Below are 54802 nucleotides of genomic sequence, written 5' to 3' on the forward strand. Positions count from 1 at the left end.
GCTAACTCTTTTGTTTTCAGAGCCCCAAAACCCCTTTATTGAACTATTTACAGAATATATCCTTGTGAACAAAATTTAAAGCTTATTTCTTTCTCTTTATGTGATTTCTCCAGGATTTAAAAACTATTTGTAAGTATACTTAATTTATGGCAATACAATTGTTCACATAAATTTAATAAACATCTGTTTTCTTTGATACCAGGACACCATTAGAGACATTGGTTATTTTATCAAGGTTTTGATTGAAATAGCATAATTTCACATATAAATGAACTGCTTTAAGGAATCAAAGTTGACTTATAGAGGGAATAAAAGCCCCTTGAGTAAACTGGCCTCATACTTTGTCTATGCAGTCTCTTTACAGGGTTCCTGACCTGTGATAAATAAACAGAGTCACTTTCTGACAGGCCCAGGAAGCCCACATTATCTTGGAACCTCAAGGGGAAAGAAATTTGCCCAATTAATACAGATGTTTGCAGGCACAGATAAATCCATGTTAAAGCTCAAGGCTTTAAGAAGTCTAATCTGAGATTCTTTATTTAAAAAAAGTTAAAGCCAATTAAAAAAAAAGCTTATATGGCAAATAATCATTCTTGGTGCACTTTATGCAAATAATCAGACCAAATATAATCAGACTAAAACCTACTTTGCCAATAAATTTGTCCTACTATGATTTGTTTTTAATAAAAATGGTGACCAGAAAAAAATTATGCATCAGAAAAAAACTCATAATACACCTGTTGTTAGATTCTAGTCCTCTCCATTGTTTTTGAGGTTTTCATTATTTTATGCAATTTAAAGTATTCTGAATTCAACTGGGTGCAGTGGCTCACACCTGTAATCCTAACACTTTGGGAGGCTGAGGTGGGCGGATCACCTGAGGTCAGAAGTTCGAGACCAGCCTGACCAACATGGAGAAACCCTGTCTCTACTAAAATACAAAATAAATGAGCCGGGCATGGTAGCACATCCCTATAATCCCAGCTACTCGGGTGGCTGAGGCAGGAAAATCGCTTAAACCTGGGAGGCGGAGATTGTGGTGAACCAAGATCTTGCCATTGCACTCCAGCCTGGGCAACAAGCGTGAAACTCTGTCACAAAAAAAAAAAAAAAAATCCTGAATTCTTTCCAAGCTACAAGTTCCCAAACTAGTGCTTTAAAATTTTTTTATCTTCCATTTTTTCTTTTTTTAAATTCCTTTAAAATTTGTTTTCTTTTTCAGTCTTACTCCTTCTGTGTCTTCCATTTTGCAGACATAGACCCAGTAAAATTGCTACTACCTTTTTCCTGAAGCCCTACAAGCTAAAGCTCATTCCTTGTCATATAGGCAAGAAAAGCCTGCATTGCCACGTCCTTCCTTCTCTCTAACTAGAGATGCTTTGAGTCTAACATCTGAATAGATTGTGTCCAACATTAAATTTTAGTTTTTTTCTGTTGCCATAAAAACATCTCATTTAAAATTTGGGCTCGGCATACTGACTCATGCCTGTTATCCCAGCACTTTGGGAGGCCGAGGTGGGATGAACTCCTGAGACCAGGAGTTCAAGACCATCCTGGGAAGCATAGCAAGACTCTGTGTCTACAAAATTTAAAAAACAGTAATAAATAGCTGAGTGCGGTGACATGTTCCTGTAGTCCCAGCTACTCAGGAGGCTGAGATTGGAAGATCACTTGAGTCCAGCAGGTCAAGGCTGCAGTGAGCCATGATCATGCCACTGCACTCCAGTATGGGTGACAGGGTAAGCCTCTGTCTCAAAAAATATATAAACATGTGTTTGCCTTCATCACATATAGAGGCCCTACCCCATCTACAAGGCCACCTCCTGGAATAGAACATAGCTGTTTAACTAAACTGATCTATTCTCAGGCCAAACAATGACTACATAATATATGGACTGGAATAATTAAATTTGCTGTTTCCTATTTATCCCAATTCATCTTTCTAACAACCCCATATATAATTGGTTCTCAGGGCTATTCACTTGGGTCACTCAGGGCTTCAGATCAATTGTATGAGAATGTCTAAAGCTAGGACTTTCACTCCATATATTGGGACTGATTATCTTACAGTCTGCTGTTCACTTAAATGTTATGCTAAAACTATGGATGAGAATACTAACCTCTTTGTCATACAAGCCTTAAAACCCCAATAAGGCCCCCATGAATACATATAGACAGCTGTAAAGTGGCTTCATTCCTCCTACCTTGGGGCCAAGCCCTATTCCAACTTTGCCCTCTATCAGCATAAAAAAGGTAGAGCAGTCATCAGACTTTTTCCATCTCATAGATTACACCTTAAAAATAAGGCATGGTAAAACCCAAAGGGAGGATTGAAACTGTCTTTGTAAAAATTGTAACAGTAAGAAAATTATGACAGTGAAAATTATGAAAATTTGACTTAACCAACTCCATCTTACCTTTAACCTCCAAACTGACCCTTGGTCATTCCTGGGCATGGGCCAAGCTAACTTTGGGAGAAATTTAGATTGTAGTTTAATCTTAAATCAAGGATGATAATAGCCCTTCCCAAAACTAAACCACCTTTAGAAAACTAATAAAAGTTTGCAAGTTCAGGATCATGAGAAGAACTTGAATTCTGCTAAGATGTAAGCATAGTTAAACAACAACCATTCATTGTTCAGGAATCACAAGATTTATAACTTCCCCAATTACTCCTGTAAATAACATCACTATTATAAAACCTACGATTGGCCTTTTTATTGCTTGAGCCCAGAAGGTCAAGGCTGCAGTGAGCCAAGATTGCACCATTGCACTCCAGCATGAGCAACAGTGTGAGACTCTGTCTCAAGAGAAAAAAAAAAAGCCTTTTAAAGTGTCTTTTCAGACTTTTACATTGCTGGGGCCTGAACAACTCTGCCTTGACCTGAGATCTTGACTCACCTGGCCTTGTGACCCCCAAATAGAAGAGGACTCAGCACACAAGGGCTGTTTTCCACTCCCCTATGATTGCACACTCAACAACTCAGCAGTATCCATTGCTTAACCCTCTGCCTGCTAACCTATCATTAAAAAACCCTAGCCTCTGAATTTTCCGGGAGGCTGATTTGAGTAATAATATAACTGCTATTTAGCCAGCTCTACATATAGTAATCTCTTTCTCTATTGCAATCTCCCTGTCTTGATAAATCAGCTCTATCTGAGCAGCAGGCAAAATAAACCCCTGGGGTGGTTACATTCAATAGAACTCAAATTTTGTGAGACCAGGAATTTTTGTCTGTTTTGGTCCCTGCTCTATCCCATATGCATAGAATAGTGTCTGGCACATGGTAGGCTCTCCATATATACTTTTGAATGAATGAATGACTAGACAGGATCTGTGGCACGATGGTTAAGATACAGTCTCTTGTGTCACGCTATCTGGGATCAAAGCCAAACTCTGTTCCTAGTAGTGCTGGCCCGTGTGGGTACTTAACTTCTCTGTACTCATGTACTAGGTTTCTCATAGTTAAAGTGGCATTGGTAATAACAGATCTTATTTCATAAGGATGTCGTTAGAATGTGCTTAGAAACATGCCTATTATGTTGACTATTGTTTCATTTATCTATTGTTGTGTAACCAACTATTCCAAAACATCTTGACTTAAATCAATATCTTATTTACTTGCTCATGATTCTTCCATTTGGGCAGGGCTCAGCAGGGACAACTTGTCCCTGCTCTCTGTGATGACTGTGCATGCTGAAACATCCATGATAGCTTCTTGGCTCATGTCTGTCACCTCAGCAAAGATGGCTCAAATAGTTTGAGACAGGCCGAAGAGCTTGCCTGGAATGGTACATCTGGCACCTTGGTTCTTTCCGTCGGCTGTGTTCTCAGCACTCGTGCATGTACCCAGCCTTAAGACTGCTCCCTTTCCACGTGGCCTCTCATGTGGTGTCTCCATGCAACCCTGAGCTGCCATGTAAAAAGTCTGGCTATCCTCCTTTCAGGAGAGCAAAAGTGGAAACTTCTAGGCTTTTTAAAGCTTAGTCCTTTTAAGGGCATAAGGTCTTAAAGTTTAGGCTGCATTCTATTGACTTTTCAACCTTGACACTATTGACATTTTTGGCAAGATAATTTTGTTGTTGTTGTGGGGGACTGTCCTGTGCATTGTAGAATGTTTAGTAGCATCCCTGGCTGCTACCCACTAGTAGGGTAGGAATGCTAGTAGCATCCTTTCTCCACGTTCCCCATTTGGGGCAAATAAAAGTGTTTCTCAACATTGCCAAATGTCCCCGGAGAACAAAATCTCCCCTAGTTGAGAACCACTGGGTTAAAGTAAGTCACAGGTTCAGACCAGATTCCAGGGAGAGGCTTGGCAAGGGCATGAATACCAGAAAAAATGGTTCACTGAAGGCTGTCAGTGTAACAGAGTATTATTGTCTCTGAACTTTGCATCTCCAAAGAATTCATGTTCTTGAATTCTGCTCATATGTTGAGCCATCTTTCCTTCTTCCTAACGGGCTTCTCATCCTAATTGCTTATCTGAGTGTCCCTGCTTGTCACTTGCAGTGCTCTGCAGTTTCCAGCAGTTTCCATATCTGTGTGCTGCTGTTGGCTTCCTCTCTTGCACCACTCTAGAGGTAGTCTGACGTCAGACTTGCCTCTAGGGTGATTCTTTCCTTTCCCTCCCATCCCCTGCGGTTCAGTGAGTTATCTCTAGTGCTCATGTCATAGCACATGACCAGGTTCTGGGGACAGATAAGGCTAATCTTGCAGCCTCCTAATATGTCATACTCTGTCATATCCACACATATACTCCATTGCTCTCTCCCTAAGAGGTACTTGCCTTGCCACCCCTCCCTTCCCACTCCCAATTAACTCTTTTTTTTCCTTCAAGCTTCAGTTCCAGGCCTGCTTCTTCTAGGAAACCTTCCTGGAAAGCCAGTTCTCTAGTCCAATTTACCAGTTTATTGAGGGCAGAGGCCATTTCATGTTCATCTTCAAGTTTCCAATACAGTGTCTATTGCATGGAAGGTATTTCTTAGATCAACACAAGAAAGATTTAAAATGAAAAACGAAAAGTTTAAAATTTGAGGAGAGACTGAGAATGTGTAGAAGTGAGTCATATCATTCTCTGGGGGAGAAGCTTCTGCGCAGGAGGAACAGTCAGTGCTTGGTCCCTGAGTGTGGAGTTCGCTGAGCGGGGAGTGGCTGTGTGTTTAAGGAAGACCAAGGGGACCAGCTTGGCTGGGGGAGTGAAGGAGGAGGGAGGAAGCCAGAGATGGGATCAGACAGGTAACAGAACAAAGCATCTGGCTGTGTAGGTCAAGGTAGGGGCTCTGGATTTGACTCTGAATGGGATGAGAAGCCTAGTGGAAGTTTTGTGCAGAACAGTGACTTACTCTGACCTGTATTCTTAGAGGATTGTTGTGGTTTCTGTGTTGGGAATAGAACATGGCAGGGCCAGGGAGGAAGCAGCAAGACCAGTCAGAAAGCTATAGCAGTAATCTGGTGAGAGATGATAATTGCCTTTCCTGGTGGATTGGCTGTGGAATATGGGAACAAGAGAGGTATCAGGGATGACCCCATGGCTTCAGCTCCGAGCAGGAAGGAGGGTGAAACGTTTTCTGACAGAGAAGTCTACTCAGGAGAGGAAATGACAAGTTTAGTATTTACATGTTAAGTGTGAGATGCGTACTGCACATTCCATTGGTTGCTCAGTAGACAGTTGGCAGTACAAGTGTGAAGTGGAAGGAGGCATACACATTAAAGATACATAAATATGGTTGTTCTTAGTTCTACTACTTAAGCTAAGATTGACTTCTGTGATGCAAACAGTAACAACAAAATACAATGGTTTATTACAATAGAAGTTTATTTCTCATAATTCCATAGTCTAGGAAAATTCCAGATCATTGGCAAATTGTGACAAGACCTATTTCTGTGGGGAGTTGAGAATAAAAACCTGATTGAAGTAGTTCAACAAGTAATGAGAAAAGGGGAATTGGAAGTGTAGACCGTGTATAGACAATTCATTTAAGGAATTTTATTATAAAGGGGAGCCAAGAACTGGGGTGGTAGCTTGAAGGAGATGTAGGCTTGGGACATTTTGTTATTGTTTTTATTTTTTTATTATTATTATTTTTTACCTGTGTCTGGAAACAAGTTCAGATGTTTTTAATTTTTTTTTTTAAATTATACTTTAAGTTCTAGGGTACATGTGCACAACGTGCAGGTTTGTTACATATATATACTTGTGCCATGTTGGTGTGCTGCACCCATTAACTCTTCATTTACATTAGGTATATCTCCTAATGCTATCCCTCCCTCCTCCCCCCTCCCCACAGTAGGCCCTGATGTGTGATGTTCTACTTCCTGTGTCCAAGTGTTCTCATTGTTCAGTTCCCATCTATGAGTAAGAACCTGTGGTGTTTGGTTTTCTGTTCTTGCCATAGTTTGCTGAGAATGATGGTTTCCAGCTGCATGCATGTCCCGAACTCATCCTTTTTTATGGCTGCATAGTATTCCATGGTGTATATGTGCCACATTTTCTTAATCCAGTCTGTCACTGATGGACATTTGGGTTGATTCCAAGTCTTTGCTATTGTGAATAGTGCCACAATAAACATACATGTGCATGTGTCTTTATAGCAGCATGACTTATAATCCTTTGGGTATATACCCAGTAGTGGGATGGCTGGGTCATATGGTACATCTAGTTCTAGATCCTTGAGGAATTGCCATACTGTTTTCCATAATGGTTGAACTAGTTTACAATCCCACCAACAGTGTAAAAGTGTTCCTATTTCTCCACATCCTCTCCAACACCTGTTGTTTCCTGACTTTTTAATGATTGCCATTCTAACTGGTGTGAGATGGTATCTCATTGTGGTTTTGATTTGCATTTCTCTGATGGCGAGTGATGATGAGCATTTTTTCATGTGTCTGTTGGCTGTATGAATGTCTTCTTTTGAGAAATGTCTGTTCATATCCTTTGCCCACTTTTTGATGGGGTTGTTTGTTTTTTTCTTGTATATTTGTTTGAGTTCTTTGTAGATTCTGGATATTAGCCCTTTGTCAGATGAGTAGATTGCAAAAATTTTCTCCCATTCTGTAGGTTGCCTGTTCACTCTGATGGTAGTTTCTTTTGCTGTGCAGAAGCTCTTTAGTTTAATTAGATCCCATTTGTCAATTTTGGCTTTTGCTGCCGTTGCTTTTGGTGTTTTAGACATGAAGTCCTTGCCCATGCCTATGTCCTGAATGGTACTACCTAGATTTTCTTCTAGGGTTTTTATGGTATTAGGTCTAACATTTAAGTCTCTAATCCATCTTGAATTAATCTTCGTATAAGGAGTAAGGAAAGGATCCAGTTTCAGCTTTCTACTTATGGCTAGCCAATTTTCCCAGCACCATTTATTAAATAGGGAATCCTTTCCCCATTTCTTGTTTTTGTCAGGTTTGTCAGGAAACAACTTCAGATGTTTTAATTTTAAGGCTTTTATTATTTATTTATTTATTTTTTTTTTTTTGGTGAGGCTCTGTAGCTCAGTCTAGAGTACAGTGGCGTGATCTCAGCTCACTGCAAGTCCTGCCTCCCAGGCTCAAGCCATCCTCCCACCTTAGCCTTCTGAGTAGCTGGGACTGTAGGCATGAGCCACCATACTTGGCTATTTTTTTTTTTTTATTGAGACAGAGTCACACTTTATTGCCTAGGCTGGTCTTGAACTCGTGAGCTCAAGAAATCTGTCCAACTCAGTCTCCCAAAGTGCTGGGATTACAGGCGTGAGCCAACATACCAGGCCTCTTAAAGCGTTTTTTAATAGGAAAAAGTTATAGCATGTTTACATGCTAATGGAAATGGTTCAGTAGAAGGAAAAATATTGATGATGCAGGAAAGAGGGAGGAGAATTTCAAGAGCCCGGTACTTGAGTAAGTAGAGAAAATGCCAACCAGAACGAAGTCTTAGCTTTAGATAGGAGCAAGGATGATTCATCAATAAAAACAACAAGCGGCCAGGTGTGGTGGCTCACGCCTGTAATCCCAACACTTTGGGAGGCAGAGGTGTGTGGATCACTTGAGGTAAGGAGTTCAAGACCAGTCTGGCCAACATGATGAAACCCTGTCTCTACTAAAAATACAAAAATTAGCTAGGTGTGTTGGCAGGTGCCTGTATTCCCAGCTACTCAGGAGGCTGAGGCAGGAGAATCACTTGAACCTGGGAGGCGGAGGTTGCAGTGAGCCAAGATCGCTCCATTGCACTGCAGCCTGGGCAACAAGAGCAAAACTCCATCTCAAACAAACAAACAAACAAATGAACAAACAAACAAACAAGCTAGCCTGAGCGTATGGACACAGAGGCAGGTAGGGAGATGAACAGGTCTGGTTTGTCTAGGACTGAGAGGTTTCCAGAATCATGGGACTTTCAGTGCCAAAACTAGGACAGCCCTTCATGAACTAGAATGGTGGTCACCCTGGAGGTAAGAGAATTCACAGGGGGAGTTTATAAAAGTTATCTTTGGTTTGCTTTGAGCATTGCCAAATGAGAAAGGGCAAGCCTTCCTCAGTGGATTCAACTCATTAATGAAATGAGATTATAACCCATCTATGTAGCCTAAAACCCAGTGTTATGCTGTGTGAGGAATATTACAATGAATAAGTTGTAGCTCCTGTTCTGGAGGAGTTTAAGCTAGTGTATGAGAAAAAAAGAACATGACTACATGTGAGGCAAGCCAACGTGAGATGTCTGTAATGAGTTTATTCACTGTAAGTTCTCTGAGTCCTGTTCCATATTCTTCAGGAAGCTATTATATGCTAGAGTAGATAGTACTCAATAATAATAGGAAACATTTCCTGAGATTTTACTGATTTCCAGCAGCTGTACATCCATTATCTCTTTTCATCTCCATAACAGCTTATTACATAGGTCCAGCTATTATCACCTTCATTTTACAACTGAGGAAACAAATCCATAGTGATTAAGCAATTTGCTCCAGGTCACACAGCAAGTGATGGAAGAAGGTCTTGAACCCTGCTTGAACTCTGCAGCCCAAGCTTTTGAACACAACATTGCACTGCTTTCTAGAAATTATTATAATGCATGGAAATAAACTATGAGTAGCACAGACAAATGTCCTCAAAATTTAGAATAAGGCAAGGTAATTTTTGTTTGAGAAGAAGTCGTCACTCATGGAACTTGAAGGAGGTTAGTATTTCATTAGGCAGAGGTGAGGGGAGGACAGGCCAGGCAAAGGAACCTCAACAAGCACAAAAGTTCTTTTTTACCACCTCCTATTCTCATGGAGTCCCCAGCTCTGTGATCTGCTTGGTTTTCCTTCCTCTGCCTCCGAGAAGGAAGTCTGAATTTTCAGAAGGTGGAATCACAGCATAGAATGATGACTTTGACTTTCTTACATGCCTAGCTTACCTTTAGAGTTCTAGAATAGAGAACTCTGTTTGTCTTCAGGAGAATTAATACATGAGTGAATGAATGGATGAATGAGTTCATTGCTTAAATATATTTTTTTAAAGTGTGACTCATACAGAAAAGTATGCGGACAGTAAGTATTTTTATTAAGTGAACATCTGTATAACTGGCATTCAGATTACAAAACAGAGCATTACCAATACCTTGGGAGCGCTTGTTATGCCGCTTTCTAATCATTACCCCCCATTCTCTGCCAGGGATAATGACTCTCCTGACTCCTAAAATAAAACATTCACTTTCCCTGGTTTTAAACTGTGTACAAACAGAATTCTACATTTTGTTGTTTTTTGTATTTGACTCTTTTTACTCATTACAACGTTTGTGAGATTCATCCATATTACTGGATATAGCAGTAGGTATTTCATTCTCACCACTGAATGGTATTTCACAGCATGAATAGTCCAGAAAATCCCACTGTTTATTAAAGAATTCTACTCTCGATTTGTGTTGGAATAATGTCTAGTTTTTGGCTAACAATAGTTCTATCACGAACATTCTGAACTTGCCTTTTGGAAACATACTCATATCTTTTGAGCATAAACCTACATGTACGTTTAGACAGATGACAGATTTTTTCTAGTGCTTTCATATTCTAGCACCTTGCTGGGCTTCCAGTACTATCCATCGTGTACAGGAAAGGTTATAGGGTTAAAGTGGCCACTTATCAGTGCTCTTGGGTTTGCTGTAGAGCTTCTTAGCAGATTACAAAATGCACCAGGTAACTAGGCCTCCAGGATGTATTACTGAGATGAAAATCAAGTATTGCAAATTGGCTGTTTACCAAAGACCAAATAAAAGCCAATTTTGCCTTCTTCCTGAGTAGCTCTGAACCAAAGCTATGAACATGGCCAATTTTTTTTTTTTTTTTTTTTTTTCTTGAGCTGGAATCTCACTCTTGTCCCCCAGGCTGGGGTGCAATGGCATGATCTCGGCTCACTCCAACTTTCACCTCCCTGCTTCAAGCGATTTTCCTGCCTCAGCCTCCCGAGTAGCTACATGTGCCCACCACCATGCCTGGCTAATTTCTGTATTTTTTTTAGTACAGACGCGTTTTCACCATGTTGGTCAGGCCAGTCTCGAACTCCTGACCTCAGCTGATCCACCTGCCTCGGCCTCCCAAAGTGCTGAGATTACAGGCGTGAGCCACTGCACCTGGAGCATGGCCAATTCTTATTCTTTCCATGTAACTCCAATTGCAAAGTCCTTATAGCTAACTGGTCCTGGCCAAGGGTGTTGTAGCTGCCACTATATCTACTACATGCAACAGGTGAGAGACATTCAATATTTACCTATTGGTTGACTGGTTTGATTCTTGATGGTATACTGAATCACATCCTCGCACCTTTTCATAGGAAAAATTTTCTATACTCTTCAATATGATAGCCACCGGCCTTGTAAAACTATTGAGCATTTGAAATATGACTAGTGAGACTGAGGAACTAATTTTTTAATATTAAATTTTAATATTTTTAAATTTTAAAAATGATATTTGATGCAGTTATAGAAAGTTTTAAGTGTGCTTGGACTAACTTGGCTGTGTGAATCTACTTTTTCAGCTGTAAATCGTATGAAATCTAAATTCACATCAAGTTTTTTTTTTGAGATGGACTCTCGCTCGGTTGCCCAGGCTGGAGTGCAGTGGTATGATCTCTGCTCACTGCTACCACTGCCTCCATGGTGCAAGTAATTTTCCTGCCTCAGCCTCCCAAGTAGCTGGAATTACAGGAATGTGCCACCATGCTTGGCTAATTTTTGTATTTTTAATATAGATGAGGTTTCATGTTGGCCAGGCTGGTTTCCAACTCCTGATCTCAAGTAATCTGCCTACCTCCCAAAGTGCTGTGAGCCACCACACCTGGCAATATTTTTGATAAATATTTCACAACCAAATTGAGACATGCTACAAGTATAAAGGACACAAAAATAATTGTATAAAAAAATTTTACATTTTAAAACATTGATTGATTATATGTTGAAATAATAATATTTTGGATATGTTGGGTAAAATAAAATATATTATTGAATTTAATTTATCTTATTTATTTCCCTTTTAATTGATAGCACTAGTAAATTTTAAATTACACAAGTAGCTTGCATTACATTGATTTTAGGCAGTGCTTTTCTAGCGATCCCCAAATATTATGTTTCACTACAATTCCTAATAGAATCTTCTGCCTCAGGAATCTAGGTAATAATGTCTATTTATATAAATAAAGAATATGTTCCTGAATATATAACTGATGGTCAGGAAAGGGAGGTACATTTGGTAGAGAAGAGTGAGCATGAACTGTGGAGTCAACCTGTCTGGGTTTGTATCAAAGCTCTGTCCCTTAAATAGTTACCTTTAATGAAGTACTTGACCTCTCTGAATGTCAGATTTTCTCCTATGTAAATTGGGGATATGAATGCTGTAGAGCACGGGTAGCGCTCTGCCCTGATTCCCTGGGCCTCCTTTATCGTTTCTGTGCAGGAAGCTCCTCTGTCATTTGCTCGCCCAGCCCATATCTGTGGTCATCTTTGGGGAACTGCCCTTGGGCTGCTGGAGCTGCTTGGGGTCATAGCCAGTGAGTGACTGGTGCAGAAGTTTGAAAGCCTAATTCCCTAACCTCAAACAAGGACAAACTTCTACTTGTAATTTACACATTACCTTAGAATCCACCAGCCCAGGCAGAGACTTTACCTGGAAAAGGGACTTTTCCCCAACTTACACTTGTCTTTCCTGTGTCTAAGGTTCAGCTTCTGAAGAATCCAACTTGAGGCAGCCACCTACTGCCTATGTTTTTTGTTTTTTAGGGATTAAATGAGAAATGCCTGGCACAGAGACTTTTTTTTCCTTCCTTCCTTCCTTCCTTCCTTCCTTCCTTCCTTCCTTCCTTCCTTTCTTCCTTTCTTCCTTTCTTCCTTTCTTCTTTCTTTTTTTGAGTGGATATTGCTCCATCACCCAGGCTTGAGTGCAGTGGTGTGATCTTGGCTCACTGCAGCCTCAACCTCCTGGGCTCAAGCAATCCTCCCACCTCAGCCTCCTTAGTAGCTGGGACCACAGACGTGCACCACCAGGCTCTGCTAATTTTTTTGTAGAGATAGGGGTCTTTCTATGTTGCCCAAGATGGTCTCAGACTCCTGGGTTCAAGTGATTCTCCCACCTAAGCCTCCCAATGTGTTGAGATTACAGGCGTGAACCACTGTGCCCAGCCACAGAGGCCATTCTTAACCCTCTTCAGTTGCTTATACCATCCAATACACTCCAGTTATTTTACTACCACACCGGGAAGATGTGACTTGTCAGATATTTTTTACAATCCTGGAATGTTTTTGTGTTGAGACATCCATAGTCTCTTTCTCAGTTCCTTACCCCTGGCTATTTCTTCATTAGCTCAGATGTAACAAACATGTAAGAACTCAGAGGTTCGGCCGGGCGCGGTGGCTCAAGCCTGTAATCCCAGCACTTTGGGAGGCCGAGACGGGCGGATCACGAGGTCAGGAGATCAAGACCATCCTGGCTAACACCGTGAAACCCCGTCTCTACTAAAAAACACAAAAAACTAGCCGGGCGAGGTGGCGGGCGCCTGTAGTCCCAGCTACTCGGGAGGCTGAGGCAGGAGAATGGCGTAAACCCGGGAGGCGGAGCTTGCAGTGAGCTGAGATCTGGCCACTGCACTCCAGCCTGGGTGACAGAGCAAGACTCCGTCTCAAAAAAAAAAAAAAAAAAAAAAAAAAAAGAACTCAGAGGTTCTTGAGACCTTAGAGAACATTGAATCTACTTATGAACAACCAATGTTGCATACGTTTCTGCGATTTCTGAGTACAATGTTAAACAGATGCTGTGGGTAATTAAATCACTCTCAAGGTATAAATGAGACTACTTAAAAGGAACATTAACTATTTCAGAACCAAAATAGGAGATTCCTTCAGTTAAAAAATAACTTACTCAAATAAAATGTATTATACATGTAATATGCTTTCTCACTATACAAATACATATAAATGTTGCAACTATAGCATTTTATATGTGAAAGACAACCTGCTTGTATTTTTGGTTCATTTTTTGACAAGTTTTTATAAATAGAATACTTATCATTTATGACATTTATTGCATGCCAGACGTGATTGTAAGACATTCACAGACACTATCTCATTTAGTTTACTCAAAAACTCAGTTCAGATATGATCACTTCAGAGAGTCCCTTCCTGGCCTTTCTGAATTAATCACCTTCAGTTGCTCTGCCATGACCTTTATCACTACCTGTAATTTTTGTTTGTTTGGCTTATGTGTTTACTGTGACCCTCCCCACCAACTCTTTCCACACCCCAATTAGACTGTGTGCTTCAGATAGCAAGTACTATTCTGCCTTGCATACTTCTGTATCCACAGTTGCTAGACTAGTGGCACATGCTAAGCATTCCATACATATTTATTGAATGACAGAATGAATTAAAAACTTAATGTAGATGAGAACCCTGAAGCCCAGAGAGGCTAAAAAGTTAAGATCCCAGAACTGGTATGGTAAATGGCAAAACTCATATGTAAACTTTTGTCTTTTATCCAATAGGCGATATTGTCCTTTATTTTATGTGGGCTATAGAAGGTTGACATATCTTGCCTGTAAGGAAATCACTCCCTAGTAAGGGAAGGAAGTCATTCCCTTCCAGTCAACAAGTACTTATTAACCCTTGCTAGGTGTTTTACTAAGCACTAGGAACACAGACGTAAACAATACAAACACAGCCGAGGCTGGCGTGGAGCTTTTTGTCTAGACTCATGAGTAAAGAAGATGGACATTATAGGTAATAACAAGTGAGATAAGTATTTTGAAAAGGAATGTAGAAAGATAGAAAAGAATAGCAAGGTAATCTAACCAAGTGAAAGGGGTCAGGGAAGCCTTCGCTGTGGAAGGGAATGGAGCTTGTCCAAAAAAACTGAGAGAAATAAAATGTGAAGGTCATGTAGAGGTGAGAACAAAAATGGCAGGTGGTAAATAGAGAACAGCCTTGAAGATGATATCTGCAAATAATAATCACACATGATGAAGAGTTATGTGTCCTAACAGAGGTGGATTACAGTGCTACTGGAGTTAGGAGAATGGTAAGATTCTCATTAGAGGGGAAGCTTGATGAAGTTATTATAATGACATTTATAATGACTTTGAGGGCTGAAAGAATATAGATACATTGAAATGGGAAGGAATCTCCAAGTAGTTTCTTGCATCTTTGTTAATTTCACTTTTTGAGTAGGTAATACACTCCCATGTTTTTATATATGTATAATGCCTAAGACTGTACAATATCGCATTTCCACTACTGTCTCTCACCCATCCAATCCCCAAGCCCCACACTACCATAGGTAATCTCTTTTGTTAGTTTTTTTGTATCCTTTCAGAATTACTTTATGTAAATACAAACAATTATAAATATAAATGCAAATCCCTAAACATTTTACCATACTATATAGCATACTGTATACACCATTCTATACTTAACAACATGTCTTGGAAGTCTTCCCATATCAGCACATAAATTACTTTCTCATTTTTTTTTTACAGCTGCTCAGTGTTCATATGGATGTATCATAATTAATTTAATCTTTTATTGATGAGCTCTTGGAGTGTTTTCAACTTTTGTCTATCAAATAGTTTTATAGATATGGCAGCTTACAACTGTACAAATATATATATAATTTTAAAAGCTATAGCCAAATTGTCCTCAATGGAGGTTATATGAAAATACCTCCAAATGGTTAGATTTAACTGCATAACTAACGATGAAGCTAGAGAAGCAAATAAAGTAAATTTTTGAAAAAGACACCACTCATGTACTTGATCATTTCCAATAAAACACTAGGTACAACTAAAAGTTAGAAATAGAAAATTGTATTGTATGTTGACTCAGGTATGGATCCAAATTTTGTGAGGCTTGAAGCTTATGCAATTGGAGGAGCATTCTTTAAGGAAAAATAATAAGAAATTACAAAATGTAAAATCAGCAGACAGAACTTTGGAAGGGGCTCATGTGAGAGACGGACCCAAAGTGTAATCTTCATTTGTTTTGTGGCAAATCTGCTGTGTGTAAGACCTACATACACACACATGAAGGAGAACAAATTACTCATCCTTTTCACCTGGGAGAAACCATGTTCAAAACATGTGGACCACTGTCTTCAACTACGTGTCACTGAGAATAACTCCACAGGCCTTAGTGCTTTCAGCTCCATGATGTACGTAATATTCCCTGTAGTTGCCTTCTGTCTCTCTAAGTGAATTCATTCAACTATGTGACACCTTTCATCTTAGAAATCCCAAAGACCTTACAGGTACTTTTTTTTTCCTTTTTTTTTTTTTGAGACAGGGTCTCACTCTGTCACTAGGCTGGTGTGCCGTGGCAGTCTCAACCTCCCAAGCTCAAGCAATCCTCCCACCTTAGTTTCCCAAGTAGTGAGAACTACAGACATGTGCCACCATGCCCAGCTAATCTTTTTATTTATTTATTTAATTTTTTTTGTAGCGATAAGGTTCCAGGACTATGCTTCCAGGACTGGTTTTGAGCACCTGGGCTCAAGTGATCCTCCCACCTCGGCCTCCCAAAGTGCTGGTATTACAGCTGTGAGCCCCCAATACTAACCATATGACCTTATAACCAATATTAACAATATGATCATGCTATAGAGAAAACTGTAGCATTATAAAGATAATTCCCTGGGAAGAGTTCAAAGGGTCCCCATCAATCTAATCTAACTTCGTAATATGCATCAAAGTTGCAGCTGGCAAGTGGTGACCATTGGGAAATGACTTCTTATATAAAGTCTGAAAAAGATAAGCTGATGAATTGCATGTAATGGTCTGAACTTAATTATCTAGCTCTGTAATAGGCAGCAGCTTGTTTGTCTGTTCCCACGTTCTATGGGTTCCGTAGGCTGGCACCTTCATGGTCCCTCTGAAAAGAGAAGACAGTCAACTGATGAGGAGACAAGACATTTCTTGGAAAAGCAGTACAAGAGAAAACAGGAGCGGAGTAAGGAAAAGAAAAGAGGAAGAGGGTACAGAACCAGGGTTAAGAGACAACAGAATCAACTGGTGTAATGCTAATTAAAGACAAAGAGAGAGCTAACAGAGCGATGGGAGGAAGACTTGGAAGGACTGCTGTTGTCCCACCACCAGCAGCCCACAAACCCGTCCTTCTAACCAGGGCACTTTGTTTCACAACAAAGATAAACTTACAGGAAAAAAGAAAAACAAAAGTGAAAATCAAGTCTAAAAGAATATACAGCATGGAATAAAAATTAAGAAATATGGAGTGCCTGCCAAACAAGATTAGGGTTTTAGTGGAACTGACTTCATTTAACAGAGAAAGACTCACTTCTGATACTTAAAACATAGACATTATCCAATCAAATGAGACTTGGAAGGAGTCCCTATCCAGCCACCTGCTTTGCAAATTGTAAAGGTCCTATGATGAACTTTAAGTCACCTTGACCTTTAGCCAAATGTGCCTCATAAGCTGAGTTTCATGTTCATTGCCGGTGTCCAAATGTCCATAGCTGAATTCTCAGGTTTGTGGTGAACAGATTTGGTAACTTCTTGTTAGGAAGCATCTGTTGCTGCTCTTGCTTCTTTACTTTACTTAAAGATGACTCATTAGGTAAGGAGAAGAAAGTCACTGAGGCCTGTGTATAAGGTAATCAATTTACCATCACAAACTGATATGCTGGAAATATCACCTTTCATCTTTTCTGATTTTGTTGTTTCAAAATGCATTTTCTTTTCAATTTGTTTTCTTTAAATATTTATTCTACTCCCATGGTGTCTCACTGCGTGATGGAAATTGAATCTGTTTCCTTATTGAGGTTTGTTCTCCCTCTGATCACATAGGAATCAAGGATACTTAAGCAGTGCCCAGAAAACTGGGTGTAGAAGTCACTATTGTTTTGGCTAACCCAGCAGACGTTCTCAAATACCTTCTACTTTGCCACTTTCCTTGCAGCTACGAGTGGACAAGTGGTCAAGTGATGGTGCCAGCCAATGAGAGGTAAGCAGGTTTCGGGGCTGTCTGGAAAGGCTTTGCTTTTCCTGACAAAATGAATGCAGTATTCCAGTGCTCCCTCTTCCTCTCTTCCTCCTGACGTTAACATGGACACGAAGTCTGAAATTGCAGCAGTCATCTTACAATCGTGAAGAACAGGTCGGGAGAATTGCAGACTTGGTGGTCCCAACATCACCGAGCCACTGACCCGTTCCCAGAGTCACTTTCCTCCAGAATTCTGTTGTGAGAGAAAAAGAAACATCCTCTTTGTTTAAGCCACTGTATGTTGGTTTTACAATTTTTTTTTATTATTTGCAGTTAAAAACATTTCTAGCTGATTTAAAGAGTAAACAACTCTATTCTCCAGTCCATGGAGGTTGTTGCAGATATACTTATTGTTGAATGGTTCCTAGAGATCCAGTTGCAAACTGACCTTGGGCCTCTCACTGGAAATGAAAGTGACCAGGGTTGGGATCCTGGCACTTAGGGCTCCAAAGTCATGCAGCCATTCTCTCAGAGACCTTGCCTAGAGACCAGAAGTGGGTCCCTGCTTCTCTAAAACTCTATAGACTGCCCAGACTGGAGAAATTAACCCTTTTCCCATCTTGCCACTTTCAAAGGCACTCTCCTTCATTCAGATCATTTATTGCCATCTCTTCTATGAGGTAAGGTTTTTACAAATCAAATGGAGTGCCTTTCTTCAGGAAGCTCCTACTTTCTGCTCAGCTACAAATTACCTCTGAGACAAGGAGACAAAAACTGACTTATCTCCCCAAAATTGAGTAGGTTAAAACTATAGAGAGAACCAACACAAATTCATGTTTTAATGAATTACCTTGCCACGCCTACCAGTCTAGAAAAGTAACATCTGTGGCAGGAAGCACTGTGTGTTTCCTAATGATAATCAATTAACTAGGACAACTTTTGATCCCTATACGTGGATAAAATCATTTGGCATGATTCTACATCTACACAGAAGGCTTTCCAATGCATGGAGCATGGGTGATATACAGATGCTGCTGCTGCTTCTTTTTCTTAAGAAAAAAGGTCTTGCTCTATCACCCAGGCTGGAGTGCAGTGGCACAATCTTAGCTCACGGTAGCCTCAAACTCCTGGGCTCAAGCGATTCTTTCCCATTAGGTTCCCGAGTAACTAAGACTATAGGCACATGCTACCACATCCAGCTAATTGAAAAAAAAAAAAGAAAGGGTTTTGGAGACAAGGTCTTGCTATGTTGCTCAGGCTAGTCTCCAATTCCTGGCCTCAAGTGACTCTCCAACCTCAGATCCTTTCGTCTTGGGCCCCGAAAGTGCTGGGATTATAGACATGAGCTACTGCATCTGGTCTGAATGCTTCTTCATACTTAAGTAAGACAGCTGGAGCCCCAGAAGCATGCATTTGGATTATGGTGTGGGGATGGGAAAGAGAGTGAGAATGTCAACTATTCATCCTGGACTTGATCACATTTTTTTTTTTTTAAATTTTTGATACAGTCTTGCTCTGTTGCCCAGGTTGAAGTGAGATGGTGTGATCTCAGCTCACTACAACCTCTGCCTCCTAGGTTAAAGCAATTCTCCTGCCTCAGCCTCCCAAGTACCTGGGACTATAGGCGCAAACCACCACACCTGGCTAATTTTTGTGTTTTTAGTAGAGATTGGGTTTCGCCATATTGGCCAGGGTGGTCTTGAACTCCTTACGTCAAATGATCCGCCCACCTCGGCCTCCCAAAGTGCTGGGATTACAGGTTTGAGCCACCATGCCTGGCCTTGGACTTGGCCATGTCTAAGACTTCCACTGTTTATATTGTTTATATTTTAATTAATTAATTAACTTATATATATATATATATATATATATTTTAACAGATGGAGTCTCACTATGTTGCCCAGGCTGGTCTCAAACTCCTGGGTTCAAGTGATTCTCTGGCCTCGGCTTCCCAAAGTGTTGGGATTACAGGTGTGAGCCACAGCATCCAGGCAATATCATTCATATTTTCACCCCTACTGTCTATACTTAAGTGAGAGTTTTCATTTGAAAGTATTTGCTTTTTATCTCTGGATTTGTTGTTATTGTTGTTGTTGTTACTGAAAGTTTTACTTATGTTTAAAATTCAATTTTCTGAAGAGGTAACCTTTACATGATTAACTGCAGGATTGGTTATACTAGCAAATGACTGGAAACAACCTAAATATTATCAACAGAAGTCTGAATTAAACAAATTATAGCACAACCATATCATGGATTGCTGTAGCTGTAAAATCAAACAAGGAAGTGCTCTGGACAATCAGTGTGCAAATTCAATCTCCCATTTTGGTCTCTTATTTACTAATTCCCCACACCCCCCACAGGTAATTTCTTATATATTTTCCCAGAGTTTCTTTATACACGAGTAAATAAAAATGTAGATTCTTACTTTCTCCTTGTTTTTATATGAAAAGTAGGATACTTTACATAGTGTTCTGTCCCTTATTTCACTTAATAATGTATTGGATCTCTTTCCAAGATAGAACCTTTCATTTGTCCAAAATCTTCTTTCACATCTTGTAGTAACATTTTAAAGTTTTTTTCCTGTAGGTCTTGTACATTTCTTGTTATGTTTATTCCCAGATATTATGCTGTTTTTATGGCTTTGGTAGTCTTTCTATTCTATCTTTTAATTGTTGTCATTTCATATGTCTTAATAGCTGCTTATTAACTGTCTGTCCTTTTATTTTTCTCTTGATTTTTAAATATTTTTGCAAACTCTGATTAGGTTTAACAAATCATACTCCTTTTGGTCCAGGTTTATCTTCGCACTGCAAAGCTCTATGTTCTGAAGTTTTTGGTGCCCTAATTGCTGTAAGCCACAGTGTGCTCAGGACTTCTTACAATAAGATATTCTTCCTGACAGTCAAAGAATAATTCTAAGTCAGAGGCTTAGTGTAAGGGCACTGCTGGACGGGAGCTCAATCAAAACTATGACATAATTTCACAAAAACTATTCTATTAATTTGCTACAACACAGCTAGTGTGTATCTTTCACAGATGTTTGCTTTGTCAGTTGAAACTAGTCTTTGATTCCTTGGTGCTCACAGCCCACTGTACTTCACATTTTCAGGAACCCAAAGGAAAACCTTTTCATGTATTGAGTTTGGGGCCAGCTCAGCATCTATCTGTAACATCTTCCTGCACCATTATCTGAACTGCCTACTCTCATAATGACACACAATTTTAATGCAATATAATTACCAAAAATGTTTTCCATTCCTGTATTGCTTGTAGGCAGTCATAATTGGCCAGAAGGGACAAATATGATCAGATCTATTACATAATTTCTACTGCACTGAAGCTGTAAGTAGGTGGCTTTTAAATGGGTCAATCTTAGTTTCCAAAAATTTGGAGACAAAAGGCCATTCAATCAAAACCCAAATATTGGTGACCAACTATCATTCCCTTTCAATAAAAAGCCCTACATTTTCATAATAGGCTATAATAACTGCTCCCCAATTACAGCAACATTATTTTCAAAGTCAGGTTTCCATTATTTAGGGGAAAATTATAAGGTGTGTGACTCTTCCTAGGCCACACTTCTCTCTCAATGCCGATATCCCAGTTATTTCGGGTTTCATTGGCAGCTTCATCAGAGCCCATTAGGGAGAGATGAAAATCATGAGATTTGGAGAGTTGGTTGAAGAATCACAGAGTGTTAGAACTCATTTAATCCAATCTCATTTCACAGGTAAAGTAACCGAGGAAGAGAATGGTTAAATGACTTGCCCAACAACATGCAAGGACTTCCAAGAGACCAGGATTGCAGGCCGTCTCCTGCTTTCCAGTCCATCATTCCTTCTACCACATCATGATGCACCTTCCTAGGCATGAATGAGAAAACATGCCAATAATTATTTCGACAAAGTTGTGACAGCTACCAATGAAACTCTATACGTACATGCAATACTTCTTCAGCATTTCCTTTTCCTATTGGGCAATCTCATTCACTCTCATAGTTGTCATTACCACTGTGTAATCAATGACTGCAATTAGTATAGCCAGCCCTGGCCTCTTCTACGTACACCATTGCCTGTACTATAGCTCTACCCACCTAATTCACTGACAATTCAAATGACATCTTGTTGAAACTGAGCTTATATTTAATATTTCCACTAAATGCATTCTTTCTGTATCTCCTCTTTTGGTGTTTGGCTTGATGATCACCCAGTTGTCTACGTCCTCACATTACCCTTCACATCCAATTTATTTTAATTTCTGTGGTTCCATTACCTAGATATTTCTCACCTATTTTCTCATCTTTTCATTTCTATTTACATGTCTTTGTTAATTCTCACCTATACTCTGTATCTTTTCTCTTCCAAATTTTTCTCCACACTACCTTCAGAGTCATTTTTCCAACAGGGAAATATTCTCTTGCTATACGCTTTCATCTAAAATTCTTTGCTATCTTTTTCATGTCCATTAAATCATGCCCATATAGTATGATTATTTTCTTTCTTTCTTTCTTTCTTTTTTGAGATGGAGTCTCGCTCTGTCACCCAGCCTGGAGTGCAGTGGCGTGATCTCGGCTCACTGCAACCTCTACCTCCCGGGTTCAAGTGATTCTCCTACCTTACCCTACTGAGTGGCTGGGACTACAGGCGCCCACCACTATGCCTGGCTAGTTTTTGTATTTTTAGTAGAGACAGGGTTTCACCATATGGGCCAGGCTGGTCTTGAATTCCTGACCTTGTGATCCACCCGCCTCGGCCTCCCAACATGCTGGGATTACAAGCGTGAGCCACCATGCCTGGCCTCTTTCTTTCTTTTTTATTTTAGACTTGGGGGTACGTGTGCAGATTTCTTATATGGGTATATTGCGTGATGCTGAGATTTGGGCATCTAATGATCCTAGTGCCCAAGTAGTGAATGTAGTACTGGATAGATAGTTTTTCAACCCTTGTCTCTCCCTATTCCTCCCCACTTTTGGAATTGCCAGTGTTTATTTTCCCTTCTTTGTGTCCTTGTGTACCCAATGTTTAGCTCTCATTTGTAAGTGAGAATATACAGTATTTGGTTTTCTGTTCCTGAGTTAATTTGCTTAGAATTTTTGCACCCATGTTGCTGCAAAGAACACGACTGTGTTCTTTTCTATGGTATAATACTCCATGGTGTAGATATACCACATTTTCTGTATCCGATTCATTGTTCGTGGGCACTTGGGTTGGTTTTATGTATTTGCTACTGTGACTAGCACTGCAGTGCACATAACAAGTGCAGGTGTCTTTTTTTTTTTGGTAGAATGATTTATTTTCCTTTGGGTATATACCCAAAGGACTTATAGGATTATATACCAATGGGACTTATACGATTATTGAAGATCCTTCATTATTTGTCCCCTGTTTGCCTAGCCTCATCTCCCACCATAACTTTTCAACGTTAGGTCCTATAAACACAAAAATACTTGCAATTCTGTTAACTTAAGCTATTTCATGCCTCCATGTCTTTACACGTGCAGCTCCCTCTGTCTAAACTATTATCCTCTGCTCACCCTTCCTACATGTCCACTGTTATCCTTATGTTTATCCTTCAAGATGCAGTTTAAGAAAGAATCGACACCTCAGTGAAGACTATAGGCCGAGTTTATTTTTTGATCCTTCCTTGTGCCTTGTACATACTTCTATTGTTACATATCACAACATAATTCCTTATTTACACATCACTGTGGTATTTAGTATTATTATTATTAACTTTTTTAGAGACAAAGTCTCACTCTGTCACCTAGGCTGGAGTGCATGGCTCACTGTAGCCTCGACCTCCTGCGCTCAAGGGATCCTCCCTCCTCAGCGTCCCTCCTGAGTAGCTGAGACTACAGGCACACACCACCACACCTGATTAATTTTAAAACAATGTTTTGTATTGACAGGGGTCTCACTATATTGCCTAGGCTGTCCTCAAACTTCTGGCCTCAAGTAATCCTCTTACTTCAACCTCCCAAAGTGCTAGGATTACAGGTGTGAGCCACCATGCCCAGCCTGTGGTATTTATCTTTGCCTCGAGAGTCAGCATAGTTCCTGAATGAACAGTAGAACAAATAAATGGGCACATGTAATAGAGAAACATTTTATGGTCAGATGTAACCTGGTATACTTAGAACATCCTGAAAATAATACTATTTGGTCAATGCTGCTTGGAATGGACTCATTGCCCAAGCTTTATAAAACTAAAGTGTTTTAAATTTATAGAATTTTAATAACTATAATTTAAGTGATTATGATTCACATCTACCTTACCCTTTCATTGAATTATGAGTCTGTTTCCTCACTGTGAAATCATTGCATATAATTCTCTCCAGATGACAAAATAGTCATTTCAGCATAACATGCAGATATGGAAAAGACATCTTAGATTTAATCCCTTTTCCAGTAAGGTATTTAACAGAGTATTTTATATATTTGTAGTAGCATTAGTTAGTATTCATAGCCCTACCAATCTTTAGTCAAATTTTGTTGCACAATTGTTAAGATGGTCTGGACTTCCAGGCTTCAAGAACATAAATGGATGAGGCTATTACATACAAACTCATAAATCAGATATGTGGGGTTAAATATGGGGTTTACTAAATTAAATGGAGATATTTAGCTAATTGCAACACTAGCCTAAGGATTGGCTAATGTTTCATTTCAGGACTTCTCATATGTTTTTACCAAGGTACACATTACAAAGATTAATGATTTTGTATTCCTGGGGAATCTAGATGCTCACCTCCTACAAAGGTAAAATTTATTTAAATTACTAATTATACCTAGATCTTGCATTTTACTCCATTATATATTGTTTTAAATAACTTAATTTTAATAAGACTTCTACATAACTTTAGAGCCTGTGCCAAGTGTAAGCAATAGCTTCTAGCCCTTCCCTTCATTTTGCTATATATGCCAGGAATTAGGAGCTACCAAGTTTGGTAAGCAAGTAGGGAGTGTAAAGAGTACTGAGTCCATCACAAAGTTTTGGTTGGATCCAAACCTGTGTGTTCCACTTACTAGCTTTTGCTCTTAAGCAAGTAACCTAACCTTGTAGTTTCATTTCCCTCATCTTAAAGAAAATAATAACACCTGTCTTACTTCCTCAGAGGATTATTTTAAAGGTACGATGAAAATAAATTAGAGATCTGAAGACTCGGGCTCAGAAAATGGGCAAGAGCAAAGGAAGTTCAGGTAACCAGAATCAGAGTCAAATACAACATGTTGAACCACTGCATCAAAGACACTGCTGCTGCCACCAGCAGCCCCTGGATATACTTACCTTGGGCTGCCATCACTGCTGGCCCTGAGTCAGGCCTGTAGAGCATCATTGCTGCTGTTGCCTCTGCCAACACTGCCAGAATGAATTGTAATATCATCTTATTAAGTCTTAACTCAAGCTGCAAGCAAGCCTAGAAATGTTTGTACCAGGGCTTTTTGTCTTTTATAGTAGGAGATTGGCCTATGGTCCTAGTCATAGGCCAGGGGAAAGGAGACTCTCAGATTCAGGAGAGGATTAAGGCACTAGGCTCACAACATCTGTTTCTTGAACTACTGACATGGTCTCCTAACTGGTATCACTGTTTCCAACCTTGCTCCCCTCCAACCACTCTCCCTACCAGCATCAGAGTTTCCTTTTCAAAGGAAAATGTAATTTTGCTACTGTTCTGTGTAAAGCCTTCAATGACCCTGGTCTCCTCGATGCCTAGATAAATACAAAATTATTCTAATACCCTACAAACCCTTCTAATGAGGTGTACATCCCCCCAGCCATATTCTTCTGAACTTCCCATCCTCCAGTGAACCCTTCTGTCTGGCTGAAGTGCTAGTTTTCCCAGTGAGTCACGCTGTTTAACGCCTCTTTGCCTTCCCTTTTATAAAAAGGAGAACTATGAAGGAATTAAAAAAAAAAAGATGAGCATCTTTCTTCAGAAAAGGCCAGCATTGTGGGATCTTCCAGACAGTGAGGGAAGTAAGGAAAGGTTCTTTCCAGGTTAAGGCTGAAGCTATGAGACCAGTGGAAGAGAATTCTATGGCGTGCTGCTGCAGATGGAGGCACAGTCAGCCTGTGATCAGTAGAGAGGACCGCTGAGCCTACCCAGGGCACACAGTCCACATGGAAGAGGACAGGGACCTGTGTCAGGGAGCAGCAAGTAGCCATTTAAGCAAACTCACACCTCTATCCTATTTTTGGGGATGAGCATAATCCTGGGATGCTTGTTTTGACCCATGGAGGAGAGAAAGCTCCTCAAATGAATACAATGGAATATTTTGCTAATGGACAATGTGATTTCAGGCCAAATTATACTAATTTGAAGACTGTATACTTGTGGACTAGAAATCAATCATCATGACAGTGCGTGCTCATGTTGTTCCTCCACTTGTAGAAACAACCTGTCAACTTTATGTAATGAGATTCAGAACATATGATTAAGTATAGAGCTTATTCAAGCACAAAGCTTGCCACCAGGAAACACTTACTCCAAACAAATGGGGTCAGTGTTTCAAAGAGGAAAAGTTAATGTTTCACTTATATAGGCAGAGACAGAAATTTTAGCAGAATCACAACATTTTCCATACAAGCCAAGTGCATACATTGCAGGGATTTGATTGGTTACAAAATGCTACATTTGCTTCATTCTATGAGGAGAGGTAGTGATCTTGGGGGTGGGGGGGGTCTTACCTCTGGTGCCATCTGGTCTTCTTAATGATTTATAGGGGAAAAAGGCAGAAGTTGCAGCTGCACATCAAGTGACTCAGGCCACATAGCCACATTCCTCTCAAGGCTGGAATACTTGAAAATTCTAACAGCTTTAAATTTGAATTATTTAATTTCACATTTCTCCACTTTCATTAAGATATTTTGAGTAAAGCATAGTAGATGTACTCAACAGGTTCTGGGCTCTTTCCATATTCAGGAGTTTAGTTCTGCATCACTAGGAAGCCTCATTCCTACAGTGTCAAGTCCCACAGCAGGGGAAATAAGTCAAGCTATAAAGCTGATGGGATACTGGCCAATTTTTTTTTGAGACAGAGTCTTGCTCTGTCACCCAGGCTGGAGTGCAGTGGCACTATCTCAGCTCACTGCAACCTCTGCCTCCTGGGTTTAAGCAATTCTTCTGCCTCAGCCTCCCAAGTAGCTGGGAGTACAGATGCGCACTACCACGCCTACTTTTTGTATTTTTAGAGAGACGGAGTTTCACCATGTTGACCAGGCTGGTCTCAAGCTCCTGACCTCGTGATCCACCCCCCTCAGTCTCCCAAAGTGCTGGGATTACAGGCGTGAGCCACCGCACCTGGCCTGGCCAAATTTAATGTAACATGAAGGACGTGACTCTGTGACCTGAGTCAGGCTACGTGGCTGCAGTTAATGCAATTCTGTGATGAACCGTTATTTCAGTGTTTTCAGCTCTGCATTGACTTCATTGTGAACAGATGCCACAGCAGCAATAAAGACAAAAACAGGACAAAACCGAACAAATGATTATGTTTCCAAGAATAAGTAGCAATTTCTGCCACCAAATTCCCCATGATCCAAACCAGTGGCTTAGCTGATTATTTAGAGTGTTGGATCTGAAAGGTTAGTTGGGTTTTTATATCAACCATTAATTTAGTAATGTTAACTGGATGATAGACACTCAGTTTTTATGATAGCATAGGTTCCCCCTTGGGCGGCAGTGAGTACGTCTAAAGCCATATGGTTTTATAATGCAGCCTTTCTCATTGGAGCAGTTTCATTGTTTAATAACAAGATATCCATGAAGCTATTATTTAGGACCTTTTGGTTAGGGCCTCTACCTGCCAAATGAACATCCTCAATACCCAGTTGTGATAGAGAGATGGAAGCAAAATGATTATAACAATGGAACAAAGAACAAACACAAGCTTGTAAGTGAGGAAGATTTGTGGGTTTTGAAAGGGTACCAGCTATTTGACCTTGGGCCCAGCTATAAACCAAAAAACACCATCCTAACTGTCCTCAGGGTAAGCTTGGCCATTGTATTTGTCCATCCTCGCACTGTTATAAGAAATACCTGACACTGGGTAATTTATTTATTTATTTTTTGACACTGGGTAATTTATAAAGAGGTTTAATTGGCCCACGTTCCACAGGCTGTATAGGAAGCAGGGCGGCATCTGCTCAGGCCTCAGGAAAACTACAATCATGGCGGAAGGTGAAGGGGGAACCAGCACTTCACGCCAGAAGCAGCAGGAAGCGGGAGACGTGCTACACACTTTTAAACAGCCAGATCTCATGAGAACGCACTATCTCCACAACAGCACCAAGGGGGATGATGTTAAACCATGAGAAACCAGCTCCGTGATCCTATCACCTCCTACCAGGCTCCATCTTCAACAATGGGAATTACAGTTCGACATGAAATTTGGGCAAAGACACAGATTCAAACCATAGCACCCACAGATGGGTGCTGCACAGCCAAGGCTTTCCGTTTGGAGCTGGCCATTAAATACCCAGTTGCTGTGCCCATTCACTGGCATGCCAATTAATACTTTCTAATATAATTTAATAAACCCTTCCCTTTGTGAGTGGCCAAATGGCTACTACTACTCAGTTTTCAAGACTCAGTTCCAATATACAGATAATTTGTGAAAGAATTGAGAAAACTGTTAAGATTAGTTGTCTCTGGGCAAGGAGAGTAGGCGTGACCATGAGAGGGACTTTTCGCTATATAGCCTTCTATGCTATTTGAATATCTCACAATATTAGTGTATTATTTTTATAATTGGATTTCCAAAAGTTAGAGAAATGAGGGTGTCGTCTTTGTTTTTTGGTTTAAAAATGACCTAAAATGTCTTGTAAAGAAGGCACAAAAGGCATGTGGGAAATAAAAAGTAAAAATACCTCAAGTGGTTTTTAAAAATTATTGTCTTAAACATCATTGAGAGCTGTCGTCTCATATAAAATGTACTCATTAACACACCAAAGGATAAAATAAATAAGTAAATAAGGAGTGTGTTGTATGTCCTTTGTATATGCAAAGCAGTTCTCTCATCCACCATTAGTGTGCCATCAGCCTTCCTCTTCAGTTCCTCCCTGACTGTGGGACGTGCCCAGGCTTCTGAACTGGGTACACTCAGGTGTCCTGTTAGTCTTCCTACCACATGTACCCTGGTATCCTACCACAGTACCATATACTGTACTCTTCTTTTCAAATATGAATCAGGTGTATTTGATCATTTGATTTTCATTATAACCCTGGAGAAGTAATGAAAGACAGGTATTACCTCTTTGCTGATGAGGAAAGCCTCTGCAGTTTTTCATGGAGCTAGGATGAGGATCCTGGTCTCCTAACCAGAAGGACGTTTTCTCTATTTCTTCCATGCTGCCTCATCTCTCAGATTGTTAGACCTGGACTCCCAAACCACCATGCATGCATTCCGTTTTTTTAAATGTGATTATTCTAGTGATACTGTAAGCATAGCTCCCTAATTCTCTTCTAATGCTATTTCACAGTACTCTACTCTTTTCCTGATAACATAAAAAATTGAATATATATACATATATTCCAATTGAGTGTGTGTGTGTGTGTGTGTGTGTGTGTGTGTGTGATATTTTTTTCCCTAACCAGGCTGTAAGCTCAATGAGGGCAAGGACTGTATGTTGCACATCACGACTCTATGCCTGTTTAGTGCCTGGAATATAGTAGGCATGCAATAAATATTTGCTGAATGAATGAATGAACACCAGCTACTTTGTTAGTTCCTCCTGTTTCCATTGCAGTATTCTTAAAACTAATTTGAATGGAGAAGGAAATTGGTTGAGTCAGGTATCTGGGAAGTTCAGGAATCAGTTGGCTTCAATCATAGCTCTGTGGAGGTTAGATTACACTTCTTTCCTTCTTCCTACCCCTTCCGCTCTTCCCCTTCTTTTTCCTCTTTCCTTCCTCCCCATTCTCCCTCTCTTCCTCTTCCTCTTCCTCTTCCTCCTCCTTTTGCTCCTCTGTCTCTGCCATTTTCTCCTTCTGTGGCTGGACCTGCTCTACCTCCTCCATGCAGGGTGATGAAGATGGCAGCTGGTAGCTCTGGGATCTCTTGCCCTAGCTTAGCATTCCCGGGGAAAGAAATACATCTATCTCAACACTAGTATTTTAATTTTAGGAACACATAATTTTCGGGTTGGGCAGGCCTGTGTCCTATGCTCCCAGTGTGGCTGGAGTGGGGGTAGGGTACAGTGATTGGCAGCCCCTCTGAAACCATGTGGAAGCAGGGAATAGTGGTTTCCCCAAGGAAGGAATGATGAAAATAACATATGTCTGCCATAAATATTTTCATAGGGAATTTTATTAAGAAGTAAAGAAGAGGCTACTTTTAATATGAAGCAACTTCCTGTCTCTTTGAATTAAAGCTCCTTAAATGCAGCTAAATTAGGACCTTTTGAATTGTTTGACTTAGATCATAAACTTTTACAAGATGAAGTACACTTTATTCTTCGAGTCTCAAGGTGTTAATAAGTCAAGTACAGCAATAAAGAGAAGCCCACCTACAACCTTTTACATCTATCTGTTCAGCAAAGCGAGGACAGCAAAACAGTTTTGGTTTATTTTGGCTTCCAGCCAAATAGGAACTTTAGAAATTTGTTTGCAGATAAACTATTTCAATGTTGGAGAGGAAACGTACTGCTCAGTAACTACTGTGGGATGCAGATCCCCATTTCATGGGGAAAAAGTTGCAAGCAGCGTGCTCATTTGCTGTGCATATGGAAAAACATAGAATGCTCACCATTCACATGACTGCTAAAGCATTGAAAGTACTGCTATTTCTGTACCCTCCAGTCTTAAAGGGGGAAGTGGGTTTTCAGTTTTGAGCATTCGTTGATTTGCTTAATTTCCTATGTTTGAAAGTTGTCTTCTGGGAAAGAAGTAATAATCAAAAAAAATTTTTTTTTTAAAAAAGACCAAACTTTTCTTATCCATTGCTGCTTCAAGGTATTTTACTTTTATATCCTTCCCATATTGGTATGAACTGTCTGAGAATGCAACCTTTTTGTTGTTGTTGTTGCTGTTGTTGTTGTTAATTTTCAAACAAATATTTTTGTAGAGATGGGGTCTTACCCTGTTGTCCAGACTGGTCTCTAACTTCTGGCCTCAAGCAATCGTCCCACCTCGGCCTCCCAAATTGCTGGGATTACAGATGTGAGTCATTGTGCCTGGTCTGCAACATTTTTTAGAAATAGAGAATGAGTGTGACAAGTATTCTATTCAGTTGCCCAATAATGTAGTCAGATCAGATACTTAATTGCAGCTGGAAAGTATAATATGGAAAGTACTAAGTGGGTTTTTTTTGGTCACAGGTTTTTTTTATATATATAGACTTGATCTTAAGGAGAAGAAATAGTGAACTTCTATGCTTTTTAAAGTTATAAATATATATGAATAAGAAAATACTGACAGAAATGAAAACAGCCTCACATCCTGTACTTCCTGACATCCTCTTTTAATTTTGTAAAGTTTCCTGTCATTATTTTCCAGTGTATTTATTTTTAAGGAAGTGTCTTTAGCAAGAAGAAAGAGACAAGCACCGCTTCCCTCCCCCATCCCCCCTTCTCTCTCCCTCTCTCTCTCTCTCTCTCACACACACACACACACACACATGCACACACACACCCCTCAGAGATTTAGCAATTTTGCTGTATTATTATTCTACGATTCAGCAACCATGACCCATTTCTAGGTGGACACATAGATTTGGGAAGCAGTGGAGTGAAGCTTCATCACCAAAGGGAAAGCAAGAGGTACCATGTCCTAGATCTCTACATTTATTCACAGTGAAGGTGTGATGAAATAAACATGTCACAATTATCATTAGTTATTGTTGTTAAACTACCTTTCATTAAGCTATTGCTAGGTATTATGTGCTAAATGCTAAGTGTGCTGTGCTAAGTCCTAAGTACTTTACACACACATACATTGAAGGTTTGTAATATGCCCACAATGTTTTTTTTTTTTTTTTTTTTTTTTGAGACGGAGTCTCACTCTGTCCACCAGGCTGGAGTGCAGTGGCGCGATCTCGGCTCACTGCAAGCTCCGCCTCCTGGGTTCACGCCATTCTCCTGCCTTAGCCTCCCTAGTAGCTGGGACTACAGGTGCCCGCCACTGCGCCAGGCTAATTTTTTGTATTTTTAGTAGAGACGGTGTTTCACCGTGGTCTCGATCTCCTGACCTTGTGATCCGCCCGCCTCGGCCTCCCAAAGTGCTGGGATTACAGGCTTGAGCCACCGCACCCGGCCGCCCACAATGTTTTAAATCAGCTTTGTTTCTTTTTCTTTTTCTTTTTTTAGAGACAGGGTCTCGCTCTGTTGCCCAGGCTGGAGTGCAGTGGCACAATCATTACTGCAGCCTCCACCTCCTGGGCTCAAGCGATCCTCCTGCCGTAGTCTCCTGAGTATCTGGAAATACAGACATGCACCACTGCACCTGGCTCCACGATTCTTAATGTCAGAATTTCTTCTGGGGTTAAGCCTGTGTTTTGGTGGTCATGACCCATTAGTAAATGATGAAATAAATTTAATGAGTAGAGATAAATTCAATTCTATAACATCTTTGTGAGGTGAATTATATTATCCCCATCTGACAGATGAGGAACATCAGAGCTTAGAAGGTTAAGTAACTCACCCAAATTCACAGAGCTTGTTAAATGTAAAATTGCATTTGGAGTCTTTCTGTCTCCAAAACCTTGCCTTAACTACTAAAGCTACACTGTACCATTTAACATATCTCATAATAATTCTGGGCACATCACACCACGACTAAAACTATATAGAGAAGAAAACCTACTTCCACATATATCTTATAAAAGAGAAAATGGGGTTTGTAAATTAGCAACCAGCCTGTATTATATTGAATATAGGCTTAAAAGTCTAATGTGTATGTGCATACGTGTGTGTGTGTGCATGTGTGTGTGTGTGTGTGTGTGCATGCGTGTGTATCAATTAGAGGGTGGGGAAAAACATTTATAGAACTCAGTACCATTAGTAAAAACATTAAAATTCATTGGCTTTCAAAATTCATGAAGGCCTTCGTCAATTTTCTGCTGTTATAGTAGAATACCAGAGACAGGTAATTTATTTAAAAAAGAAATTTATTCTGTTCATGGTTCTGAAGACCAGGAAGGCTGAGAGCATAGTACTGGCATCTGGCAGGAGTCATTCCATGGCAAAAGAATGGATGGCAGAAAGGCGCACATGAAGCAGAAAGGAGAAGGGGCCTCACTACAACTAACCCATTCCCACGATAACAACATTAGTCCATTCATGAGGACAAAGCCCTCATGACCTAATCACTTCTTAAAGGCCCCACTTGTTAATATTGTTACGATGGCAATTAAGTTTCCAACACATGAACTTTGGGAGACATGTTCTAACCATGGGGATGACTGACTTCCTAGGCAAGAGTTTATTACTTTAAAAAAATGCATAAAAATAATATTTTGTGTTTACATAATGCTTTCCAGTTTATACAGGGCTTTTCTAGATATCATGTAACTTTCAAACATGCTATGGACTTTATATGTGCAGCCTTCGTATGGTACAGGCTGTAAAAGTGGTTCTAGCTGATAACAAGTAGTTATCAACAAGAAAGCTAACACATTCTTACCACAATCCATAGTATAAAAATGGTTCTTACAGATAATCTGCCATTCCCAGCTCACAAAGAAGTAGCATGGCTGCCAAATGAATAACCAAATAGATACATTTAATGGGCTCTAAAAAGTCAAACATAAAACCAATCAATAAATTGGCTCTGGGACTCAAATAGCTTTTGCAGGAAACATCTTTACTTTCAGAAGTAACTATAATGATGTTTCTTAAGCACTTTTGTCATTTCAGAAAGATCCCCTAAAATTACCAGGGACACATCAGGTGTCAGCATTCATATATTTTCAGTCACTCTTCATTTTTTAGGGGAAAAAATGTATACAAATTGACAAAGACAGAACCTCTTTTAGATGGTGTTGGCTGTCATTTTATTCAGGTTTAAGTATGACTCTAATTACCCTCAAGGACTTTTTGACACGTTTATCACACGACCACCAGAGTTTCTGCTGTGGGTGAAGGAAGTGTTTTTGGTGGTCACAACAACTATCCATGATATCAATTTAGTGAGTACAAACACTTTTTAAAATGAAATAGAACAGAATACATAATATCAGAATGTATCACTGGTAGTAAACTTTTTCTGCAGTGTTGTGTTAGTCCCTTCTTGCCTTACTACTGTGAACCCCGAAAATCTGAGACAAGTCTCAGTTAATTTAGAAAGTTTATTTTGCCAAGGTTGAAGATGAGCCTGTGGAACAGCCTCAGGAAGTCCTGATGACATGTGGCCAAAGTGGCTGGGGCACAGCTTAGTTTTACACATTTTAGGGAGACATAAAGCATCAGTCAGTATATGTAAGAAGTACATTGGTTCTGTCTGGAAAGGCGGGACAACTAGAAGCAAAGTCAGGAAGCGGAAGGGACTTCCCCGTCACAGATAAGTGAGAGACAAACGAATGGTTGCATTCTTTTGAGTTTCTGATTAGCCTTTCCAAAGGAGGCAATCAGATATACATCTATCTCAGTGACCATAGGGGTGACTTTGAATAGAATGGGAGGCAGGTTTGCTCTAAGCAGTTCCCAGCTTGACTTTTCCATTTAGCTTTAGTGATTTGGGGCCTCAAGGTTTATTTTCCTTTCGCATTATAAAGAAATACCTAAGACTGGATAATTCATAAAGAAAGAGGTTCACAGCTCTGCAGGCTTTACAGGAAGCAACAATGCTAGCATCAGCTTGACTTCTGGGAAGTCCTCAGGAAGTTTACGATCATGGCAGAAGGCAAAAGGAAAGCAGGAAAGCAGGCATGTCACGTGGCTAGAGCAGAAGCAAGGAGAGGGGGAAGGGGTCATACACTTTCAAATGACCAGATCTCTCAAGAACTCACTATTGTGAAGACAGCAGGAAACCATGAGGGATCCAAACACCCTTCCACCAAGCCCCACCTCTAGCATTGGAGATTACAATTCAACATGAGATTTGGGTGGGGACAAATATCCAAACTATATCAAGTGCCTATGTGTATATTATGTGTATACTGAGTGAGGATACTTAATGTGGGTTTTGGTTTAAAAAAGCTTTGGAAGCCACTATGTTAAGGCATTATCACCAAAGGAATTTTAGTGAAAATAGAGTTTTTCGGTGGATGTTTCAGAGCACACAAGACTTTTTGTTATATGGAGTGGGGCACAGTGTAGAGAATTGCTGGGAGGTGACGGATGTTGATGTCCAAAGTACAAAGGAGGGCAAAGGAGCAAAACTCCCTCCACCTAATCCAGTTATACCTAGTGGTGGTCCTAGTCTTTGGTCATGGCTATGGCTAATAAGATTTAAGATATACCTGTGGGTAGCACTGGTAGAAAGAAGGGCAAAAGGGAGAGGAACAGACAGAAGAGGCAAAGAGGGCAAGAGGGAAAGGTCAGAGTGTTGACAGTGTGAGTTGGAATAAAGATTGGGATGTATGTGTGAAAAAGAGGAAAAGGAGAGATGAGAGCAAAACTAAGAGATGTACAAGATGAGGATTGGCAGACAGAATAACTTTCAGCTTTCAGCTGCCAGTAACGTAAGCTCAACTACAATGGCTCAAACAATAAATAAATGTATTGATTGATTCACTGGCTTGGTTATGTCACAAGGATCCACAGTGTTGGCCTCAATTGCTTTCCCCTTGTGGATATATGATGGCTATAGGATGGCTAAAGCAGGGCTGTGGGTCTGGGATGACTGGAAGAGCAACTGGGATTATGTGCTTCCTTACTCCCATTCAAGGAGCAAAAGGCTGGATTCCTGTGGATCTCTGAATGACAAGGGATAAATTTCCAGAATACCCAGCACTCTTCTGCATACATCTCATTGGCCAGACTTGAATCACATGCCCATTTCTGAATCTATTACTGACAGATAGATGGCATTACTTAGACCATTCAGATGCCTTTCTGGAGCTGGGATCAATCCATCCCAGGCACATGACTAGAAGGGAGGAAAGCAAAATTGAGGTTCATTAGGAACAAGGGAGAAGATTTTTTGCTGAGTAGGCAATCAACAAAGTTCACTGCACATAAGAATTTTTAAAAACTTTGGTAACCTATCCTAGTGGCTATAGTGGATTTGATATTGAACATTTCCATCACTAAAACGGTTTCATTTTTAGAGGCCTATTATGTTATGTTCCTTCTCATAGAAGAATGCCTTTGAAGGTATTTAAATAAACTCAAAGAAATCAAGTACAAAGAGCTTCTACTTTCTGTATAGTTTACCACCAAAAGAAATCTCAATTTCTACCCCAAAATAATATGCTGTATTCACTCCCTAGAGACAATGCACAATGATTGACCTCCGTTGGAACACACATCATAATAGAGAAGCACTAGCCATTGTGTAGAGCTTTACTTCTCTGCCTGATTCCCTTCTCAGCTCAGAAGTTGTACTTCAGCACTATCCTCCTATGTCCCAGCCAACTTTCTGCATCATGACACAAAGACATTGACGGTTAGGATCATTCTAGCCCGAAGAAAGCCAGGGCAAAGTCAGCCAGGCTTAGATGAAACGCACACTGTTTGCTGAATGGCCGCGGTGTTTTGAGGTTTCTCTTTATGAAAGGCTAGCATAAAGTCAACAGCCCACAGTTGCTCAAACCTGTGCTTTAGTTTCATTACCACCGCCAAACACTTCTCCACCCAGGAGAATCACAGCTAAGTGTTGTTTTAACTATATCCCCAGGGGAGTATTGAGTAAGACAAAAAGCGTGCTAGGTCAACAACAGATCTTTTCTGTAAAAAGGAACATTTCAGGAAAATTGAACAAAGTGTAGAAAAGCCTTAGCTTGCAATCTGTTATTGCAAAGTTCAAACAATGGCTTTCCTCCCTGCTTAGACAAACACCAAGCAGGAAGCTCTGAACAGACAAAAAAAAAAAAAAAAAAAAAGACCGTCCAGAATCATAGAAGAGAATAGCTCCTGATGATGGTCATTGTTACTTCATTCCTATTTAGACACAATTAAGGCCATTAGTTTTTTAATTTCAATTCATCTGATTATTTTCAGAAGTTCTAGAGTGAGGACCTTACAATCCTAGAAATCCTACGTGATAAACTCTAAAATCGAAGCTCAGTTTTCAGTTATTTCAAAGCTCAGCTAAATCCCCAAATAGTTTGATTCGCCTTCCCTTGTTCCCTGGCAAAATGTGCAGGTAAATTGCTCTCCCTGGGATCTCTACTGATGGTAGGGCCTATGGGAAAACAAGATTCATAGCTTGCTCACTGTTGTTTGCAAATACCTTCTGGAGTTTGAAAACTATACTTTTCCTATGCGGATTTCGTGATTTTCTGTTTGGCAAATTTTGTTATTGTCCTCCTGCTTTTCTCTTCCTCTGCTGTACAATTTCAACATTCAGTTTTCCGTTAATTGATGTCATAGTACCATCCCACAACAATGTCGGCTGAGCTCACTGCTGGCTGCCTTCATAGCAACCAACTGAAAATATAGGTCTTTTCCCCATGGGCCCACACTGAACAAAAGCACCTTGCCACTTTTTTCTGTTTTAACATTTATCTACCCCAAGAGGAGCTGGGCAGAATTCAGAAAATATTTGCCATCTGGGAACAGAAATAAACAAACAGGTCATATGAGAGGCCTTATTTTTTCAGATGCTCTTCTGATTATCTCACTCTGTTGACTGATTAATGCCATTCCCCTTGAATAAGTCATGTATATTACCTCAGTTTCTATTCTGTGCTTCCTACAGTTGACACTGCCAGGATGAGTAAATTCTTATAATAGGTGGGGATTTGGTGAGCACTAATATATTTGACAAAAAAACTTCTTTTATAAAGTGTTTTAAAATAATTTAAAATTTCAAAACTCCTTAGGACATTACCTAGCATTTGAAGGGAAGTCTAAGGCACTGATTTTCATTCCCTTCTGAGTCCTTCCAGCTTTAAAATGCTATGAATTTATGAATAGAATAGTTCCCCCTTATCCTTGAAGGACATGTTCCAAGACCCCTAGTAGATGCCTGAAACTATGGATAGCACTGAACCCTAGACTGTCTATACTATGTTTTTTCAGTCTGATAATCTAGATGGTTGCAGCTACAGTGCAGATAACTGGACCAAGAGATGATTCCCCTTTGGAAGGGACGGAGTGGAATGTTGTGAGATTTCACCACACTACTCAGAATGGAGTACAATTTAAAACTTATGAGTTGTTAATTTCCAAAATGTTTCCCTTAAATATCTTCAGATCGTGGTTGACTGCAGGTAGCTGAAATTATGGAGAGCAAAACCGTGGATAAGGGGGGAACTACTGTATACACTACCTAAGACCCAGTATGAGATTCTGAATTTTTTTTTTACAAAGGTTAAATAAATCAGTTAAATATTGACTAGGTAATGCAAACCTATGCATAAAGCAAAATAATAGCATAATTCTGTGATCATGTAATAATACCATACACACAATAGATACTAAAAAACTATTTCTTGATTCTTGCCAACTTTCACATTTTCACATACCAGTTTTCTAACTATACAAACTCTATGTAGTGGGATTTTCAAATAGATGAGTCATTTTATAGCAACATATTTTACAGCTTATATAACTGTAATATGTTTGGAAGGAAATTTATTCCTTTAGTAGGGAGGGCTGTGTCCCTACTACGAGATGTGTCATTCCTAGCATCCTTCACAGGGTCTTCTTGTTTCACTTCATATGTGTATGGCATTATAAAGGTCTACTGGAGTGCTATTTTTTCTCTTCCATTAAACAGAAGTCAGATATTAGAAGAGCAAAATCCATAAAATTCCTTTCCAGGAATATCCCAAACCAGACAAATAAACAGAAAACCAAAACACTTTTGCCTCATTTGACCTTAACTATGCTAGTGGGGTTCAACATCTTCTCTAAGGTTCAGGCCCTTGTCTAGTTGGATACAGACTAGGTAATGTCCTCTTCGCTCCAATAAGAGAAAAAGGCATCCTTATTCCTCCTGGTTTTACCAGCATTCTCTGTATCTTTCTTAACAATCCCTGCCAATTTGCCCTGCCAATCACCTTCTAAAGTTGCTGCTTGATTCACATTTGTGACTCTTGACTTCCAGTAACCCACTGAGTCTCTCCAGGTACATTCAGACTGGTCTCTCCCTGGACACCCATCATCATCATCACAGTAATAATATCTCCCACCTATTACTGTGTGCCAGGTAGGCAGCATGCATTATGTGGACTATCTTAATTAAACCTTACAACAACTCTATGAGGTGAGTACTGTTATTCGTTGCTTCAGGTTACTAAGAAAGCACATAGCAAATAAGTGGTAGAGGCAGGACTTGAACCCAGGATGTCTTCCAAATACTATTCTCCATCTCCTCTCAACTCTTGCCCAAATGGAGAACTGAATAGGAGCCACTTGGGTAACAGCCAAGCTCCCTAACCATATGGCATTGTTCCCATCTGTGGAAGGGCAGGGGTCCAGCTGCATAGAATGATGTTGCCTGAGAAGACCAAGAGTCTTCTCTTAATTATCTTAGTGGCAAGAGGCTTTATTCATCTTCTTTGTACTCAAAATTAGCTTTTACTTTTTATCCACGTACAGCGTCACAGAAAGCCCAGATTGAATTCATTATGGGCTATCATGTCCCTTGTCATTTGTTTATAAGAAGGGCTCTGGCCTGGCCTTAGCAACTTTTAGGTGAAGCCATCTTTAAAAAAAAAGTCAAGAGCCACAGAAATAGAGTTCCAAAAATGACAAACATTGCAAGCATTCATTTTATACCCACACAATCTTTATTTTCCAATTTCTGTTAGTTGAAAACAAGAACAGTAAGAGAGCTCAGAAGAGAGTGGATCTTTCGAAATATTTCCAACCATTTATAGCCAAAAGCCAAACATACTCACTCCTACATCCTTATTTCATGCAAACTAGATAATATTAAAAAGACTTGGAAAATGCTTTATAGCTGTATGTAAACTAAAAACCCTACTTAATCACACACAAATGAATGGGAGATATGAGTAGCAAATATAGGGCCTATGTTCTTCTTTACCATAGAAATCAAAAGGATAAAAGACTAAAGTGTGGATTCAATTAAGAACTTACTGGTGGCTTTTAAGAGGTGGCATTTTCCAGTATATCTCTCAGGCAGTCTAAAGAGTGATACCACAGAGCAAATGAAAGTCTCTCAGGGGAACTATTCTGTCTTGTGGTGACAGTCAAGGCAAGATGAGAGACAGAAGTAGATTTGTGGGCCAGGTGCAGTGGCTCACGCCTGTAATCCCAGCACTTTGGGAGGCCGAGGTGGGCAGATCACCTGAGGTCAAGAGTTTGAGACCAGCCTGGCCAACATGGTAAAATCCCATCTTTACTAAAAATACTGAAATTAGCTAGGCATGGTGGCAGGCGCCTGTAATCCCAGCTACTCAGGAGGCTGAGGCAGGAGAATCACTTGAACCCGGGAGAGGGAGGTGGCAGTAAGCTGAGATGGCGCCACTGCACTCCAGCCTGGAGGACAAGAGCGAGACTTTGTCTCAAATAAACAAAAACAACAACAACAACAAAAGTAGATTTCTGGTTGCCAGGGTTCAGGTCAGAAATACTGTAAGGTAAGAGGGACCCTCTCACTTGATGAGAGCAAAAGTCTTAGCTTGGTAGGAAAGGAACTATCTAGCTCCTGTCTGAGTGACAGAAACGGGAAGAGTGAGCAATACCCCTCTCTGTGTTGCATTTGGCCTGTTAGGAAACCACAAGATGGGGCATGTGATAAACCCAGTCCGCTCCTGTCTCAGTGTTCTCCTCTGGAATCTTGAACCACACAGGAGTTTTCTCAAATGAGCAGACTGTCTGATTCTGGAAACTGATCACTCACCCAAGTACGAGGTTCCAGATGGCAGGAATCTGGTCTGTTTTGTACACAGATGTATTATGAGGACCTGGGACGTAGTAGGTGCTCAGTGAATATTTGTTGAATGAACATTCAAATGCACATGCCACAGAGCCCAATAATTTGAGAGCAATCTGAGAAATACTTGGGACTTGTTTTGCTTTTCACCTAAACAATGATGGCAAAACAAGAAAAAGGAGGAGGAGAAGGAGGAAGAGGTAGTTTGTCATCTGCTGAGTTACTTTATTCATATCCAGTTTGTATTTGTTGCTTCCTTGCAGAAAAGATGCCAGAAAATTGTAAAGGAATAGTTGTGTGTTTTTGTTTATGTATGTGCGTGACTATTCTTATTGATGTACGTATATCAAATCATGTTGCTATATCTACGTCTGTGGTTGACTTTAACCTTTTTTCAATCCTGCTGAAATGAAAGACTTTCCTAATTCTCCTGATTTAGTAGGAATTATTTAGAATTATAAGAAGCATGATTAACTCATAAATACAAGAGCCCATCTCTGCTAATAATAGTGCTAATAAGAGAAAGGTAATCTGGTAAGGCCAGTCTTCTACTCCAGAAATCTCAGGACATCTAAAATTGGGAGTTGGTGGCCATGTAAACAAATTCAAATTACCTTCCAGCAAAAACCTCAAACTACTTGTTTGAGATGGTTTTGGCTGGAAGACATGAATCCAGATCAAAATCAAAAGCCACAGAAATACTGAAATAGCTGAAACAGAGACACAGTCATTACAGGAAGCTCATGAAAGTTCAAAGGAGGTTAAAAAAAGAAAAAGAAAGAAAAGGAAGAGCTGCAGCAAGAAATGCTCGTGGCATTGCCCATCCCTACTGGAAATGTTGATGATATCCTTTGAAGAGGAAGAGGAAGGAGTTTGAGGTGCAAAACAAGCAGCCTAGACAGTGACAAAACAGGAAACAGGAGTGCTGATGAAACTGAACTGTGAATTGGGAAGAGAGCAACGCATTAAAGCCACAGGGCTATGAAAGACACCCAAAAAGGACAATGTAAAAGTGGCGAGGGACTCAGAATTAACTATGGATTAAAGCATTGACAGATAGATAATGAAGTCTAAATTTTCTTATTGAAATGAACTAGAAACAAATTTAGTCATATTATTATCATTCTAGGAGTATTCTATTGTACTAGAATTGCACTGAATCAAATACTGTTTGAAATAAATGGGCCTTCAGAATTTGGGAGGATGCTGTTGTTAATATATAGAGATATCTCATAATGGTGTTGATTAATAGTAATAGGCAACATTTAATACATTGCCCACAATACTTTATAGGTAATATCATTTAATCCTGACAAATTTTTTTTGTTTGTTTTTTTGAGACAGGGTCTCCCTCTATCACCCAGGCTGGAGTGCAGTGACCTGATCATGGCTCACTGCAGCCTTGATTTCCCAGGTTTAAGAGATCCTCCTGCTTCAGCCTCCTGAGTAGCTCAGACTACACGCATGCCCCACCATACCTGGTTAGTTTTTTTTATTTTTAGTAGAGACAGGGTCCCACTATGTTGCCCAGACTGGTTTCTAACTCCTGAGCTCAAGTGATCCTCCCGAAGTGCTGGAATTACAGGTATAAGCCACTGCACCTGACCAAAAAATCTTAAAATATATATGATATTAACACTTTCAATTTATAGATGAAGTCTCTGAGGTTGTATGATTTGTTAAGAGTCAAGTTAAGGGCCAATGTAGAATAGGTTATGACAATAGCTTCCCTCTCTTGATTCCGGAGCCTGGGTTCTCTGTGCCATTTGATCAATACATGACATGACATTCTACTGAGCACACCTCTGGCTCATTTCCATTTCCATTTGCTCTGCTTACCAGAATTGTTGCTATGTCCTTTTGCCAACCTTTAAAGAGAGAGATAACGGGCAGCAAAATGCCCAGAATTAAGGAATGACCCAAGGAAAAAGAAAGAATCTAAGCTAATAAGGCCCAAAGTCAAGTAGGTTATTACAGATTGTAGAATTCAAGTCCCTCATTAGAGTGAGTAAATTGTTGACCTCTAATTAAAAGTCTTGCTAAAAGAATTTTAGCAGGTTAGTGACAAAATTCTTGCACTAGGTAGAGAATGACCAGTAAGTTATTTTATGTACACTTATTTAATAATATAATAATACTTTTTGAAGATTACTGTATCAAGAATTTAATGTAACAGCCTTGTTATAACTTAGAATATTGATTTGAACATCAGCATAAAATAAGGCATCCCTGAATTTTTCCCAACCAAGAAAAACGTCTTTGTACTGTGGCCACAGCACGTGTATCTTTCCCTTCCTTCCCTACCTCCCTCCCTCCCTCCCTCCCTTCCTTCCTTTCTTTCTTTTCTCTCTTTTTTTTGTTTTTGTTTTTTGGAGTCTTTCTCTGTCACCCAGGCTGGAGTGCCATGGAGTGATCTTGGCTCACTGCAACCTCCACCTCCCGGGTTCAAGCGATTCTTGTGACTCAGCCTCCCAAGTAGCTGGGATTACAGGTGCCCACCACCATGCCCAGCTGTTTTTTTATTTTTAGTAGAGACGGGGTTTCGCTATGTTGCCCAGGCTAGTCTTGAACTCCTGACCGTAGGTGATCCATCCACCTCAAAGTGCTGGGATAACAGGTGTGAGAGCCACCGCACCTGGCCAGCATGTGTGTCTTTCTAATGTAACTTACAATCTTGACACAGTAATCTTCAAAAAGACTGTCCATTCTTTTGACATTATTATTACTATTTGACACTATTGTTATTATTCATATAATAACAATAACTTGATGTGGTTAAGTTGTTTGTCTGAGGTCACATAACATAGTAGATATTTCAAATTTCTCCAAAATATTTCATCCAAAATTCATACTGTTTGCCAGGAAGGTCCAAATTGGATTAAGTTTAAGTTTGTCACTTTAATGTAGTTGTTTTTAAAGAAATAAAAACTTTGCATCAGAATCCAGAGCATATGTTTCTCATTTGGCTGCCATTCCAGCTTTGTGGCATGCAGAGTTCACTTCCCCAATCAGGACAGTTTTGGATGGCTGCTGTTCTTTCATAACCCAGTTGGTTTGTAATGCTCATTAGGTTAGGGAATGAGTGCCTCAGACGCTGTTGCTCAGAATTCTTTAAAGTCTTAAGGCAGATTCTGTCTGGGTGCAGTAACCGACACCGTGATGTGATCTAACACTCCGGGACAGTGGGGTGGGAGGATCACTTGAGCCTAGGCGTTTCAGACCAGCCTGGGAAATATAATGAGACCCTATCTCTAAAAAATAAAAAATTAGCTGGGCATAGTAGTGTGCACCAGTAGTTCCTGGGGGTTGGGGGTCAGGGGCTGAGGCTGAGCCAGGAAGATCTGTTTAGCCCAAGAAGTCAAGTCTGCAGTGAGCCACGATCGCACCAGTGCACTCCATCTAGCCTGGATGATAGAGTGAGACCCTGTTACACAAAAGAGCAAACTCTAAATGAACAAAAAGACCTACATATACTTATACGGATGAAGGCAACACAGAACACCAACAGGCTTCCACTCAGAGCACAATCATGTTCCTGGGAACTTGAGGGCAGATGTAGAAAGATACACATGCTGTGGCCACAGTGCAAGGACGTTTTTCTCTGTTGGGAAAAATTCAGGGATGCTTTATTTTATGCTGACATTCAAATAAATATGCTTACTAGTAAATGCTCCTGGGCTAAGGCTGTTAGAAGATGGAACGCTGTTAGCTTGGTTCCATACAGGATGGATTTCTAGACTTCTATAATTTTATTTGATTTGGATTAATGGGGCTCAAATGTATTCATGTGATAAAACAACTGAAAATCATGTTGCTCTTTGTAGGACAAAATGAAATATAAATACTTAGATTGTTAAAAATATCCAGTATACAATTTTGTTTTGAATCATATACTATTGTATACTATTACAGAATTATAATATTCTTAAAACCAAAGGAATATGTTAAATGTATGGAGAATAATGTGTAATTGAGAACATTCTATCCATTAACATCTTTTTTCCTTAATATTTCGTGTGGAAAAGGTAGCTAGTTGCCTAATCTTGATTCTTATCCCAGCAGAATATCTCTCAAGACAAAAACTACATTTCCCAGTCTCCCCTGTGGCTAACTGTAGCCACGTGACTAATTTCCGTCAAAGATATGAAAGCATAATTCCTAGATGAAATGTCTAGTAGGGCGACTTAACAGAATTTTACTCAGCTGGGGGTGATACTTTCTGCATTTCCTTCTTATTTTGGCCTGCAATGCAGGTGTGATAACTGGACCTTCAGCAACCCAGAGATGACCTTAATAATAAAAGCCATGTGTTAAGATAATAGGGAAAAGAGCCTGGGGGTCCCAGATGATATTATGGAGTGGCTATAGCTAAATAGTTTCTCTTCCAACTCCTTTTATCCGAGAAAAGAAACCCCCAAATTCCAGCTTGCTTTAGGCTTTGGTAGTTTATTTATTTATTTTTTTAATGTGTGACAAAACCTAATCCTCACATATTAGCGATAAAATTCTCGACTCCCAGTCCTAGCGTTGAATTTCAGAACCCAAACACCTAAAACTACTGATAATCAGTATAAGAGTATAGTTTGAGAACCACAGGTTTGGTTCTTATCTGTGGATTTTTATTGAAAAAATTATAAAAATAATTATTGAAACTAACCTTTATTTTATCTTTGTAAGTCTCGCTTTCACTGAAAAAAGTAAAGAATAGCTAAATGGCACTGGATCTCATTAGCATTTTCTTTCTCAGTCTCTGTCTGTCTCTCTCTATGTCTCTGTCTCTCTGTCTCTCTGTCTCTCTCTTTCTCTGTCTCTGTCTCTCTCTGCCTCTCTCCCCAGGTAATATTCAGCAATGATATAAGTTTCATCCTAGTCAAAGTATTTATTTTTTTGCATATGTATATAACACTTTACGTTCATTAAGTATACCCACATAATTATCTCTTATGATTCTCATAATAGATCCATGAAGTAGACAAGACAAACATATTTCCATTTCTACCAAAGTGGAAACTAGGTTTTCATCCTCATTACATCAATTTGAGGCAGATGGGACTATTATCTCTAACATATATAAAGCAGAATCATGAAATGATCACATCATTTGACCCAGTGCCTTGAATACAAGTTGGCATTCAATAAATACTTGCTGGATGCCTGGATGAGTGCCTGGGTAAGTGAGGAAAATGATGCAGGGAAGCTAAAGGAGGTATCAGAGTCACAACATTGGAATTAAAATGAGGGGGTTTTCACTTCTATTCTGTTTCTTTTTCCATTAATTACACCACGTTGCCTCTCCCTAGAAATTCATTCTTCAATTTGCTGAGTTGTCCATTTGAGTGTACTCTGGGTGGAAGGCAGTTTTCAGATGGTCATCAATGGTGAACTTCAGCTGATGCCCCAGTACAACATTGTACACACCACAAAAGAGTTTGCTTCCACTGGCAGCTCTCCCAATCCTCACATATTAATGCTCTGCCAACAGCTATTGTCTTTGACAAGTGACTGTGCTGGCAACATAGCATTTCCTTAAACAAAGCCCTTCACATGGATAGCCAGCAAGGAGTCCCATTTCTAGCTTTGCCTGACACCCTCACACAGCTAGAGTATTTGTTTTACTTGGGAAAATGTTCCAGGAGGCTCTGTGCTTGTGATAATTGTTGTGGTTTAACAACAGTTGAAAGATTTGAACTAGGAAGCATAACAGCCCCAGTGGATCCTAACATTTAGAACATTTTCTTTCTTCTGAAGGAGCTAAGAAATAAACAAGAGCCAGAAAAACCTGAAATTATCACCCTGGGTTATTATTCTAAGGTGTGTGTCTGAAGTGAATTTACATATTCTTTTTGGCAGACAACTGAGACAAATATTAAATGATTTCTCCTAAGTCACCTAATTTGTCAAGATATTAGCTATAAAGTCTAGGTTAGGGGCTTTCAAGGCTTCCCTGGGCCACATTGGAAGAAAAATGGTCTTGAGTCACACATAAAATACACTAACACTAATGATAGCTGATGAGCTAAAAAAAAAAATCGCAAAAAAATCTCATAATGTTTAAGAATCTCATAATGTTTAAGAAAGTTTACAGATTTGTTTTAGGCCACATTCCTAGCTGTTCTGGGCTGCATGCAGTCTGTGGGCCATGGGTTGGACAAGTTTGGTCTAGGTCCTGTACTATTCAATTACTTAGTGAATGGAATTCCAAGCCTGCCATTTGCTGGCTGTGCAAAATTGGTGAAATTAATAATTCTCTCTGAACCTGTTTGCTTTTTTCTTTTTTTTTTTTTTTTTGACAGGGTCTTGCTCTGCTACCCAGGCTGGAGTGCTGTGGCACAATCACGGCTCACTGCAGCCTTGACTTCTTAGGCTCAAGTGATCCTCCCAAATTAGCCTCTTGAGTAGCTGAGATTACAGATGTGTGTCACCATGACCAGATAAACTTTTAATTTTTTGTAGAGATAGGGTCTTGCTATGTTGCCTACGCTGGTCTCAAAATCCTGGGCTCAACCCCTCCCCTCGCCTTGGCCTCCCAAAGTGCTGAGATTACAGGCATGAGCCATTTCACCAGGCCCGAACCTCAGCTGGTATGTATTCATAATTGGAATAATATTTCTTGACTCAAAAGTTGTCAAAAGTGTAAATGAGATGTAAGGGGTCTAGAAATTTAGAAGTCACTCAATTCCATGTTCATTTTTTTCCTTCCCCCAGTAACTCTATTTCTAGAACCCCTTGACATATTCTGTGACCAAGGAGAAGGACTGAGAAATTCAAAATAAGCTTTATCAAAGCATTCTAATTTGCTTTAGTATAGAGAAGTTTAAAAATTCCTATAACATGCATAATTCACAAAAATACCTAAGAGGATCTAGAAGACAATTGGCCTGGTTTACTTCACCTGCGATAATTCTGATTCTTTGGTGTATTATATTTTTGGCCCGGATTCTGTAATAGGACTCAGAAAATTGAGTGAAAACATCTTGGTGCCAATGACCTTCTCACAATCCTGACCCCAAAGTCCTTACCTATCTATGCCTTTTCATAGCATGCCCATACTTCTTTCAGCAAGTGTATTTGAAGCGCCAAATGTGTGCCAGACACTATCTAGGTTCTAAGTCTACAGCAATGCGCAAAACAGATAAAAGAGCTGTCTGTGAGTAGGGACAGACAATAAACCAAATAAGTATGGTCTGTTGGTGAGTGATAAGCATGACAGAGAAAAATGAGGTAGAAAGAGAGACATGGAGTGTTGGGGGCAGGAGTTTGCAATTAAACATGGTGGTCAGGAAAGTCGCATGAGAAAATGAACAAGTAAAGACATAAAGGAGGTAGGGAATGAGCTCTGCAGAAATCTGGAAGAAGAGCAGAAAGCATGGGAAGAACATAGACTCTGAGGCAGGAGAGTGCCTGGCATATTTATAGAACAGTAAGAAGCCCAGTGTGGCTTCAGCAGAGACAAGCAAAGGAGAAAATAGCAGGACATGAAGTGAGATGGGTAAGGAGATGGGGAGGGGGCAGATTGTGTATGGTCGTTATAAGGGCTTTGTCTTTTACTCTAAGTGAAATGGAAGTATTTGGTAGGTTTGAGAAATGACATGATCTGACCTATGTTTTAAAAGAACTATTTCAACTGCTGGGTTGTGAAATAGACTGAAAAGCAGTGAGATCAGCAAGGAGATGGTTGCAGTAATCCAGTGAGACATGATGCAAATATTTGCTGATGGATGAGATGTGGAGTGTGAGAGACAGAGAGAGACTCCAAGTTTTTTGGCATGAGAAAGTAAAAGGATGGCGTTCCCCTTAACTTATATGCAGAAGACTACAGGAAAAACAGGTTTGGAGGCAGATCAGCAGTCTGCTACTGGACATACAAATTTGAGATGATTATTAGACATCCAAAGAGAGATATCATGTAGGAAATTAGATATCAAGTCAAGACATAGGGGAGAAATCTGGGCTGGAAATATAAATGTGAGTGTTGTCAACCTATACATGGTATTGAAAGAAAAGAAGACAGATATTTATGTGCATAGAGACAGGCAAGTGGGTAAGACGTGGTGGAGGGAGCTTCTGCAAGGTCTCTACTGCGTGCTCAATTTTCCCAGTGGAAAGAGAAACCAGGTTATCCATAGGGAGTTTCTAGTTAAGGGTCAGGAGGAATGGCACATGCCCAGCTGTAGAGTAAGAGTGATTCCCAGTAATAACTGCCAGACTACTAGCCTTTATCTGGCCTAAGTTTCCCAGACTCTGGAAGTCTAGGGCCCATTCTGTCAGTGTCTCTCTTTGGTCCACCATCCCAGGTCTCAGTTTTTCTCACCTGTATCTTTGTGGTAGGGTAAACATACAACGTGGCTCTTTCCTAAACAGGGACTTTATATCCTGGCTCAGAGAACCTGCTCTTCCAAGTCATTTGAATGCAGGGTGCCTGGAAAGAAGAAGAAGGAGCCATGGAGTTCAACAACTTCAAACCTCACTCCATTCTTTTACGTGAACCCTAGGGAAACAATTTTATTTTTGGTAAAAGATTTGTATGTGCAGATGTTCGTAAGTGTTATTTATAATAAAAAAATAACGAGGAAACACTCTAAACATCCTAAGAAGGGGAATGGTTAAATAAATTGTCACACACCTGTAAGATAAAATATTATATAGGCATTAAAAGCAATATTTACAACAATGTTTAATAACATGGCAAATGACTACAATATAATATTAGATAAAAAGTAAGATAGACGTCAGTTGAATTGTGAGAGATTTTCTAACTCTAGAGAGATTCTTCAAGCAATCACTTTGTCAGCAGACACAGATGTTTCCCTTTCTTCCTATGATAAAGATCAGGGATCCAAACTTGTTCAAAAAGTTGAAGAGGCACCATTTGTTCTCATTGGAATGGCAGGCTTTCCAGCAATTGTCCCATATGGATTATACAAATGGAAGAGCAGAGGAAATGCTAAAATGTCCCTTCTCCTGATGCACATGTGTTGTAGAAGCAATGACTGTTGTTACGGGCTGTTCTGTGTATTAGGAATTCTGGGCAAAGCCTAAGCCTTGGAAGGAGGGTGCTGTCTTGATCTTGTGAGAGGACCTTACTTTAGTTAGACATCCATTATTGCAGTTACATGTTTATGTTGGAAATAAATTATTTGAGTGGGTTCAGATGATAACATGGTATTTTGAATATTGGCTTCCTTTCTTGCAGGCTTGATTTGCCTGGTGACCAAATTACTAGTGACTAGTTCACTAACTAGGTCATTCAGGGGAAATCAAGTTAACATAAATGAAACATGTCACCTAATTCCACTTGATGGTGTTAAAACTTTAAAACCACCTTCTTAGACTGTAAAGATGAAATTAGGACCAGGTGTGGTGGCTCATTCCTGTAATCCCAGTACTTTCAGAGGCCAAGGCGGATGGATCACTTGAGGCCAGGAGTTTGAGACCAGCCCAGCCAACATAACAAAACCCTGTCTCTACTAAAAATACACACACACACACACACACACAGACACACACACACACACACAATTAGCTGGGTATGGTGGTGCATACCTATAATCCCAGCTCCTTGGGAGACTGAGCCATGAGAATCACTGGAACCTGGGAGGCAGAGGTTGCAGTTACTATACTCCAGCCTGAGTGAAAGAGAGAGACAGGCCGGGCGCGGTGGCTCAAGCCTGTAATCCCAGCACTTTGGGAGGCCGAGGCGAGGCGGGCGATCACGAGGTCAGGAGATCGAGACCAATCCTGGCCTAACACGGTGAAAAAACCCCGTCTCTACTAAAAAAATACAAAAAACTAGCCGGCGAGGTGGCGGCGCCCTGTAGTTCCCAGCTACTCGGGCAGGCTGAGGCAGCGAGAATGGCATAAACCCGGGAGGCGGAGTTTGCAGTGAGCTTAGATCGGCCACTGCACTCCAGCCTGGGTGACAGAGTGAGACTCCTTTCTCAAAAAAAAAAAAAAAAAAAAAAAAGCAGACAGAAAAAAAAAAAAAAAGAAAGGGAAAGAAAGAAAGAGAGAGAGAAAGAGAGAAAGAAAGAAAAAAGGAAAAAGAAAAGAAGAAATTAGTTCTAAAGAAGATAGTTGGCCATCCCTGAAGTACTCCCAGTTTGCTGAAGAATTTCACATGCTTTGTATGTTATCTAGTAGTCCTATCTGCCTTACTTTTTAATTTAACTTTTCTTCTTCCTGTCTTGTGGACTGGCTGGCTCTTTTAGAACTCTTTCTGAAACGTGCATGGAATATATTAACAACTTTTAATGCCTCCTGCAACTCTTAAGTGTGTGTATGCATGTCCAAATCGAATCAAGAAAGCTTACAATAGAGCTTCATAGTAATAGGTATTTTTTTCAGAATCATAATTGTAAACATGAGAATGACTTGTGAACTCCAGTTTAGCTCTTTTATAATTGCAGAATTATATTTTAGCTGCTGTTATATTAGATTAATTTTTAAATGTCATCTTGAAATAGAAATACATATTTTAAGCACTCATGCTAAGGTAAATGAAGAACACTTTTAAATTTTCTCCAGAAGAATCATAAACAAGAGACTAAACAAATTACCTATAATGAAAGCCACTAATGAGCAAGCTGGTTTGGCCAGATACTGTACACAAACTTTGATAACAGACAAAATGCTTACTTTGTAAGCTTTTTTTCTTTTTTTTTTCGAGATGGGGTCTTGCTCTGTCACCCAGGCTCTAGAGTGCAGTGGCACGATCACAGCTCACTGAAGCCTTAACGTCCCAGGCTCAAGCAAGCCTACCACATCAGCCTCCAGACTAACTGGGACTACAGGTGCATACCACCACACCCAGTTAATTGGAATGCTTTATTACACTTGTGAAATTCTCTTGTCTAACCTGAATTTACATTCTATAGTGGTAACATAGCATATGTGTTGTTATTAAAGTGACTATGAAAAAAATATAAAACTGTATATACAGTATGATTCCAATTTTATACTTTCATATGTGCAGAGAACACGGAATGAAAAGAAGTATTCCTAATAATGGTTTGTCAGTGGTAGACTTGGGTTTTTTTCTATGTTATATAGTTCTGTGTTTTCTAAATTTTCAGTCAGAAGCAGATATTTTCTTATAATTATATTTTAAATTGTGACGGAGAATTTTCAGCAAACATTAAAATAAGGAACTCCTTGGGAGTGAACTGAGACTGCACTCCAGCCTGGGTGACAGAGTGAGACTCCGTCTCAAAGGAAAAAAAAAAAAAAGAAGACTACAAATTGGGCTCAGTGTACACTGCTCGGGTGATGGAGGCACCAAAATCTCACAAATCACCACTAAAGAACTTACTCATATAACCAAACACCACCTATTCCCCAAAACCTATGATAATAAAAAATTTAAAATATATATACTCATCTTCATCCCAACACAGTCATAAAATTTTTAATTTTTTTAATGGAGGAAGGGGTCCATCGAGGCAAGAGTGTCTAAGGCCAATGAACATGCTAACGTAGCCCTGAAAACCATTCCTGCTGCTGCCTTTGTAACTAATTGCCTTCTCACGCCCATGAAACTGGTGACTAGATACTGGCATTTACTGCAGAAAAAGCTCATTGGGCAACAGAGAGCGAGAAAAGCAGGAAGTGATTCTGCCTCATTTTCACCTTCCTGACTCATGCGAGAGCATCTAATCTAGCCATAGATGAGTTCTGGGGCTAGAAATCTAAATGGTTTTTAGATGAATGTTAGTGAAATGGCTTTTGAATGGACGCTGAGTGCCTGTCTCACTGCATCCACCACACTTGTGTTAGTTAGTAGAACTACTACAGGACCACATACCAGAGGAAGGGAGAGACTACAGGTGCTGATATAAAATCAGTTAAACTTTGCTGAAAATGAAGGAAATGTTGCTTCACTCTCCAAGGAATATTTGTGTTTCTGTGCAGATCAGATCCTGATTCCATCCAAATCAGAACAGATGCTATTATCACACTGAGCCAGTATATTTCCCCCTGCCTAATTCAGGTAACAAAAAATCCACAAATAAGGAGATGGGGACAATTCATATTCAAGTAAATAACAGCTTCCAGCTTCTTTTCCCATTTTTCCTTCCCTCTGATCTCATCTCCTACCACTCTTCCTCTTCCTCACTGTGCTCCAGCAACCCCTAAAACATGCCACATGCACTCCTACCTCAGGGTCTTTGCACTTGCTAGTCCAAAGCCATCTCACTCACAGCTCTCCTACATAAAAGGGCATCCTCAAGCACCCCCTCTTTCTCATTCTACTTTTCTACACAGGACTTGTCACCTTTGGACACACTCTGTTTTACATGTTTATTTGCTCATGGCATATCCACCCTTCTGGAAAATAAACTCTATGAAGACTGGATCTTTGATTTATTCACTGTTGTATCCTCAGCACCTGTAGTAGTGTCTGGTGCTTATTAAGTGCTCAAAACATTTGTAAATAAATGAATGAATAATTAATATTAATACCTTGGTTCTCCTTTTCTCCCAGTTCAATTCATTTTACCTGCTGTGGTCACCTTCAAAGGTCCTTGAGAGAGACACCTTGTGTTTCAGTCGTGTCAATTAGGTCATGCACACTGAACTGAAACTGAGATGAATGACATCATCTGTCATCAAAATTTAGGTTAAACATTTCCTCAGTAGTTATTCAATATTTTATATATGAGGACAGACCCAAAGAGAAGTACTTGCTTAGGGCCACACAGGGCCAAAGTTTAGGTCTCCTAATTCTGAGTCCAGAGTAGTATTTTCTTTTACTTTCTTTCTTTCTTTTTTTTTTTTTTTGACAGAGTCTTACTCTGTCACCAGGCTGGAGTGCAGTGGTGCGATCTCAGCTCACTGCAACTCCACCTCCCAGGTTCAAGCAATTCTCCTGCCTCAGCCTCCCAGGAAGCTAGGACTACCGGTGTGCACCACCGTGCCCAGCTAATTTTTGTATTTTTAGTAGAAACGAGGTTTCACCATGTTGGCCAAGATGGTCTCGATCTGTTGACCTCGTGATCCACCTGCCTAAGCCTCCCAAAGGAATGGGCTTACAGGTGTGAGCCACCACACCCGGCCAGCCAGAGTATTTTCTGCTACATATCATAGCAATGTCTATGCTTTTCATATTCTTTTTTTTCATTTTTTTTTGAGATGGAGTCTAGCTCTGTCGCCTGGGCTGGAGTGCAGTGGCCGGATCTCAGCTCACTGCAAGCTCCGCCCCCGGGGTTTACGCCATTCTCCGGCCTCAGCCTCCTGAGTAGCTGGGACTACAGGCGCCCGCCACCTCGCCCGGCTCGTTTTTTGTATTTTTTTTAGTAGAGACGGGGTTTCACCGTGTTAGCCAGGATGGTCTCGATCTCCTGACCTTGTGATCCGCCCGTCTCGGCCTCCCAAAGTGATGGGATTACAGGCTTGAGCCACCACGCCCGGCCATGTTTTTCGTATTCTTATTACCAGGAATATTTGAGAAAAAAATGACTAATATGGGCAATCCTCAATTCTATTATTATTATATTATATTATATTTATTTTTAGAGATGAGTTTTCATCATGTTGCCCAGGCTGGTCTCGAATTCCTGAGCTCAAGCGATCTGCCTGCCTCAGCCTCCCAAAGTGCTGGGGTTACAGGCATGAGCCATCATGCCCAGCCCTCTTTTATTTTTGTTGAGCTTTGAAAATGACATGGCTTTCCATCTTCACTTATATATAGCCTAAGTATTAGCATCATGAGTTCTACAACCTCTCTTATGAAAGGAATTAGCTTGTACCTGTTCTCTAGTCACTTTCCCCCTAGCACCACCTACCAACTTTGTTTAAATTCCTACAAGTACCAGTAACAAAACAATTTTACCAAATTATTATTATTCACTATGATCCTGTCATCCATTGAGGTATGACATCCAATTCGGCAATGTTAGTTCCTGGAAAACCGAAACACTCATCATTTTGGCAAATGAAAAGTAATTGCTGGATTCACTAGCCAGGGCACAGACAAAATTCATCTTGTCCTGAGAAATATCAAAGCTTTGAATTTTTAAGTAAAAGTCTGAAAATGTCTGGTGCTGAAACCATTATTGCCAACTAAGTGGTCCTGTATACTGAATTCTTCTGACTCAAAAGAATTCCTATAGCATCCCACCACCCCCAACCCCACACCTCATTCTTGTTTCTGTGAGGCTGGCAGTCAGAAAAGTGAGTCATTAGTTAGGCTTATTTTTTGGACAGGTGTATTATTTGCAGACAGATTGTACCTGAAAATTCTATTCCGAGATTTGAAAGGATTGTAGCAGAATTTTCCTGGGATACGTTTGCAATGACACTTGATAGAGAGAAGAAGGAAGATATGGCCGGGCACGGTGGCTCAAGCCTGTAATCCCAGCACTTTGGGAGGCCGAGACGGGCGGATCACGAGGTCAGGAGATCGAGACCATCCTGGCGAACACGGTGAAAC

General features: G+C 40.1%; 1 long non-coding RNA gene and 1 pseudogene across 1 annotated transcript; one reads left to right on the top strand and one right to left on the bottom strand.

Annotated features, from left to right (window-relative positions):
• Positions 1–13955: 13955 nt before the first annotated feature.
• On the bottom strand, positions 13956–48795 carry LOC108532467 (uncharacterized). Its single transcript, XR_001886459.1, has 3 exons — positions 48686–48795; positions 24714–24785; positions 13956–17676 (listed from the first exon to the last, which is right to left on the bottom strand). It is a non-coding gene; the product is annotated as an uncharacterized LOC108532467 (long non-coding RNA).
• Positions 48796–48815: 20 nt separating this feature from the next.
• Positions 48816–49447, top strand: LOC108532503 (HIG1 domain family member 1A, mitochondrial pseudogene; annotated as a pseudogene).
• The last annotated feature ends 5355 nt before the right edge of the window (positions 49448–54802 follow it).

This window comes from Rhinopithecus bieti, unplaced genomic scaffold (genome assembly GCF_001698545.2).
Source record: "Rhinopithecus bieti isolate Rb0 unplaced genomic scaffold, ASM169854v2 scaffold_8675, whole genome shotgun sequence".
NCBI lineage: Eukaryota > Metazoa > Chordata > Mammalia > Primates > Cercopithecidae > Rhinopithecus > Rhinopithecus bieti.